The sequence below is a fragment of the Mytilus galloprovincialis genome, chromosome 4 (genome assembly GCF_965363235.1).
Source record: "Mytilus galloprovincialis chromosome 4, xbMytGall1.hap1.1, whole genome shotgun sequence".
NCBI lineage: Eukaryota > Metazoa > Mollusca > Bivalvia > Mytilida > Mytilidae > Mytilus > Mytilus galloprovincialis.
Genome location: NC_134841.1, coordinates 45105469 through 45166416, shown reverse-complemented (window position 1 = coordinate 45166416; position 60948 = coordinate 45105469). Strand labels below are relative to the sequence as shown.

Here is a 60948-nt window from a genome sequence, read left to right as displayed (position 1 = left end):
ACACAAAGTACCGATCGAATATTACCCATAATTTTTAAAATCTATTTACAAACAAATAAACGCATCTAGCTACTAGGGATAAAATAAATCTTGTTCATTAGATTAAAGCATCTTTTCAATTGTACCTTGATTCAAATATACAAAAATTTAATTAATAATATCAAGTTCCAAATGTTTTCTTTCTATGATATGTTGAATTTGCAAAATTATATTTACATATCTTTTATACAGCTAATAAAAGCATTTAACACATTGTTGGCCTGAAAGACTAAACATGTTTGGAACAACAAAATACACAAATACATAAGAAAAACACACTAGATTTGGCAAAATATTTTTAATAAATAATCACATTTACTGTGTACAATTGTTGTGATTGTCAGAAAATGCATGACTAGTGACAGAATAATCCTTTTTCACTAACCATTTTAAAAATAGACCTTGTTATATTTCACAAATCTTTTAAGATTGTACTGGCCAAACTTTTGATTTTAAACTCAAAATAATGCTATAAAAATGTATCAACTGAAAATAAGTCAATTCCAACCAGAAAATAGGAAATATAACAAAAATACCATTCCAGATGGTGAAAGTGTAATTCTTTGAATTAACAGTGTGTAGTTAAACAGTATGAAAAAAATAATCTATAAACATACTTATATTGCAACTTTAGGATTGAAACTCTAGAAATTGACTTTATATTGCATTCATAGGATAAAGAAGAACATAAAAGAAAGAAAGCAAAGCAAAAAGACAATAAAAAGAAAAAGCAAGCATAACAATTAATATTAAGTGACCTGTACAGCAATATGTGTATAAAATAAAAAATACTCATTAAAAATAATACATATTAGGTCCGAGACCACAATTGTCGTCCCTTGATTTTCGTTGTCCACAAATATAGTCCCTAGTGTTGACAGTGGGTTACTTGCCAATATTTTTTATACCCTTCCAAATTTATTTCTCCATGTTTTATGCCTCAAATGGCAAGCAGGGGGGTGAAATTACCCTGTTAAAAAACTTGGGTCCAGAATTTTAAAGGAAAGTAGTGATTTGGTCCAGCTGAAAAAGGTTAAAAATTAGCACTTCGGAAGCTGTCAAAAGATTTCAAGACGCCCTAAACATAAAATTTTCCATATTTTGAGTCAGAGCCGATGAAGTTTTCTTTAATTTTGATATAATTTGTCCCAAAAGTAGTACAACACACTGTAATAATTTTATTGAGAAAGCGCAGGTGGGATTTTTTTAAATTTTCATTTATGTTCTAAAAGAAATGCACTACGAATTAATTGTGGTCTCGGACCATATATTGGATGTTTCACATTGAGGTTTATGTTTGTTTGTTTATTTAATACTATCTTATTTATACCAAGATGCTGACAAGTTCACAATAAATGATACTTTCAAGAGAAGATAATTGCATGGTTATGAAAAAGCATCAAAGGGAGATAATAGGTTGACAAAATCAAAAGACAATTTCATACATTTGTACTAAACAATTCTGACTGAGACTTTAAACACACTATACTGCTGTAAATGAGTCAGTAGAGTCATCATGTTCAGGACTTATACAAGTGGTACATCATATGAGACAATATGGATTTCACAGTTTGTAAATTGCAATAAAGTTAATATACATAATTTTCTTATTTGTAAAACACAAGTTAAAAAATATATTGTATAACAAGAATGTGTCCATAGTACACGGATGCCCCACTCGCATTATCATTTTCTATGTTCAGTAGACCGTGAAATTGGGGTCAAAACTCTAATTTGGCAATTAAATTACAAAGATCATATCATAGGGAACATGTGTACTAAGTTTGAAGTTGATTGGACTTCAACTTCATCAAAAACTACCTTGACCAAAAACTTTAACCTGAACGAACGGACGGACAGACAGAAGGACGGACGGACGCACAGACCAGAAAACATAATGCCCCTCTACTATCGTAGGTGGGGCATAAAAACATATTTAAAGTAAATAATAATAATATTCTTAAAGGAATGTTAAGAAAAAATGGATTCACAACTCATTAGCTAATTTATTACACTACAAACCATAAATGCATTAACCAACTTTTATGATCAAATAGCTCAATATAAATTTGATTTTACACTGTTAGATGGGATACTTATTAGTTAGGTAAAACAGCTTTATCCAAGTGATTTAACCTTACATTTATCTTAATTTGACACTACCAACTTCAGTGTTAACACCTGACAATTTTTTTAAACAAAAGATTAAAAATTTGGTTAACACATGACACACATGCATGGTTTATAATGTAACAACCTGAGTACTTAATAATTTTCATGACTACATTTATGATATTAAATGTTCTAGGAAGGACATCAATATCAAGTTTACTAACATAAATCAGATTTCTATTTTCCATCTGTGTTATTTAAGATCTTTTAAAGCCACCTGTGCTGCTTGTCTACCAGGGACGCCCATTACACCACCACCTTCAAAATAATCATAAAATACAGTGGTAAGAATCACATATAGTTTTTTTTATATTTGACTGGCTACAAAAAGAAAAACATAGCATTTTCAGATCATTGTATGTAAAGCATGGACAGAGGATCTGTTTTTCTATCAGGTTGCACTAAAGTGCTTATCTAAGATATTTCCCTTTGGCCTTATTTGATAAAACATAAAAGGTATAAAATGCCAACACAAACAATATTCTATTATTTACCAAATAATATCAAAACAAAAAAAATAAATTAACAGTACAATTGTTTTTCGCTTGGTTGTTGTTAATCAGTTTACTTACAGAAATATATTGACAAAAAACAACTTTTAGGAATACTTAAACTAAGTTTCCCTTTAAAACTTAAATGCTTCTGTTCTGAAAATGTGAATTATAATATACTCGAAGCTTAAATCAACCAAAACAATCCGGAAAAAGTCATTATTCTAGTTGAACATTTCTGAAAAATTTCCACCATTTCTCATGTGATATTTGTTGTTTTGGTTAAAGAAATGGTTTTACCACAGATATAAATAATTTCCACACACAGGTGCATACTGTTATTTCAAATTTTCAGGTCTGTGCTGAATATAATTTCTTAATTCATTACAGCAGGCTACTGAATGCCTATCTCCTTTATCATGATGGACACATAAAGTGAAATTATTGTTCATTAAAGATCAAACATATAAATGCAGTTTTTTTTCAAAATCCTTATAAACCTGGTTGTGTATTGTAAGTTTTTTTCGTGCAATATTAAATCTAACATATTTATAAAAAAGGTATACCTGGATGGGCACCAGATCCACAGAGATACAAGCCTTTGATAGGACATTTATAATTACTCAGCTTTGTGATTGGACGAGAGGTGTACAGCTGATCAAGTGACATAGATCCATGAAATATGTTCTGAAAAAAATGTAAATAAGTACAAATGTATTTGTAAATATAGATAACATGTCAATTCACTTCTCTATAAATCAAATTATCATATTTAAAAACAGCTAGATATCAAAATTGCAACCCCTGCTTTTATCTTGCAAAATAAATGACCATACATTTTTCTTCTTGATTCCATTTTGTCAAGAAAAGAAGCTTTTTTGAATGAGTTATCTCCCATATTCCTTCTTGATTGACAACAACATGTTATGTTCAGTCAGTCTTTTTAGAGCTGTAGTATAAGTCATTCAATATTCAGATACCAAATTACAAACAATTTTGTGTTTAATCAATTATTAAGGAAAACTATTTCAAATGCAAACTAATTTAAGGAGAAAAGTAATTATCTTCTGATGATTGTGTTGTGTATTATCTATAGATAACATAAAACAATAGTTTTTTCCCAAAATTGCACTAAAATTGCACGAAGTGTGAGCTTGAATTTACTTTTTTATTTTGATTTCATTTGACAAGAGTACCAGAGTGTCCTACCATAGAGTAGGTAACTTGCTGAAAATGTTGATATTTAATATGAAAATAGTAATTCAAATACCATAAGTTGACATAAAAGTCATTATGCTTTCTTAAAATATTTGCAAAATATTACCCCTCCTGTTAAACCAAATATTTTTTCTATATCAGGTGGTGTCAGTATATCTCTTCCTACTACACTGTCCTTAAATCCAGGAGCATAAGATTCAATGATGTCAAACACTGTAAATAATGAAAGAGAAGGGATGCAGTGTATTAATTAGTTCATGACATAAATCTCTAAATGCACAACACTCCTTTCATTGCTGTTCTTTGTAGGTTTTTCTCATTGTTGAAGGCTGTACTGTGTCCTATAATTGCTTACTTTAATGTCATTTGGTGTCTGGAGGCGATTTGTCTTATTTGATTTGTAATTTTACCACAACTTCTTATTTTTATCTAAATATAAAATATTTTACAGTATCAATTTTCAAGAAGAGCATGTGCTAACATAAGACCTACTGTAAACCAACTTATGTTCACGGATACTTTATTTCGCGTTTTACCCTTTCTAGACCACTTCGCAGGTATTTAATTTCGCGATTTTCTGATTGACTTGATGAAGTTTAATAAGGAATAATGGAAGTTTTACATATTTGCGACGATTTAAATTCGCGTTTTTTTTCTACTCAAGAAAGTTGCAAAAATAAATCGCTCGCGAAAATAAGTTGGTTTACAGTATTTATTTGTCTAATACAAATTCAAAGAAATGAATTATGTAAATATGAATTACATGTATTGTTGTTTGGCAGTTATAATTTCAAGAAGAATTCAAACTAAGGTTACATCTACCAACATAATGTGTTTTTTGTTCAACAGGCATCATCTACAAAGGGAAACTTTTTTTTTATAAAATCCAAGAATATTCCCAACTGATGTAATGATAGAATTATTTGTTTTTTAACTGTGTCATCATGAATGTCTGATAACTGTAGCTTATTAATGATTGTAGTGTCTCACATTTATATATTTAATTAGAATATTAATTGTGATATGATGAACTTCTTTCACTTTTAAAAAAAAAAGCCATGTTCTAATTCCAATAGAACATCGGTTCATGTGATTTATGTCAAAATGAAAATTCCAACAGCAGTTGTATTATGAACAACTTTGGAGATCAAAATATATATTTGTTCTGGTGTTGCTTGCTAGGAAATAAAATAAAATCATTCTCAAACTAAGTTTACATGTATCAATGTTCAATTTTTCATTAGTGAAACAGTATGTTAGCTATAATGTTTTGACTTCCTTTAATCAAAATGGCTGCCTTGTAAAGTTTATAAATTCTGAAAGTTCCAAGTAGAATCTAAATAATTGTTTTCTACCATGCTCAATGCTTATTTTTTCATAGGAAGACATTATATTTGTCAATATTTTACACCTTCCTAATACACTTGAAATAAAGATATTGACAAATATAATGCCTACTCAAATTAAAACCAGAACAGAGCATGGAAGGAAATAATTATTTCATAAATAATACCTAATACCAAAGAATTATCATAATTACTGAAACTAAGCTCAACATCTCAAAGTCAATCTGTCTGTTAGTAAACACTTAGACCGTTGGTTTTCCCGCTTGAATGGTTTTACACTAGTAATTTTGGGGCCCTTCATAGCTTGTTGTTCGGTGTGAGCCAAGGCTCCGTGTTGAAGGCCGTTCATTGACCTATAATGGTTTACTTTTTTTAAGGTGTTATTTGGATGGAGAGTCTCATTGGCACTCACACCACATCTTCCTATATTTACTTACCTGTATCAACATACAGATTCCTGGTAGCATCATCCCACTGACCATCACGTAACTCGTATGGTGTGTATTGTGTAAACAGTAAACACACATGGCTACCTGGTGGTGCTATAGTAGGATCACTTAAACACTTACCTGTGTCAGCATACAGATTCCTGGTAGCATCATCCCACTGACCATCACGTAACTCGTATGGTGTGTATTGTGTAAACAGTAAACACACATGGCTACCTGGTGGTGCTATAGTAGGATCTAAACTACTTGGTATTACCATTTCTATCATTGGACTGTAAAGGGAGAGAAAACGGTCTAACTGTTCTGTTTTTGGTTGGGTTTTTTTCAAGGAAAAAATATACTTATAATTGTATTAAAAAGGCTAAATATGGTTTGAGCTAACTTGAGACAAATCAAAACAAGTTGTATACAATGTTATGCAAAGTCTACTGTGGATTGATGTATCTCTGAGAGTATTGATATTGTGGATTGATGTATCTCTGAGAGTATTGATATTGTGGATTGATGTATCTCTGAGAGTATTGATATTGTGGATTGATGTATCTCTGAGAGTATTGATATTGTGGATTGATGTATCTCTGAGAGTATTGATATTGTGGATTGATGTATCTCTGAGAGTATTGATATTGTGGATTAGTAAAAAATTGTAATTTCATGGATATTTGATTTGGAGGTTTTGTCAATGTCTGCAAACAAGTCTATAGAAAATTCGAACTTTATTGAACAATTAAATTTGTATAAAAATTGTCCTGATGAAGCCTGCCTTGCAGGCGAAACATGTAGACCATAGCAAATAAAATTGCAGACCATTTGAAGTGTTGTTGTCAATTTGGAGTATTATTGTATTAATTAAATTTGTGGTTTACCTAATTCCACAAAATCCAAGAAAACTGGTATCCCATGAATACTAATGAATCGGCAGTACTTCAACTTGAGTTGCTTAAAAAAATTGCATGCTAAGAAGGTATAATAATTGAGTAAAAAGTATAACATGGCACGTCTGAAAATCACTTCCCTAGTGTATATAGCAGCAAATGATGTATTAAACACTTCCACTACAATATGATGTACACATATGACTACAACTGTACTGTAATAGATTTCATATTACATAAAAATTACTTAACTTCATTCGTCCTGATAATGAATGAAATATTTGCCACTAGATGTTAAGCAACAAACAATCAATCAATCTTAATTCAATTATCAACCATGATTTTAAATATACTAAAACAAGACTTTACAATCCCTACAATTTTTTACAGAATACTTATAGACACCTCTTTGAAAATTTTCCTTGCTGAGCATCTAAATATCCATCATGGATTAGATCTGAATGTTCACAGTTAAGATGAATTGTAGCTCTGTGATGTGGCATTTTCTCCCCTTTCTGTTTATTGGGGTCTGCTAAGAAGTTTGGAAGTTCATTTACTGCAACTGTAAAAATTATAAAATAATTACTTATAATTTTCATATTTCTCATTATTAAATATTCTTAAGAGTAGAATTTCAACTGAAGAAAAGATAATTATCTTATGATAAATAACTTCTATGAAAAGAATTTGGCTAAGAACTAAGCATAAATGTAAACATTTAGTCATAATCTCAGTTCTTATAAAAACTTTTCTCTAAAGACAGAGGAAATTATCCATGTCTGCTTTATTTCAATAATGACATTTTGCATATGCAAAATACATTCTGGTATTTGAGATGTGTCAGATAGAAATTGAAATTATGCAAGTGGCCATAGTTATATATACATACATTACACTATGATTGATAGGGAAATACAATTTTGACATTTAAGGTTGTGGTGGTCTGAAGATTCTTACAAAAGATCTAAATATACATTCAAATTTCTCCATCAAATACAGCGTACTACATGTACATGTATTTGTATTTTTTTGCATAAGAGCAATTTCCTTATGGTTAAATAAAGTTTGCATATTATTAACTTTTATCTTAACATATGTTGAAACATTCTTGGGTATATTTTGAATCAATTATCTTTTAAAAGGCTAAAAAATAAAGACTATTACTTGTATCACTTAAGCTCCTTTTAAATTTTAACCATACAGAGCTAAAAAAAAACAACTCTACATAAGCATCCGAAACTCCTGTGAAAGCATCATCTGCAACAAAAATTAAAGCAAAGCACTTTCACTTTCACTAAGAGACAAACCAGCAGTTTTCATAACGATTTTTATTTAAAAAGAAACACATGATGTTTTTTAATCATACAAACCATTTATTTTTGTGACTGGTGATTCGTAAGAGATACTTCTCAAGTCTAATTCTACATCCTGTGGTAAGCTGCCCTATTGAAATATTGAAAATATATACATAGGTCCGAGAACACAATTATTTCGTAGTGCATTTCTTTTAGAACATAAATGAAAATAAAAAAAATCCCACCTGCGCTTTCTCAAAGAAACTTTTACAGTGTGTTGTACTACTTTTGGGACAAATTATATCAAAATTATAGAAAACTTCATCGGCTCTAACTCAAAATATGGACAATTTTATGTTTAGGGCGTCTTGAAATCTTTTGACAGCTTCCGAAGTGCTAATTTTCAACCTTTTTCAGCTGGACCAAATCACTACTTTCCTTTAAAATTCTGGACCCAAATTTTTTTACAGTGTAATTTCACCCCCCTACTTGCAATCTGAGGCATTAAACATGGAGAAATAAATTTGGAAGGGGTATAAAAATTAATGGCAAGTAACCCACTGTCAACACTAGGGACTATATTCGTGAACAACGAAAATCAAGGGACAACAATTGTGGTCTCGGACCTAATAGGATAGAAAGAGTTGACAAATCTTAAAAAAACTTGGTATGACCAAAGCTTAATAAATTATAACACTGCTTACAAAGTTTCATGACAATAGGATGTATATTATAGACAATAAGTTAAGTTCTATACTCATCTTTGCGCGTAAAATTTTGACGTTAAAATTGAAAAATTTCAACTATCAACATTTGGGGCTTTAAAAATTAAAATATTGCAAAAAAATACTTTTTAAATGCCTTAATATATAACTTATCTTGTACTTAAAGCAATAGAGTACTCATTTGGTTTATCAGACTTGGCATAATTATTCAAAAGTAAAATTTATATGAGCCTGCACCTAAAAATTGAGGTTTTTCAATGAAGGGGAGCCTTACATGAAGATGTAATATTTTCCAGCAATTTTAAATTTGTGAAGCTTTTTGGTTATAAATGATCCTTACATATGTATTGAAAGTACTTTAAATGGAAAGAAAAGTTACAAATAACATATCATATTAGTTTAAAAGGGTCTTAGGCCAAGTAAGACTGGAAAAAATTTAGGGTCAATTTAGGCGGTGCCATATATTTACATTAAAAATGCATACTGAGGCTATAAGAAATAAAAATTTGTGTCTTTTTTATCATTTCTATACTCATGTGACATCATACAACAAATCTGAGCACAAAAAGACTCTTGCAATTAACTTTTCTTACAAACAGTATGGTCTGATACAAAGATTTTTGCCTTTTTAGGGAAAAACTTGCATGCAATTTATTCTCAACAGGCTTATATTTAAATCACTTGCTATCCTACAGAAGAAAAGAAAGATATTATGTGAAATGGAACAGGTACAATAGACATTGTTAAGTGCTTTTGATACAAATTTAGTGAGGTCTTTATTATGGACTTCAAATTTTATGTACCAAGCTCCCCACTTTTTACTTCATCCAAACAGGGCGTTAGACAAGGGTCATTTATACAACACATTTTGCACATATTGTCTGAGATAATCTTCTTTTCTGTAGATTCAGAGTTCATAAATAAGTAAAAGAACTAGATAAAGGCATAGAAACACAAATACTGACACATGAAAACCTGTCAGATAGAAAGTCAGGATGCCATTTATGTATCAATATTGAAAAAGCTATAAATGCCTTTTTTGACCATAAAATGCCAAAATTGGTCATTTTTGCAGAAATTCTATAAAATTAAAGTTTAAATCCTTTAGTTTCATGCTATTTGACAAATTGACACCATCAAAACATTTAGGGAAGTTGCCAAAGTACAGATTCTATATTTACAGATTTCACCTCTTCGGTCCGAGAACACAATTATTTCGTAGTGCATTTCTTTTAGAACATAAATGAAAATAAAAAAAATCCCACCTGCGCTTTCTCAAAGAAACTTTTACAGTGTGTTGTACTACTTTTGGGACAAATTATATCAAAATTATAGAAAACTTCATCGGCTCTAACTCAAAATATGGACAATTTTATGTTTAGGGCGTCTTGAAATCTTTTGACAGCTTCCGAAGTGCTAATTTTCAACCTTTTTCAGCTGGACCAAATCACTACTTTCCTTTAAAATTCTGGACCCAAATTTTTTTACAGTGTAATTTCACCCCCCTACTTGCAATTTGAGGCATTAAACATGGAGAAATAAATTTGGAAGGGGTATAAAAATTAATGGCAAGTAACCCACTGTCAACACTAGGGACTATATTCGTGAACAACGAAAATCAAGGGATGACAATTGTGGTCTCGGACCACATACATTAAAAACATTCTTTTCTTTTATGAAATATTGAACACTTCAAGTAAACTTTTTTACAAAATGTTTGGCATCACACACAATATTGTAACTTTCAAGTTGATTTTTCTAATTTTTACATATATGTAATTGGAACTTTAAATGAACATTTTTCTTTTTTTAAGTCCAACTCATATGTGTATACCTATTCACTTACATACCATGTATTTTTATCTATTTATTTTAGTCACATGAGTATATTATTTCACTTTTAATTGTAAGTTGTGTACATTCTACTTTCAATATGCTAATACATTTTTATTTAAAAAAAAAAAATAACAGGCCAAAGCAGAACAATAGATCGCACTTAACATCACCAACCAGATTCTCTGAGATAATAAGCAAACAAAAAAGACAAACACCAAACAACTCATGCTTAAGACAGCCTTGGTACAAGCACAAATCTGGTAAACAATAACCTGGTTTTACATGCACAAAACCTTCCTAATAAATATCTAGACCGTACATGTAGTAAAAGTGAAACACACAATAAAATACCTACACAGTCCAGCTGCCAACAGAGGGACTAATTACTGTAACAAGGAAATAAAAGACATTATACAATTTGGATGTATAATAAAAAAAAAAGACCTACAGGAAGCTAAAATATCCCATTGATAAGTTAAATACTACCTCTCCATGAAAACAAACATTTTGTTTTTTAAAGTTTCATGGAATCTCTTGATATTAAAGTTTAACTGATATTAGCAGTATTTGTGCGAGGCCAGTCATTAAAGTATTTAAAATTGTCAGAATACTTTAACAGAATAAGTTGGTATATTATGGGTATATTCCTCGCTGTTAAAACATGAATGAGCTAATCCAAGTTTAAAATTTGTATTTGTAGATGACTATTAGTTCGATTTATGAAAATATAATAGAAGGTCAGTTAAGAAATATTCTCATATATATATTTTAATCTATTTCATGCCAAAAACAAGAATGTGTCCTCAGTACACGAATGCCCCACTTGCACTATCATTTTCTATGTTCAGTTGACCGTGAAATTGGGGTAAAATCTCTAATTTGGCATTAAAATTAGAAAGATCATATCATAGGGAACATGTGTACCAAGTTTGAAGTCGATTGGACTTCAACTTCATCAAAAACTACCTCGACCAAAAACTTTAACCTGAAGCGGGACAGACGGACGAACGGACGAACGAACGAACGAACGAACGGACGAACGGACGGACGCACAGACCAGAAAACATAATGCCCCTCTACTATCGTAGGTGGGGCATAAAAATATATACAAATTTATCTCCTAGTAGTAGTATGGAGATTAAACAGCCTTGACGGATTTGTCTTCATGGGATAATTTCGAATTTTATTTTATTGCGAACCCAAAACACAAAATCACATGCATTTTTAATGGTAAACATGTTATTTCGATCTATTTAGCAGATAAACTTTTTACTCTGGTAAATTAATCAATGAGTGATAGATTTCTTTTAGAAGAATTTTAAAGGTCCCAGTGAATAAACTACTCAAAGAACAATATCTGTTGTATTTCTTCCATGGGACAAATGAACTGCCAAAAGTTTAAATGGACAGATAACTATCAGGAGAATCTGTGGTAAACTTTCATTGGGTTCCTAATAAAGTGATCAGGGCTGGTATACCTATTACTTTTTGTATCCAACATAGTTACTGGAACATTGCATTCCCTTTTCATATGCGACGCAAGTTTATTGTTTATAATATTCACATGTCTTACAATTTTTCCAGCATATTCATAATGAGTTATGATAAGAAATTGAAATTAATGATTAGAAAAATAACTTTTAGACAAAAATCTGATGAAGTTATATCAGCTTTTAGAACACACATATTTTCAAAATTACCTGTGGTAATAAGTCTAAAAATGTGACTTTTGGTGTTGCATTTGACAAAACAGCTTTAGCTTTTATTTCTGTTCCATCCTCCAACACCACTCCTCTTGCTTCATTGTTCTCTATGATAATGCTTGACACAGGCTGAAATTATAATTGACATATTTTCCAATCAAATAGGAGTATAATGCCTTATACACCACTGAATCTACCACTGGGAAGAAACTTATACAAACTGTATGTAAACTTATGCCTAACAAAACAGATGCATGATTTATAAGATAACAGGATCTCAATCACTTTTAAATTGAATAAGAAGAATTCTAATCATTGAATTTGATTCTGATGAAGTTATAAAAAGACTTCCTTTATTAAACTAAAGTAATTAGATCATCAATCCACCATTCATATTCTTGTATGATAAATTGAAGGCTTTCTGACTAACAGTGCAACATATTTTAAATTGGCCAATAGATACCAGAATATGTTTACCATAATGTGCACATTGATGATATGCACATTAAATTTTTTCGAGGGAGGGGGGAGGGGTAGTTTGCAGCTTAAATCTAGTTGTACAGAATGGGTTTTTCTCATTGTTGAAGGCTGTACAGTTGCCTATAACTGCTTACATCCAATTCATTTGAACTTGGTCATTAGTTGTCTCATTGACAATCATACCACATCTCCTTGTTTTTATATTGTTCCATAAAATATAAAAAAATTACACCTTTACCCACAAAAATCAAAGAAATTGGTATCACATGAATAATAATGAATCCATTGTACTAACTGTATTGGTGAAGACTGATGCTCCATGATCTGTAGCACAGTTAGCAATGGCTTGTGATACTGATCCCATTCCTCCTTCTACATAGCCCCAAGCACCTTTTATTCCTTCTAATTCTCCCATTACATGATGTAACAATACATACCTATTTTATACAAAACTAAAATTATGTCAATGTTCTTTGGTGTTTTGTTTTTAGTCGAAGTAATGTTTGCTACATGTATCCAACTTTTGTAGGTATGGCAAAACAAATGCAAAAAATGCATTATGAAAATAAATACTTTAAAATCAAATAAAAACATTGAATAATAACATTGTATTATTGTCAAGACTAAATTTTGTACAGTTAACTCCAACTTTAGTACATATTTATCATCTATTCTCAAAGTCTCATAGCCTGCAAAGACAGAAACAGTGTAATTTGCAATGAAATGTGTTGTGACATTGGTACTTAATTTTTTTAAAACAATATGCTCTATCTTTACTTTAAATCATCTTACCCACTTCCAGGTGTTTTTGGACTAATCATTGCACCAATCACAGAGTCTGTAGCTAATGTTGCCTTAAGTGGCTCAGATTCAAACCACTTATCTAAAATCTGTCAATAAAAATTTGGAACTTTAATACATTTAATTGAATTGTTTTTGTCTAGATCATTTTATTAAAGGGATAGTAGCTACGATTTTGACAAAAATATGAACAAGTTTTAAAGCTGCTAAAATCAAAGATATGTACTAAATATAAGCAATAAGATCGCTAGAATGTTTTCATAAACTACAGAAGTGTTAATAATTGATAATTCATATCGTGTTGTGTGCCTATTCATCTCATTAATTATGCATCGGGTTTACTTCCCGAACTTTGTCGACACAGCGAGTGAGCTAACCAAGATGTATATAGATACGAACACGTGCTTTTTGTTTTCTTACACTATAATTACTCTATATTAAACGTACATATTTGACACCATTTATAAAATTATGTAATTAAAAAATATAACAAATACCGGCATATTATTCCAACCCAAGATTCTCCAACAATGGCGATATTATACACTTGTTATTACATTTGTATGGCTTAACCATGCCGATAATGTATACACGTGTTTGTGTGTTAAATCGGGGCCTCCATGAAGGATACACTTGAAGAATAATACTAAAGTTTAGGAAGTTGATTTCTAATTTCTTCTAAGGTGGGAGATTACTGCCCGTAAATTTATAAACATATTTTTGACAATTATGAACACGTTGAGATTTTTTTTCATGTGATCTGGAAAATTAAGAAATGTAAACATTACGCAAACCGTCGGCTACTTCTGTTTGACTTTGCCTGCGTCGCAGGTGTTTTGAGTGATTTTAATGACCGATCTCATCGACGTTTTTTATTTTTAATTTACAATAACTTGTCTGCACCTCTTTTTTGTTTCTTTTCTCGCTGAAACTGTAAATTCACGTACCATTTCCGCGATAACATTCCCCTGTTCAACCATTTTCCCTTCGAGGCACAATGTGTGATTGCGCATTGGGAACTGAGGAGTAAAGGTCATATGAATAAGGGTTGGGCTTAACATCGAATTATTATCTATAGACAATAAATAAATGTAGATGTTAAACGTTAAAAAGCTTCTAAATGCTTAATGGAACATAACCAGTAATTGATTTAATCATAATTATTTTACTTTTTGTACAAAATCCGGCATATAGATTAAAAAAGTAATTTTAATGAAAATCGTAGCTACTATCCGTTTAAGATCAATACAAAATATCAGAAAAGTTTAACCCTTAACTTTGAACTACGTTCAAATGTTCTAAATCTTGCACCAGGCAATATCATATTCTGTTATACAATGATTTGAATTAGAAAAATGTCAATTCATGTAAAATAATCAGAACGTTGCCCTTTTATATTGGGTATGTTAAAATATACACATCTTATCATTTTTCTTACTTTTTTTTATTTTCAACCATGTTCAATATATAATAACATTGAACAAAACACAATACTCATTGTTGTTGGTGCTGTCATATTATGCAAGGGCCTTTTATGGTTTACTATACAGTATGGATTTTGCTCAGTGTAGAAAGCTGTGTGATCACCATAGTTGTTTACATAATAACATAGAACAATATACACAAACTGTTGTTGTAGGTGCTGTTATCTTATCTGAGGGCCTATTTTACAATACAGTATAGCTTGTGCTGTTAGTGGAAAAAAAATTTGAATAAAACACAAACCTTTGTTGTTGGTGCTGTCATCAATTCTGTAAATGCTGACACATCGTTTTCTTCAGAAGGTACTGAAAAAATATTGAGTTTTTAGTGTCTGCAGATCAATTAGCAGTCACCAATGTTATCTAACCAAGTTACCAAATATAAAAGGGAGCCTCCTATATTATTTTTAATGAATTGAAATTGTCTTCAAATGGTTTTATAATTGTGAAAGCATTGTTTGTTTACAGAATGTTCTAGCTTACTGATATTTTGTGATAACAAATCAATTCATTTCTGATTGATTCACATGAAAGTAAATTGTAAAAAAAGTTTCACAGTATTAATATTTCAACTATAGCAAACAACAACAAATATTTTGAAAAACGCTGTGAAATAGGTTCTTTTACAATACTTCTTTACAAAATATTCTTTAGTAGATCTCCCTTTAAGAAGTTTGAAAAATACACATGCTTCAAATTAAGAGAAAATACTACTTAATAAATTTAAACATTTTTTTTCTTTATTATATTGATATAAGAAGTTGTGGTATGAGTCCCAATGAGATGACTCTTCATCAAAGTCACAATTAGTAAAAAGTAAACTATAATAGGTCAAAGTACAACCAAGCTTTTGCTCAGGCTGAACAGCAAGCTATTTATTTTACATTTATTTTACATTATTTCACATATACATTTATTTTGTATACCTGATTGGAGTAGTGACTTCAATGATGGCAACTGTGACAACTTTTCTTTGAATGTAGCAGACGCCAAGACATGGGGTAAATATACTGGATTAGAGTCTAATAAAGGCTCAATGGCAGCTACAATTCTCTCTAACATATGCTCATATTTCACAAACATCTAGAATATAATGTATATCATCATAAAAAGTGAAAAACAGTCTTTTTGGCGAAACTTTTACTTGATTTAATAAATACAAGCTGTTGGTAGAGTGGGGTGCCCATTTTCGCCATATCTTTCCATGTTTTCTACAGTTTATTTTCAGGTCTATATGTTTTTGAAGTATACTGATATTTCTATATGAAGATAACTTCAAATGCAAAACATTCCCAAGCTTGAAAACATGTCTGTTTGAAAATAATCATCTGTAAAGTTAGATTAAAGGGTGTTTGAAATTTCATGATATTTTGTCAATGGGGGACACATATTCGCAGTTTTTACACATCTATTTAAAACCAAATAACTGCAGATTTATATAATGTTTATCAAATAAACTTCATTATAGATGAATAGCAGAGATTTCAAAGGTGTAAAAAAACAGAAATTTAGGCCAATCAGTCAAAAAATTACTATGAAAAAATCTTTGAAAATCCTGTTTTTCATTCAGGAAATTGACCAAAAATCGTTGTCCGTTTTACGGTCCTTTGCAGTAAGTGCCGTAATTTTGTTTAAGTTTTAAAAATTATCATATTTGTTATAAAATTATAATTTATCGGTATATTTCTTTCATTTCATCCAGCCTTTGAAGTTTTTACAGCTCAAAATCATAAAACGGCGAAATTGTGTCCCCGGAAAATATGAGCCCCCCACTCTACAGAAAGAAAGAGCTATCAGGAGTACTTCAAAGCGACAGCAACCCAATTACAAAAATAACAAAACTAAATCTTGAAAAGTGTTCCAACTTACATGCCTTCTATAGCTTTCTATACAATATTAGTTTTGCTCATTGTTAAAGGTTGTAGTGACTTATAATTGTTCACTTCTTTGTCCATTTGTCTATGGATAGTAGATACATTGGTAATTATACAACATCTCCTTATTTTCATATTGTATCAAAGATTCAAGTGTTGTATGAAAAATACAACAGGAGACCCAGGTAAATATGTCTGTGAAAAATTTTTCCAATTGGAATTTGGTTATCAAAGTTAGTTGTTAGATTAACTATAGTAATAACATGGTGCTTGTAATATTGGCTTAAATAAGTTCTTACAATTATCTATACAGAAGTATATCATAACAATATTTTCAAGGATAAGTTATCATGTATGATATATTTATAAAAAGTTATACTTCTGCATCTTTTTTAGAGAACTGGGCTATCTGTCTAACATTCTCTTCTCCATCTCTTCCAAGAAGAAGGGATCTAGCTTTCCCATCTAATCCACCAGGTTTTATAAGAGGTGTATAGGAATTAGGATCTCTCAGGTAAACCTTAAGTCCATATTTCTATAATAAAACTATAAGTTCAAAACAAAAATCATAAAGAACATGATTATTTTGTGTGTCTTTAGCTATGACCTGCTAGATTTATCCCATTTGCATGTTCAGTGACTTTTAAAATAAATTTGAGTTAAATAACCTTATAGCATATAGCATGTAAAGTCAATTTCACAATAAATATGAGTACCAAGTTTTAACTTGATGTGATTTCATAGTAACATAGTACCTACAACCAAAACTTTAACCTACCTTGAACCTTAATTCTAACCTTATATAGAATTGAAGGATGGACAGAAACATGCACAGAATGGAAACTTAAGTATACTGCTTCTACTATTGATAAATGTACACTGGACATAAGATTTAATTGATCAATTGATTAAATAAAATGTATTTCAAACAAAACTTTTTCTTTATTCAACAAAAATATTGCATAGGCTTTTATCAATTATTCCACTGAGTGAGGGTCCACATTTCAATAGTACAAAGAAACTCTGAGAATCTTAAGGTAGATAAACTGCATGTTGTTAGTCGATTATAAAAATGTTATACCATCAATAAATAAATAATGTCATCATTTCAATGTGTTTTTTATTATATGGTGTTTTTCAAAAAGCAAGAGATTATTGGATTTTCTTAACTCATCTAAGACCCAAAAAAAACATTACCGTAACTTGTGAATATTTCCTATCAGAATGAGTTTTATAAATATTTAAAAACTGATGGTGTTGTTTGTTACTATGTAAACTATTCAGTGTGTACTGTGGATTCATTACAATCTGTGGGACATAAATCATCATTGTTGATTATGAGACAAGGAAATAAATTTATAAATTGAATTAATTTGTTTAAATTCAATTTTTAAGTTGTCTTGTGTAACTACAAAATTAAAAATGCAAGAAAAAGACAATTTTCTCTGACTACCAATATTGGTATATATCTATGAATAAAATAAATGAAACAACAGTAATATCTGAATTAAAAACTCTAAGTGTCTCAGTCAGCAAAACATTGATAACAGTAGGACAAATTGAGTTTCCTGAATGTGTAAGTGAAGTTGTCTCCCCTCTTTTAATCAATGGTTTAATTTTGTAAAATTGTAATTTGCTGCCACGCAAAATGTAATTGTACTATGATGAGAAGCAAGAAAAGTAATATTTTCATTCCAATTTGTATTGTTTATCATATTTGCCTTATTAGCTAACATCATCAAAATTTACAATTACATTATTTTTATATCTGGAAATGTTTATATCTGTAATATGTACCTTTAACTCTAAATCTGTTATTATTTGTGGTCTCAACAAACTCAGCACATAAGATGCTCTTGAAAATTTAAAACCTTTAATATAAATGCATGTACTATGAATTAGTTTTATGTAAATATATGGTTTACCAGTTACACCAATTCAAGTGATTCCTCATCATGAATTATGCCCTTTAATGCCCATGTTATAGTAAATCATACTGGGAAACTACATTTATACAGTGTACAGTTTTTTATCCACCTCTCATTTATAGAATTAAACGATAAATAGCCAACTTTGGCTCAAATCCTCTCCGGTCTCTAATCCCCTTATAGTGACTATATGTGTCAATTTTCTATTTTTTATGAGGCAGTTATACATTATGAACAAATAAGTTCCAATTCTGTTTTTCTATAAATTTAAAAACATCACAGGTCAAGCATAATCAAGTATAACATACAGAATGTTTAAATTTAAAATTACGAATGTAATACAGCAGTTGTCTTTGGTTCATGTCCGTCACATTTGTTTTTTTCGTAATCATACCGTTTAAAATAAAGCCATTAGTTTCTTGTTTGAATTGTTTCCCATTTTCTTTTATTGATTTACTTGCTGACCATACGGTATGGGTTTTTCATATGTTGAAGGCTGTATGGTGTCCTATAAATGGCTCATACCAATGTAATTGTTATGGTGATATTTATCAATTCAGGAAAATCTTTTTATTTTCATAAGAAATAATTCAATATATTCTGACATACCTGGAACAATTTCCTCTGTAACAGCAGCTCCACCAATCACATGTCTCCTTTCTAATACACACACATTCTTACCAGATTTCTGTAGGTATGCAGCCTACAACAGATACCATATCTTGTAACCTTATGTTTTATCTCATATATTATTTCCAAGATATTTTCTATAAGCATGCATTGTTTCAGATGGATGACAAACTTTTATGATGTGGGATATAGTGTAAAATAGTGATTTAGATGACACACCTTTGGGATGTGGGTTATAGTGTAAAATAGTGATTTAGATGACACACCTTTGGGATGTGGGATATAGTGTAAAATAGTGATTTAGATGACACACCTTTGGGATGTGGGATATAGTGTAAAATAGTGATTTAGATGACACACCTTATGGATGCGGGATATAGTGTAAAATAGTGATTTAGATGACACACCTTTGGGATGTGGGTTATAGTGTAAAATAGTGATTTAGATGACACACCTTTGGGATGTGGGATATAGTGTAAAATAGTGATTTAGATGACACACCTTTGGGATGTGGGATATAGTGTAAAATAGTGATTTAGATGACACACCTTTGGGATGTGGGTTAGTGTAAAATAGTGATTTAGATGACACACCTTTGGGGTGTGGGATATAGTGTAAAATAGTGATTTAGATGACACACCTTTGGGATGTGGGATATAGTGTAAAATAGTGATTTAGATGACACACCTTTTTAATGTGGGATATAGTGTAAAATAGTGATTTAGATGAAAAAATCATCAAAATAGCAGGATATGAGAAATAAGCACACACCTGCCAGTGACACCCGCATTTTTTTCATGCACTAATCAATATAACCAAAAACTATGTGGAATAGCCCAGTAAACCATTTTGCTAAAGTTTTCAATTGTTTTCAAAAATTTTGTATTTGTATTTGTATTTTGTAAATGTCAGCTGGTATCATTTCTGTATAGGAATTTACACCAATAAAATTATTTGATTTGATTTGATTTGCAAATAGAGAAATCATCTTCTTCTTCTTCTTCTTCATCTTCTTCGGAAGTCCACCCTATTTGAAGGGTCAACGCATTAAAAATATCCTAGTTTTAGATAATCATCATTTTAATGAGACAGAATACATATTATACATAATCAATTCATATCATGCATAAGTTATGTGTATTAGATCCTCAAATGAAAATGTTACATTTGCTAATAATACATAGGATCAAATTAAACTGGATGTAACATGATCCATTCCAATTGATGAAAATATTGTTATTTTCATCTCAGTTGATATAAATGGTATAAAAAACTTTGTTACTAAACATGCTAAATGAATAAATATTATTGTTCTTTCTATTGTAAGGAACAGAGATTAGACAAAAATAAATGTGCTTTTAAAATTCATGTATTACAGTTCTTATTTGATATTTTTATTTCACAGTGATTTAAAATCTAAGATTACAAGCACTATGAATAACATTGGTCAGGAAAGATGTGACTAAATGTGCATCAATACAAGCTCTTATGGTTCTATCATTCTATAGCTCTATTCTCACTACTCTAAAATGCCTTGATTCAGATGTCTTAAAGTTAAAATATGTTTGAGAGATTTAATAAAGACATGATTATGTAACTTACTGTAACAAGTCCATTGTGTCCTATAAAAAAGAAAAATAGTTTAATATTTTTTTAAAACAAATTGTTGAAATTCAGTAGCTTTGAAATGAAAGATGAAATACATATGTAAAAGTTGTTCTTTATTTTTGTGCTGTTCAGTAACTGTTGTATTAGTCTTTCATATAAACCCATTACCAATATTTTCTGTGATATAAGTTCTAGTGGAATATTTTCTATAAAATTTGTACCAGTGTAACAAATGTCATGCCAAAACACATTTTGTGTTACATGTACATTTCCTCTTTTGAAATGTTTGAGGTATACCTATACAAATTAAGTACAAGTCATGTATTTTACTCTACACTAAACACATAACAATAATACCAAATTAGCTTTGTAAATACCTATTTAAAGTAATCTTTCTTAAATAAATCAAAAGTATTATCAATCATCTTATCACAAAAAAATATTTTATTTAGAAACATGAGAAAAATTCATGGATTTTATTCCTGAAAATAACAATAGTGTAATATACACATCTGAAAACATCTTTTACATCAACCAGTATTTGAATAAAAAAAATAGGCTGCAAAGGGCCCAAGGTAAGAACATGACTTACATGAACATGTATGGGTTGCAAATGTGTTTTGGGTGCAAACGGACCCGAAACCACAAAGTTTGGTAGCGTAATCAGTTTGTAAGTTTGAGAAGAGATTTTTAGATATTCTTGTCATACAAAAAGTGCAGATGTTGACAATTGATGTAATGAACCTTTAGGTCTAAGTGAGATAAAAAGATAACAAATATTACCTGCACCAACAACAATAGCATCATATTCTGTCTTTAAATCATTTTTCACATTACTAAATGTTCTTGAACACTGAGATATCTTTCTAAATGAAGGAAATAACTTTCTAAAATTGACAATCATATTTAAAGATATTGTCATTCACATCTACATGGATAATTGGGTAATTTATATAAGTTTGTGTGTTTGATCTTTTGGTCACTGGAGTCTGCCATAGTTCGATCATGTGACTATTTTGATCTACACAATAACCCAAAATTAAAAATAAGATAATTGTATAATCTTTAAGGACTAAAAAGTTTTTGTATTATACTTATATCGAAATGATGTCAGATTAAATTAACATGTTTTTCAGTGTATCATTTTTTTTTATTAAACCAATCAGCGCGGACGTATTAGAAGACACCGTTACTAAAAGTGCCCTTTTTACGGAATATGCTCGTGTCGGTGCCCGAAATAATTTTTGATATTCTGATGCGTTCTGCGATTTTCTTATTAACTGGTACTTAATATATATTTTTTCCCTATGCTCTTATAGCTATCCAATATTTACCAGTCGCTAACAAAATCGATCACATGATTATTTCCTGTCAAGCAGCAGTCGAAAATCAGTTATGGTAGACAGAAAAACACTACCAGTTGTTATTGTGACGGGGTTTTGGGCATTTGTTGGAATAATATGTCCAATTCTCATTCAACTGTTTATGAGAAGATCAGCAAATAAGGGGTATTTGGTTATATATTGTCATACAGTACAGTAATCATTATAAAAACAACTGTCATGTACAGTACTCATGTTGAAAATTTTATTGTTAAGAGGGGAATATTGAGGGTTTTTTCTATAGAATTCTAAATAGAATGTATAACAATGACAGACTCTGTGTGAGGGTAGATAATGGAATAACTGATTTTTTTAATTCTAAAGTTGGAGTCCGTCAAGGGGATGTTTTAAGTCCTAACCTGTTTAAATTTTTCATAAACGATTTGCCCAAAGCTTTAGAGGACAACTGTGACTGTTTACAATAAAATAATAAATGTGTACCTTGCCTTCTCCATGCGGATGACCTGGTGTTATTTTCAGATAATAAAAAGGGGTTATAAACCCAACTTAATATTTTATACCAATATTGTAATAAGATAAATGATAAGATAAATAATAGTTTATTAAAGTGTCACATATTGATCTACATTAAAATACATAAAAACGTTAACATCATAAAAAAAGGATCAATACCCAGCCTATAAAGACTTACGAGACACTGTAATGACTGGTGTCTTGAAATAAACACAAAGAAAACACAAATTATAATCTTTAATAAAAACGGGAGACTACTGTCAGATGAATTTAATAGAATCCGGGTCCGTCCGCCCTGATTTCGGTTCGCCCTAGTTACTGTTCGCCCTAGTTCCGTTTCGCCCTGAGACCGTTCGCCCTGATACCTGTTCGCCCTGATTTTTATTTTTTATTATAGTATTGTGTTGTGTGTATTTACCTAATTTACAATCTCCTTGATATATGATATCACCATACTTTTTAATTGGAACCTTTTCAATTATGATTATATTATAGGAGTTACAACAAATATCTGCCATAATAATTTGACGTATTACACCATTTTTTCTTTCATTTTGTCAGCAAAATATTTTTGAAGTCAATATAGACACCTATAAATGCTTAGGTACACTAACAGTCAATAGAATGTATTAACCATGACAGTGAAGTAGGTGAGTAGTTACAAATCAGACTATACGTGTTTCTCTTTTCTCGTTTTGTTTATATAGATTAGACCGTTGGTTTTCCCGTTTGAATGGTTTTACACTAGTAATTTTGGGCCCTTTATAGCTTGTTGTTCGGTGTGAGCTAAGGCTCTGTGTTGAAGGCCGTACTTTAACCTATAATGGTTTACTTTTTAAATTGTTATTTGTATGGAGAGTTGTCTCATTGGCACTCACACCACATCTTCCTACATGTATATCTATGGTCAGAAAACCGTTCGCCCTGATACCTGTTCGCCCTGATTTTTATTTTGTATTATAGTGTTGTGTTGTGTGTATTTAATTGAATATGTTGAAGTCAGTCTACAATTTCGCCGAATATTTACGAACTATTGAGAACTAAGTTAATTAATATCTGTATGTAATTACGTTACTAGTAATTCACTATCACACATCCTTTTACTTTACATTTTCTCACATGATTTGATCAATAAAAATGATACATTAGGAGCACTAAAGTTATACAGTTGTCGGACCGCTTGTACAGTTTGGCAATATAACTTTGTAAAAATTTTATTTGAGAAAAATGTTATTTTCATTATTAATCCATCAAAGACAATTCATATAACAATCAGTGATATCAAAGATTTCAAATTATCAGCAATCAAAATTCAATCAACAGTAATTAAAAGTAATTATAAAATAAAGTGTAACAATGCAGCCAAGAATTTTATTTCATTAATATTCTGTATTTAACTTTTAATAGATATACATAAATTTTAATATATATAAATATATATTTCTTTCATTAATGTAACGTATACATTGTATATGAAAATAGGGCGAACGAACCCAGGGCGAACAAACTCAGTGCGAACGAACCTAGGGCGAACATGTAATCAGGGCGAACAGTCCCGATACCAATTTAATATAGATGCAAACAGAATAGAGTGTGTGAAATTCTATAAATACTTAGGATTAGTTCTTACTAATACAGCATGTACTGGAAAATTTAATGCAGCTAAAAAAAACCTATATGATAAAGGACTAAAGGCTTCATTTAAATTTTACAAAAACATTAAGTCATGTTCTCCATCTATTAAGACTTTACTTCATATTTTTGATCACACCATCAAACCAATAGCTTTATATGGCTGTGAAATATGGGGTATGTTAAATTTGACTCAAAAAAGAAGAGCCATGCATCTTTTTGAAATCTTCAAAGATTGGGAACCTGATAAATTAAATCTTAAATTTTGCAAGTACATTTATTTTCTTGGTGTCTCCAAAAATTGCACAAATATTGGAGTTATATCAGAGCTAGGTAGATTTCCTTTATATATAGAGATTAATACATGGCCTTTTCCATATCAGCCTGGGTATCATCCCGAGACCCTCATATAAGCCCGAGACGGAGTCGAGGTGCTGATATGGGTCGAGGGATGATACCCAGGCTGATATGGGAAAGGCCATGTATTAATCGCTTTATCATATACTTCCGACAATAGTTTTATGTAAGGCAAATAAACTAATGCAATAACTAAAACAGTTGAACCTTTTATAAAGAAAATTAAAATTATGAATCAAATATACTATAGTTGTCCAACAACAGCATCATTAACTCCTTATATATTTATGGTAACATTTCCTATAGAATTTTGAAACATTGAAAATTTGGAAGAGTTTTACGATCATTACTACTCCATGTTTGTTGTACTATAAAATGATTCATAATTGTCAATGGCATTTGTTAGCAAGTATTAAACTATCCCCACAAAAGTTCCCGTAAATTTTGACGTCGTCATAAAAAACATCTGACGTCACAATGGAAAAGTAAACAACCGATACCGGAAACACCGGAAGTAACTTGCACGAGAGGCACTGATATGGGTTTTTTGCACGAGAGGCACTTGATATGGGTTATCAGCCCGGGTGGGAAGATATGGCTTGTGCACTTCCGCCCATTACACATATGCAAAAGCTATCATATTAATGCTAAGTATATGATAAATTAACATAGTAATTCAAGTGTTTATGTATTGGCACCGCCTTGAAAACTCGCCCACTGTTCTCTTAAGTGATGCTTATATTGAAAGCTCCTCTGATAAAACGGTGGCTAATTAATCGTGGTATGCAAACATAAAGTTTTTTAATGAAAAACTTGGTTTAAATTTAGTACTTTGTAAAAAACTCAGTAAAAATAAATTCAAAATTTTACTTAGAAAATGTATCAAAACTGATTTTTTAACATATTGGAGCAATCAAAAAGACTTAATAAAAAAAGATGATCACAGTAAATTGAGCAACTACTTTGAATTTAAACATAATTTCACTTTTGAAGATTACTTTAATATTAAGAACAGAGATAAGAGAGTCATACTAACTAGATTTAGAATAAGTAATAAATCATTGTCTCCCCATAGAGAGAGGCCGTTACGAACGAAAAATTGATGAACATGAAAAAAATATTACACTGCCAAGATCAGAGAGAACATGCCAGTTTTGTTCAATGAACTCGGTTGAAGACTAAGAACATTTTTTATTTAAATGTACCCTTTATAATAAGGAAAGAAAAACCTTTCTGGATGAACTCTTTACAAAATACCCATATTTATCCCAAATATCCGATAGTAATCTGCTTATTTGCCTAATTTGGTTCATGTCAAACGATAGCCTTCATTTTAACTCTAAATTATGTGAATTGCTATCCTCATTTTACACATTGAGAAACTAAATATTTAGTTATCCTTCGTTCCACATATACAATGTAGGCAACTGACTCTCCTCATAAAAAATGTGTGTATGTATTTTTATCTGTATTTTATTTTTCACTTTACATGTTGTACTGTTAAATCAATCATCCTTAATCAGAACGATAGTTGTATGTTTGAGTGTATGGGAGTGGGAGAGAAAGGCTTTTTATTTTTACTTTATGGGATTACATGCTTGTTATGAGCCCTATGATTAGGAAATAAAATAGCTTTATCTTTATCTTAGTACTAGTCCAAATAATTATGACGTCGTCATAATTATTTGGACTAGTACAGTACGGTCATCACTGTTGACAAAGTGTTGTAAATCACTAGTCTGAAGACGACATTTGAAAGGTTAATGTTGTGATCATTATCTTGATCATCAGTAATTCACTTCCTATTTGTAAACAGGGTAAGACCTACAAAATGTATAATCCAACAGTCCCATAATCGGACAACCGGATAGTCCCACAGTTCCACAAAATCTGACAGCTCAATAGTCCGTGTACAAAATGTAGGATCGTCTTTTACTGTCAGCCTGTTGGACTAGTATAAAAACCGTCGGAATTTTGGGGTGTTGGATTATAGCTACATTCCCTTTGTTAACCACAATGGAAAACTATTTGTACTGTTTTTATACGACCGCAAAAATTTAAATTGTTTGGTCGTATATTGCTATCACGTTGTCGTCGTCCGAATACTTTTAGTTTTCGCACTCTTACTTTAGTAAAAGTGAATAGAAATCAATGAAATTTTAACACAAGGTTTATGACCACAAAAGGAAGGTTGGGATTGATTTTGGGAGTTTTTGTCCCAATATTTTAGGAATTAAGGGCCAAAAAGGGCCCAAATAAGCATTTTCTTGGTTTTCGCACTATAACTTTAGTTTAAGTGAATAGAAATCTATGAAATTTTGACACAAGGTTTATGACCACAAAAGGACGGTTGGGATTGATTTTGGGAGTTTTTGTCCCAATATTTTAGGAATTAAGGGCCAAAAAGGGCCCAAATAAGCATTTTCTTGGTTTTTGCACCATAACTTTAGTATAAGTAAATAGAAATCTATGAAATTTAAACACAAGGTTTATGACCATAAAAGAAAGGTTGGGTTTGATTTTGGGAGTTTTGGTCCCAACAGTTTAGGAATAAGGGGCCCAAAGGGTCCAAAATTGAACTTTGTGTGATTTCATCAAAAATTGAATAATTGGGGTTCTTTGATATGCCGAATCTAACTATGTACATGTATGTATATTCTTAATTTTTGGTCCCGTTTTCAAATTGGTCTACATTAAGGTCCAAAGGGTCCAAAATTAAACTTAGTTTGATTTTAACAAAAATTGAATCTTTGGGGTTCTTTGATATGCTGAATTTCAAAATGTACTTAGATTTTTAATTATTGGCCTAGTTTTCAAGTTGGTCCAAATGGGGGTCCAAAATTAAACTTTGTTTGATTTCATCAAAAATTGAATAAATGGGTTCTTTGATATACCAAATCTAACTGTGTATGTAGATTCTTAATTTTTGGTCCAGTTTTCAAATTGGTCTACATTAAGGTCCAAAGGGTCCAAAATTAAACTAAGTTTGATTTTAACAAAAATTAAATTCTTGGGCTTATTTGATATGCTTTATCTAAACATGTACTTTGATTTTTAATTATGGGCCCAGTTTTCAAGTTTGTCCAAATCAGGATTCCATATCAAGTATTGTGCAATAGCAAGAAATTTTCAATTGCACAGTATTGCACAATAGCAAGAAATATCTAATTGCACAATATTGTGCAATAGCAATTAATTTTCAATTGGAGTTATCTTTCTTTGTATAGAATAGTAGTTGATAATATATGTTGGAAATTTGCCAGACATGACTATGATGTCATTTTCTATTTTTATTTGCCAATAACTTTATGTAAATAACTTCATTGGAAATTTGCCAATATAAAATGTTGCTGATGTAGCTTTTTTTCCTTATCTTATCTAAAATGTTTTTAGATAATGTATGTTGGACATTTGCCAGACATGACTATGATGTCATTTTCTATTTTTATTTGCCAATAACTTTATGTAAATAACTTCATTGGAAATTTGCCAATATTAAATGTTGCTGATGAAGTTTTTTTTATTGTTTTATACAATAAACAATGTATATTCACTTTTACTACCAACCAATCTTTACCATTCAGTGATAACAAGCCCTTTATTTTACATTTTAATATTTTATGATGTATTTAAAAGAGTAGTTATTGTTGCAAACTCCATTAGAAATTTGAATTGATATCAGTTTTGGAAAAAGGGAAACGGGGATGTGAAAAAAAAATGGGGGGGGGTTAAATTTTTCTCATTTCAGATTTCATTAATAAAAAGAAAATTTCTTCAAACATTTTTTTTAGAGGATTAATATTCAACAGCATAGTGAATTGCTCAAAGGCAAAAAAAAAATTTTAAGTTCATTAGACCACATTCATTCTGTGTCAGAAACCTATGCTGTGTCAACTATTTAATTTTAGATTTAAATAAGTTTGAAGAAGAAATCTTTAATTGATTTGTAAAATATCTTGACATTTGTTTTGTGTAAAAAAAAACATGTAATGTCAAAAATTTGATCACATTCCAAATTCAGAGCTGTATCACGCTTGAATGTTTTGTCCATACTTGCCCCAACTGTTCAGGGTTGGACCTCTGCGGTCGTATAAAGCTGCGCCCTGCGGAGCACCTGGTTACATGTACCTACAGCAGGTTGGGAACAAACCCTCTATATGGTGTTTATACCTGTATAGAGGGAGAATACTTCTATATAGGATAAATTATCCTTCTATAGAAGGATGTTTTTGTTAAGACTGGATTTAAAGCAAAATACTTAATTTAATATGCACATGCCCAGTTTACTGCTAAACTGACGGATATACAATCTATTAATTTGTTCATCATAATTGAAAGCTGTGATGATCAGGTAAATTCCACTCAGTTATAAATACCTCTATGACCTGCAGTCTGTCACTTTTTATACGACCGCAAAATTTGAAAATTTTTTCGTCGTATATTGCTATCACGTTGGCGTCGTTGTCGTTGTCGTCGTCGTCGTCGTCCGAATACTTTTAGTTTTCGCACTCTAACTTTAGTAAAAGTGAATAGAAATCTATGAAATTTTAACACAAGGTTTATGACCACAAAAGGAAGGTTGGGATTGATTTTGGGAGTTTTAGTCCCAACATTTTAGGAATTAGGGGCCAAAAAGGGCCCAAATAAGCATTTTCTTGGTTTTCGCACTATAACTTTAGTTTAAGTAAATAGAAATCTATGAAATTTTGACATAAGGTTTATGACCACAAAAGAAAGGTTGGGATTGATTTTGGAAGTTTTGGTTAAACAGTTTAGGAATTAGGGGCCAAAAAAGGGCCCAAATAAGCATTATTCTTGGTTTTCGCACAATAACTTTAGTTTAAGTAAATAGAAATCTATGAAATTTAAACACAAGGTTTATGACCATAAAAGGAAGGTTGGTATTGATTTTGGGAGTTTTGGTCCCAACAGTTTAGGAATAAAGGGCCCAAAGGGTCCAGATTTAAACTTTGTATGATTTTATCAAAAATTGAATAATTGGGGTTCTTTGATATGCCGAATCTAACTGTGTATGTAGATTCTTAATTTTTGGTCCCGTTTTCAAATTGGTCTACATTAAGGTCCAAAGGGTCCAAAATTAAACTTAGTTTGATTTTAACAAAAATTGAATCCTTGGGGTTCTTTGATATGCTGAATCTAAAAATGTACTTAGATTTTTTATTATTGGCCCAGTTTTCAAGTTGGTCCAAATCAGGGTCCAAAATTAAACTTTGTTTGATTTCATCAAACATTGAATAATTGGGGTTCTTTGATATGCCAAATCTAACTGTGTATGTAGATTCTTAATTTTTGGTCCCGTTTTAAAATTGGTTTACATTAACGTCCAAAGGGTCCAAAATTAAACTAAGTTTGATTTTAATAAAAATTGAATTATTGGGCCTCTGTGATATGCTGAATCTAAACATGTACTTAGATTTTTGATTATGGGCCCAGTTTTCAAGTTGGTCCAAATCAGGATCCAAAATTATTATATTAAGTATTGTGCAATAGCAAGAAATTTTCAATTGCACAGTATTCAGCAATAGCAAGAAATCTTCAATTGCACAGTATTGTGCAATAGCAAGAAATCTTCAATTGCACAGTATTGTGCAAAAGCAAATATTTTCAATTGCACAGTATTCCACAATAGCAAGAAATATCTAATTGCACAATATTGTGCAATAGCAAAAAATTCCAATTGGATTTCAATTGGAGTTATCTTTCTTTGTCCAGAATAGTAGTTGAATCAACTTAAATCATTGTTTTATACAATATACAATGTATATTCACTTTTACTACCAACTGATAGATTAAAACAATCTTTACCATTCAGTGATAACAAGCACTTTTTTTACATTTTAATATTTTATGATGTATTTAAATGAGTAGTTATTGTTGCAAACTTCATTAGAAATTTGAATTGAGATCAGTTTTGAAATAAGGGAAAGGGGGATGTGAAAAAAAAATTGGAGGGTCAATTTTTTTCATTTCAGATTTCATAAATAAAAAGAAAATTTCTTCAAACATTTTTTTGAAAGGATTAATATTCAACAGCATAGTGAATTGCTCAAAGGCAAACATTTTTTTTTAAGTTCATTAGACCACATTCATTCTGTGTCAGAAACCTATGCTGTGTCAACTATTTAATCACAATCCAAATTTAGAGCTGAATCCAGCTTGAATGTTGTGTCCATACTTGCCCCAACCTTTCAGGGTTCAACCTCTGCGGTCTTATAAAGCTGCGCCCTGCGGAGCATCTGGTTGTAAATTGCAAATACATTTACTGATTTTGTGTCTGACATGGTTAGATACCCAGTATCCTTTGTTTTTCTATTATTATGTATTCAATGGTTGAGAAGCTTTAGTCTCTTCAATTTGGTTGGTTTTTTTATTATTATATATATTCAATGGTTGGTAAGCTTTACTCCCTATAGATTCTATTGGTTCTAAATGTGATTGTTGTTTTTTTGCATTTATTTAAATTTTCTAGAAATGCTGGATTGTTTTGGCTATGCACATGATGTACATGTATTGGGCAAAATGCATAAACTCTTCAAAAGAGGCCTGTTGAATGTTTTAATTTATTGTTACAATTTTGATAAGAATACCCTAATAAGGTGGAATTTAATTACAACAATGTGTTCATATTATATGTTGTGTATTATTTGTTTCAATAATCATGTTACCGTAAATATATATATTTATTTCAATTACAGAGTTGTTCAGTTAATGTTAGCTATGAGTGCAGCCTGCTGTTGGTTATTGTAAGTATAGTATACACCTAACCATTTAACATATGCCCGTACACAGAGATTTGTTGACCCACCCCTCAGTCATGGTCTATGATTATGATACTTTTGAGTAGTTTACATTTTAAAATTTGTGATTAGGTCAATTTAAGATGAACCAATAATAGAAAGTGCCTTAATCAGTGATATTTGGAATGCTACTATTATAAGCATTTGCAGGTCATACTTTCTATGCAGACTGTATGGCCCTACTCCTCAGTCATGGTTCATTGACAAAAAGTGTACATAGTTTACATGTTAAAATTTGTGTTTAGGTTAGTGTAGAGGGACCAATGTACATACATGTATGTTGCTATATGTTTTTGTCAGTTATAATTTGTGCATAACACAGAATTGTGGGTAGATGGGCCTTTACTTAAATGCCAGTTTTCTATTTTTAATATGATCATAAAATATAATCTACAATAAATACTTCACCTCACTCACTGCACAATGTCAGAAATGATCAGAATTTATACACCTTTTCTATGTCCGATACATACGTACAATAACACATATTAACAATAAAACTTTTGAGGTTTCACTGATATTTATTATATAATTATAATTTGAACTGTTTTTCAGCTGGTTATTGGCCTTTTTGTTCCAACTTAATCCCCTGATGGGTCCAGCTTTAAGCACCGACTTGATTAGAGTCCTGCAAATGGAATGGACTGGAGATCCAAACCATGCAAGAGTATGAGGCTAAATAAATTAGGGAATCATGTTAAAGGTAGGTTTGATACATGTATGAACTCAAGGAAAAACATGTAACAGATGTACAAAAAACCACAATGTAAATAAACTTAAGTGTGGGTTTGAAGACAATGGGCATGAGGGTTTGTAGCCAGAGATATCCTGCAAGTAACTCATGTAATAACGTTTTGATGACAGCTTTTTAAAGTCATTGTTTTATAGTTAAAGTTGGCATCATAAAGCAAAACTTGTAAATATAATTCAGTATTAATTGAGTTTTTCATTTAAAAGTGTTATAAAAAATACTGAACTAGTTAATTCAAAAACGGAAAGTCCAAAATAACTGACAAAATCAAATGCTATTAATCAACAGAACAAGTGAAAAACAACTAGCATATTCCTGACTTGGTATAGGCATTTCTTTAGAAAATGCTTGGTTAATCCGGTGTTATAGCTACCTAAACCCCCATCTTGTATGACAGTTGTTTATACTTCCAGAAGAATAAGTAAAATGGCCACAAAAGTCACTGTTGATAAAAAGAAAGAAAAAACCAAGGTGTTGTTCACAATACAGTTTATATACATTTGTTTAAATGAAAAGAAAGGATATGGGGTATCCATCCTTGAAACAAAATCAGTACGTGCACAGCAAAAAAACACAGAAAGCAGAGGAAGTGTATATACATGTATCAAAAATATGTTAAATAAAAACATGCTAGTTGACCTATAAATCTGACAGGGCTTGTAAATACAACAAAAGCCCTGTTAGATTTATATGTCAACTAGCATATCCGTAGGGCAAGTACAAGAAAACACATCTTGCCCCTTAAAATAGCAATGACAAATGACAAACATGATTCTGATTTTCAGGTCCTTAAATCTAGTTAAAATTGTATGAAATTTTTTTTGGACCCCTGCACAAGACTCAAAGGATATTAAAATTTCTATATTTAACATATATACTTGTATTTAATGATTCTTACTGAGGTAAGAGAATCTGAAGACATTGAGATGAAGTGAAATGAATTTGACTCTTTAATCTATATGGTATATTTTTAGTTTCAGATATTTTCATCATTAGCTAGTCCTCATCTTTATGTGTAGATCCAGAATGTTTCCTATTGAAGACTCCAGACACAAAAAAAAGATAAACAGATTTAGTGACATTTTTATTTAATTTATTTTGGGAAATAAATATTTGAAAGATTGTGCGACTACAAACACATACATATTGTTAATTTTTGATACAATAAAGCACAATTTTTCGTTATCTCAAATCTAAGCATAAGAATAAATAACATTAAGTTATTGGTAATTGATAGACAAATATTTTATTGGCTGCAAAACAAGTATTGATTGAACCTCAGTCAATCTATTACATACATGTTGAATTTCTTGGTGAAATGCACTTTGTAGCTATGTTTCATACTCTGTGATTTTTATTCAAATATGAATTTTCGGTGGGATATTAAAATGCATTTTATTTACATTTATTCATATACAATTCACCTAATTTTAGATTTCACTGATATAATAAACAGGAAAAGAATGTTTACATGTATGAGACATGCAAGCAAAGTTGTTGTTTTAGTGTACATGTATATTATAATGTAAATAAATATAAAAAAAATATTCATAATGTTACCTTTTGTTTTTCTATTTGATAACTCTGCTTTTAGAGGAGGAGAAACGAATGGCATTCACTATTTGTACAAAGTTGTTTTTAAAAGGACCAAGATCTAGAGTCTAGACTATCCATATTTTATTTGAAAATGGCTGCCTTAAGGTCTAAGGTTTTGATCTGGTATATGTCACTTACGAAAACCATGGAACTGTTTTGTTGTAGGTAAATCTAAACCAACTCTAAATAATCATTGCAAAATGTACATTCCAATCAGTCAGGGGTCAAAATAACCTTGACCTCCATTCTTTGTCAATGATCAATGGTAAGATTTCTTAATTAAAGATGGGGTGGTCTTATGGAAGTGTCCACCTCAAGTGCGAGAAGTTGTTGGTTTTTACCTCTGCAGGCAGTGGAGGGTCAAATCAAAGACTAAGATTGGTATTTGCTGCTACTCTGCTATTACATGCAGCATTAAGCATGATGATTAAGGAGTAAGAGCAAAGACTTACATGTTGGATGAATAGTCCTTCTGCCAGATATTATGAGGTGTATTAGTTGATAAAAAGTCAAGCTCAGTCTGTTGAAGTAGTACAAAGGACTTAACAGCCATCCATAATTCATCATTTTAGTCATAGCAATTTCTTAGAAAATAAAAGATGTGGATACATTTAGGTCAATCAACTAGGTTGTTGTACTGAAATAAATATTTGGAAGGTCAACCCGTGACATTTTTGTCTGACAAGTTTGACCTTTGAATCAACATGGTATGTATATCCATTTTATTTTTTCTCAGTAATTATATATAAGTATTGTTTTATTTAGTCTACATATTCATTGTAAGGTGTTTATGCTCATTTGAGTGGTGACCTTGACCTAATTTATTTGGTTCATTGCATATATATATGTCACTGTCTTAGATTTTATTGTCTTGCCTGTAATGAAAGTTGCAGAATGCATAATAGGGATAATAATCCAGCAGCAGTTGTGGTGTAACCTGATTGTATATAGCTTTCTTTTTGAAAGGGTAGAATACCTGGAGGCCTCATATAACCTTGTATGCAGATGCATAATTATGATATGAAGTTTTTGTCTGTCATTTGTCTATTTGGCTTTGACCTCATTTCATAGTGCATTGACTCCTTAAAACTATTTAGTTTCTTTTTTGCAAGATGTGAGTTCTCAACTATTGGGAGTTATAGTATAATCATCTTTGGTTACTTGCAATGTCTGCATGTTCATCAGACATAATTCTTTTGTCGACCTCATGGCATGGATCAGCGATTGTGATAAATTTTATTAATCAGTTTTTCAGATAGAATAAGCATTAGGTCTCGATTTTACGATAAAGATTAAAAAAACAGCGTGTCCAGTCAGTGTGTCTGCATGTAATCCCTGTTTCTTTAATTTCTGTTAAGAAATAACGTAGTGTCTGCCTTTATTCCCCGGTTTCTTGAATATATAAAGAAATAGACATGTTTCTAATTTTGCCCTGTTGTCTTTCCCTATTGCTATTTCATACAGAAATACCAATAGTACTGTGATAAATTGTATTCACCTGTAGTTCTTGTTTCTTTAATTTCTATATAGAAATAATGAAATGCACACTTGTGTCCGCTTATCCCCCGATTTCTTTGATTTTTACAAAGAAATAGACCTATTTCCAGTAATGTAAGAGATCCTTCAATTTTTCATTTTTTATTTCTAAATATTTACACAATAAAAAGAATAAAAGTATGACAGAATACTGAAATACAAGGCAAATTAAAAAGGAGGAAGTCTGTCGAAATTCATAAAATCAAACGCCGATGTCAAAATAGCGAATAGAAATATTTTTCTCCATAAAGTCAAGAATCAAATTAAAAGTTAGGATCCAGTTTGGTTCATTTCCCGGCTGTTCCTGTTAACACTCTTTGAGATTTCATATTTACAAAAATCGGGTGCATATTTTGCTGTACGAACTTTAGAAGTGTATCAAGAGTACACGTTGCAATTGCTGGCGCTTTGTTCAAAGTAAGTTATGTATCTTTGACCTTTGTTTTTTCTTAATATTCAGATTCAGATTTAAGAAATTATCAGTTGTTAAAGAATGATTTTAAGTCAAAACAGGGGAAATAATGGTTTTGGGGGGATTTTATTTTCTGCATAAAGTTGAAACGTAGTCACCCCTCCCCTCATAGTACCAATACAGTGGCGGATCCAGGGGGGGGGGGGGTTCCGGGGTTTGGAACCCCCCTTTTTTTGGACGATCAATGCATTTGAATGGGGACACGTAGTTGGAAACCCACCCCCCCTTTTTTGTCCTGAGTTAGGAACCCCCCTTTTTAAAATGGCTGGATCCGCGCCTGCAATAGGTAACGGAATTAGGATATAAAAGTTGTATTTAAAATTGAAACCTGATAATGGGAAGTAAGGTCATGTACTTTTACCAATTACTAATGTTAATTCATTATTGTATAATTGCACGAAAGAACAAAAATGTACCAAAAAGTTTAGACGAGATAATATATAATTATGGAAAATTGTTTAGTTGATTATATAAGCGCACCTCGGGCCACATCTTTGAAATAAGTTGGTCAGGAAGATTATTATTCTTATGTTATGACCTGAGATTTGTTTTGCCTATCATTGTACAAATTTTCATTGAATGTATGATTTTGTAAACCATTAGACAGCACTTCCGTATTGACATTACTTAATGTTTACCTTCCCGAAGTACCCTCTATATTACCTTCATTGTTGAATAGATTTCGTACTGTTTAGTCTGTAGTGTTCTATTTATTGTTTTGTGGATTTGATTGTTTATCGTTTGTCCATTTTCGATTTTTGTCATTATCTTATCGGTTTTATCATTTTTATCTTCCTGTTCGTTTTTATTTGAGACGTTTTGACAGTACATATTTCCAGTTCATAAAATTATGCAATTGCTATAAAACTGGTGTGCTTTTCTCTTTAACATGTAGATAAATGCTCTCAAGAATGTAGACACGTAACTCAATAACATAAACGGTACCGATTTTTCTGCACCAGATGCTCATTTCGACAATCAATGTCTCTTCAGTGATGCTCGAGACCAAAAAAAATAGAAAAATCCAAAGTTGAGATGATAAATTGGTTAATTTAAAACGAAAATACTTTAGTATCAATGTAAAATATGTATTTTACGTTTGGATAATGTTTAAATATTCAATTATTTTGGCCTCGGACATCACTGAAGAAACACTAATTGTAAAAATGTACATCCAGTGTAGTAAAGTTGGTACAGGCTATGTTTATTTGGATGGCTTAATGAATATAAACATTACTGTACTACAAAATTACATGCTTAAATTAAAGGATCCTTTTTTGTACTTAACATCAAATTTTGCTACGGATAAGACGGATAACTGTTTATTCCTTGTTACCCTGACCTTTCCGCAGAAATAATGTCATTCGCTGCCAAAAATTAAAAAAAAAATGGTATCATTGCAAGCTTAAATGGGTGTAATATATATATTATATATGACAGTTGTTGTCCCTTCGTTTGATGTGTTTTGTCATTTGAATTTGCCATGTGATTAGGGACTTTCCGATTGAACTATCCTCGGAGTTCAGTATTTTTGTGATTTACTTTTTCCATGAATAATTGGCACTTAATTTTCTTAATATTTAAAAAAAAATAACTTTGATGATACACTCTTTTTGTATATGTTTTATTTAGAAAACTTAACTTGCAATATTCCGAATTGTCATACATTTACAAAGCATATCTATTTCGTTATTAGTCATGCAAACAGAATACACGGAATATATTTTACTTGCCAAAAATGTAACACCTTGTAAAAATCAATTTACAGTCTATGTATATAAACGATATTTCTTACAAGGTTATCAATCTTTTCGAATACACATTTAGACATGAAGATGATTCTCTATACGGCCATATGTCTGATTTTCTTTACGGGAGACAATTTTGCAGAAAGAACGACAGGAAAGGACTGCGCATCTGGTATACTATTCTTAAATATTATTAAAATATATTTTTCCTTTTAGATTAGTTTAAAAGAGTTCATCAGACAATTTAAGCGGGTTTTTTCCTCTCAAAATTGTTTTCCTAGTTTCATTCCATCTGTTGTTGTTAAAACTGGGTCGCAAGATACTGAAGGTACGTTCAAATTCGTAAATCGAAAATAAACTGACAACGCCATGCAAAAAATGAAGATGATCAAAAGACAAACAACAGTATAAAAAATACAAAACAAAACAAAGAAAAATGAAGACTGAGCAAAACAAATACCACCAAAAGCATAGGGTTATCCAAGGTGATCAGAAGGGTAAGCAGATCCTGCTCCACATATAGCATCGATAAGTTGCTCTTGTACAAGTAAGTATACACCCGGTGATATGTTATCCAAGGTGATCAGAAGGGTAAGCAGATCCTGCTCCACATATAGCATCGATAAGTTGCTCTTGTACAAGTAAGTATACACCCGTTGATAAGTCTGGTTCGACAATTGTGACATTCGAACAAGAGGACGAGATTGTAGTTTCGACAATTGGAACTTATCTGTCGTTTCCTGTGAAACAGATATTTGATAACGGTCAACCAACTCGTGATGGCGCACGTTAAATTTTCGAAGGGATGATTTTGAGTTCTTGGTTTAAAAGATTCATTGTAAAAAGCAACGTCTATCAGAGAAATTATGATTTGACATGCAAGCCATGTGGTATAATTAATTATATAATATAATGGCTAAATCAAGTTAATTGTATGTTATCATTGTTATTTGAACTGATGAAGTTGCTAGACATATATTTGGACAAAGTATGAATTTAAGTCAATGTTAATACTTAATGGATCATAATTTGACAAACTATCATAATGTATAATGAACTATTTCGGGAAATCAAATTATTTTGTAGCAGTTACCTTTTCTGGCGAAACAGCGACTAAAGTCGTTGAGTTGCTTTCTGACAATTGTGCATGCAAAAAAGTAAAAGAGGATGATGAACCCCAATCCTCATGCACAGGTAGGAGCCATTTATATAATTCATTGCAATATAACTCATATATCTGGTAAAACAATATTCGTTTTATTTCGTTTTTTCGTCGTTTAAGTCGAGGTTATACTATTTGTTTTAGATACATACAAACATAAACTTTAATACCAATATTTTAGATACATATATACATAAACATTTATACCAGCATTTTAGATACATACATATATATATACATTAGTACCAATAATTTAGATATAATGGTCAATGTGTTGTTGTGATGTGGTCATGTTTTACACTGTCTTTGATTTTTGCTAATGTGCTTTGTATTCTTGTCTTTGTCTATATACCATTTTTGGTTTTCTAATTGACATATTTGTATGTTTTATAACACAATTTTGAATGATGAACCCGTGTTTTGTCATTTTTACCTATTATGTCTGTTTGTTTTGTTCACACATTGTTGTCAATATAATGGAATTTTATGCGACTGTCATACAAGTGAGAGGTTTAGATAGATATAAAATCAGGTTTAATCAAACATTTAAACATAAGGAATTACTTGTAAGAAATCAGTAATATGATTATGGCAGTTGTTTTCCATTCGTTTGAAATGTCACGTGTTTAATACATATCTGTATTTTCAGTAAAAAGACCAACTGACTGTGGTGAACTTGACAAATCAACTTGTAAAAGTGGAATTTACAAGATCTTTCCTGATAAAACGTCTGGTTTCAAAGTTTTCTGTGAAATGAAGAAACATGGTGGTGGCTGGACTGTGAGTTTGAAGGAAATATTAGAAGAAGAAGAAGAAAAAAAGACATGTTAACGAATTTGCAAATTAGTTAAGCTTTTAAAATACAATTAGAAACGTTACCTTTGAAGAATGTTAATAGAGAAACTATGAATCAATTTATCAACCAGGCGGAATCTTGCATCGAGCGAGAACAATGTTTTACTTTGTTTATCTCTGAAAAAAATCCGTATTATCATTAATAGAAGTAAAAGTAGTATTGGTTATCAAATGTATTTTTCTTCACCAACATTAAAGACTGTTTGTATTTTAGTTATTGAATGATATTAGATTGTTCATTGCATTGCTGAATTTCAAATGAATCATATATTTCAGGTTTTCCAACGTAAAATGAACGGAAAGATACAATTCTACAGGGACTGGGACTCTTATAAGCAAGGATTTGGTAACCAGAATCAAGAATTTTGGTTGGGTAGTTAATACTTTTACATACATGTAATATGTATATTATTTTATATATTGGTTCCAAGTATTCATTTACTCTACCGGCATGTTATTCATAAGGCTTACACAAATGAATTGAAATGACTTTTTTTTGGAAGCTTGAATGACCAATTTTTAAAGGTTGTACATGATTATAGTGTTGCTTAGTTATCTCGTAATTTATTTTTTTATCAAAAGTTTGCTTATTTAAACTTTGAAAAAAACGTTTATGATTTTGCATTTAAAGATGATAGTCCGTCGGATGGGGACGATAAATGGCTGACCCGTGTTAAGAGAGAGAGCAATATCTCTTGCACGTAAAAGGCATCCTTGTAGATATAGAAAAATACCAGGCCAATGCCGCTACAAGGCAGCACTCGCACCAGCAAAGTGGAAAGGGATTAATATAAGTTATAATAACTAATTATAACTTATTTCCCATCCACTATAAATAAATATGTTTAAGCTAAAACTAAACTACAAAAACAGCATTAATCCACCATTTTCTACATTAGACACATACGAACATATGCCTGTACCAAGCCAGGAATATGAAAGTTGTTATCAATTCGTTAGATTTTTTTCGTCTTGTCTTTGCAATTTGATTAGGGACGTTCCGTTTTGAATTGAAATCTTAAATCAATTTCAACTAGTATATATATATAGACAATAGTCAACATTTTCTTTGACGACACACAGGTGTCCTAATAATGCTTCAATCGTTTATAGTCTATACATTTTTTTATTTTTTTTAACAAATGTTACAGAAACAGTCCTGTCATTAACACCTTATTCCATAAACAACCTTTAATATTCAAAAGATATGTTATTTATAGTAAAAAGTCAACTTTCAACTTTATTAAAAATTATACTAGGTAACGACCATCTGCATCAAATTACCTCTCAAGGTAAATACAAAATGAGGATTGATATGGAAGACTTCGAAAACAACCGAAAGTATGCCCTGTATGAGAAGTTCAGTGTTGGTAGCGAAAGTTCTGGTTATATTTTGGATGTTAGTGGTTATTCTGGAGATGCAGGTAAGCTTTGTGTTTGTCTAGACCTTTAGAATTAGGGATTATTTTAACAATCCATATATAAAAATAGAAGATGTAGTATGCTTGCCAATGAGACAACTCTCCACAAGAGACCAAATTACACAGAAATCAGCAACTATAGGTCCATATCTTTATTTATTTTTCTTCTTCGACTCAATTTGATGAAAGTTTAAAAAAAATGTCTGATTATATAATAGTTTTAATTTTTTTGGAAGATATCAAGTCCACTATTATTTTCAAATTCAAATCTATATTTTCAAAGAAAGACATTTTACACTTTGAAATCGTATTTTTTCCTTAATTTGAATGTTAGCTATGTTTTTGTTGCAAAGAATGTCCAAAAATTAGCTAGCAAAAAGGGAAGAAGATATAAAGAGTTTGTGTAGTTAGGGACGAGGGTTGAACACACACACGTCAGTGATTGTCCCACGACAGGACACCTTTAATGTTCCACATTTTGTCGTCGAAGACCTATTATAACTATAACTAACTAAATAGCAGTGGGATTGGCTCATTTTCTATAGCCTTAGGGTGATCTGTAGTTGCTTTGATCTATAATGGATACTTATTTCATTTCCAATCATCCCCATCACTTTATCAAATTCAAGAAGACAAAAAAATATTTGATATTTAAACAAAACCATAAAGTCTTTTAGTATTTTAAAAAGTGTTGTATCAAAATGTTCTTTCACATCCGAATATTAAGTAACATAGCTAACAATGCAATTGTTGGTATGACATTCAAAGTATATCTTCAGGAGATGGCATGGCAATTCAGAATGGGCAGAAATTCTCAACAAAGGATAGAGATAACGATAAATGGGACAAGGCATGTGCAGTGGAATTCAAGGGAGGTTGGTGGTATAATAAATGTCACTACAGCAACCCGAATGGCCTATACCTGAAGGGGAAACATAAATCAGGTGCTGATGGAGTCAATTGGAGACTATGGAAGGGCTATCACTACTCACTGAAAAAAACAATCATGATGATTCGCAAAGCTTAACTGACGAATCTCATAATTCGACAATAAATAATGCAAACTTTCATTTTGATTATTCTTTTTATCAAAAACCATCATGCGTATCTATATTGCAGATTGTCTCATATTTTCGTTGGATTTCGGTTTTGGTTTTCTTGCTAAATATTATCAGTGTCATAGTCGGTACCTCATTACCGAGGTAATTATATGACCACAGATTTAATCAAAGTACCGATGTACTGTTAGCTAGAGTTGTCCCCTTGACCTGATTGCAGGGGAATAACTCAAATATTCCCACCTCGATATATACAGTCCGCTAAAAGTTAAGCACCACCTATTTTTATTGCATCGAAATTTTTTTAAATTTAAAAAATCAATCATTCCTCGAAAAAAAGAAAACATTCATGTAGCAATTTTGCTAACATATACCATGAACAAACCACAAATATAATTTTGGTCACTTATGAAGGTTCTATGCATTTAGGTTTTGCGTTCATAGAAATAGTGCAAATTACACAAATCAGAAACGAAATTTAAGTTTCACTGTGATTTTATTTTTCTACAACAATTAATCTCCCAATATTATTAAAATTTTCTACACATAATCTTTGGTATGTTCGGCAAATTTAATGTCAATATTTGAGTCAATAGCATGTGTAACACCCTCTCTTCCGCTACAGTTCCGTAACACGACGTCTCATACTCGGTACAAGCCTTCAAAACTTTAGTTGAGGAAATCTATTCCATTTATAAACAAATGCCACTTTTAAATCGACAGAATTTTGTGAAGGTGGATCTCTGCGATTGAGATTTCTGCCAATGCCATCCCAGACATGTATGGAGACATGGAAGGCCAAAAGACAGTGTAAATGGCTTTTTGCTCTTTGAACTCGGTTAAAATCCTTGCCCTGTGTGGTCTAGCGTTATCGTCCATACACAAAGGTCTTGACCATGTTGACGCAAGTGGGGGATTATCAAAATGAGGGACTACAATGTTTTTAGGCACCAAATCTCTGTATGTCTGTCCATTTATGTTATCCTGCAGAATTTGCATACCCAGCTTACAACGGTATAAGAAACAGCCCCGTACTGTAACACCACCAGCACCAAATGCAGTCATTGGGCAAATTTTATTTTGGTCATAGGTCGTTTTATTTCCCCACGAAATTCGTAATATGGCGTTTACTGATAGTTAAAAGAACCGACTCTCATCTGACCAATGAGTGTTTTGCCAGATTCTCATGTTCAAGCATAGATATTCATTATCCCATTGAAACCTGACTGTACAGTACCTGCCTGTTAGGGCCTGTCTCTTGACAAAACCACTTGCTCTTCTGTTGCCTTTATGAAGTCGATGGACCAATGTTCGAACATTAACACGATTACATGGAGAAACAGTGTATTTGTAAACGCGCAGATGCCCTTTAATAAAAAGTTGCTTGACTGTTTTATCAGAGTTCAATCTTATTGGTCGAAATATTCTTTGTGAGTGTATGTTAAAGGCAATTCATAACACCAAACATTGATAATTGTTTTGCAATTGTTAAAAAATATTGCCAGTTATATTTCGGTGGTGCTTAACTTTTGGCTGACTGTATATATTGCAATAAAAAATGTGCAGTTGCTTTCTTACATCGACTGTTGAATATTTAAACAGCATTTGTGACGATAACATATTTAAGTTAATCAAATAGGTAGGTTCTGTCATTCATGTCCAAACTAATCAAGATGTCGAAAGCGACGTTATCGATAATTTCAACACGGCATCAAATAGATACCAAGATATCGAATTCGTTGTCAACAACCATGACGAAACCTTATGTTGATATCGATGATGATTTGAGACAATGATATATTAAGCTGATTAAGTTAAGACCGACTATAAATATTGATTAAGGTTGAGATGATGTTCTCAAATTATTTTATCCATGACATTTATTCAAGGCAATAAAGCTATTATTTCTTCAATTTATTGTACCTTTTAAAAAACGAACTTCTTATTGTTATTTAGCGTTAACATGGTACTTCAGGTGATAACTATTCAGACAGGTCATACATGGTTACTCACCAAGACAGTGAAAATACAGAGACAACCGTACAAATATCAATAAACATGGATGTAAAATTATCCATATTTGGAAAAAAAGTCCAGGGTTTATTTATTTGTTAGAAGTTAGTTTTTTTTACTATTTTTTTTCTTTCCGATCTGATGAGTCAAACCCTTTTAAATGAATTGTTACATTATTTTTTGTATATCTATGTTTTGAAATTACATTACTGTCTCATATACTGTTGATTCACTAATATTCGTTGGATACTAATTTTCGTGGATTTCGTGTGTAAAGGATTCGAATTTAAACGATCAACGAGTTACAAATTTTCTAAAGGGATGTATGTAGACTTTAATAAAACCACGAAATTAAGTACCTACGAATATGCAAGTTTTCCTTAAACCACGAAAATTGGTACCCACGAAAATAAATGAATCCACAGTATAGGGAAATGGTTAGCGCTCAAAAACATGTTTAACCACACTACAGTCTTAAAGTAACTGTCACTCTGGTGCTTTTGAAATTGGTGATTGTCTTTGATTGACATCTACCATAATTGTCTACATTTGTACAAAAATATCTGGATGTTTGTTTTCCCATTTAATGACATTTTGTTATGTTGGTAGAAGACTTGTTCAATGCTAAATACTGTACAAGCCTAAAGTTGTTTACAACATTCCTTTTGTGTGTCTGATGGTGTGTTGGCTCTCAATGGAAGTCGCACACCACCTTGTTTTACCATTTCTAAATATCGCAATTTGATAAATGTTCAAAATCCAAACTAAATGGAGTGAATAGAGAAACAAAGCAATACGAAAATTTTAAATGTTGATATCGACTCAATATCATCAATATCGACAACAGATGAACAATGAGAAACTGGATTGTCTATATAGACAACTTAATTCCGTTAAAATTTATGCGTACGTTAGGTTCTTTCTTTTAGCTAAAGCGTTTTAACACTATTTTTATTTTCGTTCGTGGGATCGATAATGGTTTATATTTATTTAAAACAACATAAATAAGACGACATGCAAGTAAAACAATCATTTCACCATAAAAATAAACACTTTTTACAACTTTGCCTGTAACCATTTTAATATCCGTCGAAATATTTAATTATGATTAAAAATCCGTCAATATATTTCATTGGGATCAAAGAATCTGCTAACTTATTTAATTTGGATTTTAGAATCCGCCAAAATATTTAATTGGAAGTAAAGAATCTGCCAAAATATTTAATTGGAAGTAAAGAATCTGCCAAAATAAAAAATGCTAAATTCTTCCCGCTATACAGTATGCCCTGATATAATATTCTATATAGAAATTGTATTGTGTTTACTTGTATCTATTTGTGTTCGTCAAGATCCCCCTGTTTTTATAATTTAAAATAGGAAAAGCAGTGTGTCCATTTGTGTCCGCCTGTAGCCCCTTTTCCTATTTAAAAAAAAGGAATAAATAGTGTTCACTTGTGTCCTATTTCAAATGGAAAAAAAGCACTGTGTCTGATGTATCCATTGTGTTTTTGCAAATTCTCTTCATATAGAAATAACGGTCTGTCCACTTGTGTCCGCCTGGAGCCCCTGTTTCTTTACTTTAAATTTTGTAGCACTGTTGTGTCCATTTGCGTTCATCCGCTCTATCCACCGTTTCTCGAATTCTATAAAAAAAAATAGCATTAAATGAAAGGATTTTTTTTTACATTGAAATTACATGTGCCTTAGTCACTTTGTGTATTAATTATGTATTAGCGAACCACAAAATAACTAATGCTATAAATCAAGAACCAAACTGAAACCAAACTATTCCTACTCCTTTTACTACTTGAAATAAAGCTGACGTTAAAACTTGCTCAAGTCAAATCGATTTTGTCTAAAAACAATACTTCATTTCAATTCAAACTTTTCGAAGTGTTCAATTGCGTTGAAAGACATTAAAAAAAATATTGCCTTTTAAGGTCATATGGCCAAATAATATTATGGTAACTTACACTATATATCGACCTTTAATCGATCTTTTTGTGCATTTTTTTTTAATTAAAATTCCGGGTTTTCATTTTGCACTACATAACTATACATAGGTAAAGAAGGAAAAAAGTATGACAAAATTACTGAACTGCAATGCAAATTCAAAAAGTTATAGTTTATACACGCCAAGTTTTTGGTGCGGTTCGTGTTTTTTATTCTTGAGTTTTCTATGTTGTGTCATGTGTACTATTGTTTGTCTGTTTGTCCTTTTCATTTTTAGCCATGGCGTTGTCAGTTTATTTTCGATTTATGAGTTTGACTGTCCCTCTAGTATCTTTTGCCCCTCTTTTATACAAATTGACAAAATGAAACGATATCAAAATATGGAAAAATAATGATTTTTGGGAACTTTTGTTAATCAATTATGAAAATTTATTTGATAATCATTTCAGAAAAAGTTACTCGTATATTATCGGAATATAATTTTAAAGTCCTATCAAATTAGAATAAATTATGTAAAAATCTATATGCATCACTTTAAAGATATAGTATTACTCATGCAATTGACAAATACCAATCACCAAGTACGGATTTTACATATTTTAACCCATGTATGTCATTGCTTTTTTTAATTTCCCGAGGGTATCACCAGCCCTGTAGTCAGCACTTCTGTGCTGACGTGAATTATCATTGATATGGTCATACAATGTATTTATAAATTTGCTGTTTACAATTTGCAATTGTCAAAACTTTTAGGAATTTTGGTCCTCAATGCTTTTCAACTTCGTACTTTATTTGGCCTTTTTAACCTTTTTTGGATTCGAACGTATCTGATGGGTCTTTTGTAGACGAAATGCACGTCTGGCGTAAATAAAAAATAAATAATCCTAGTATCTTTGATGAGTTTATTTACAACCACTGTGTCGATGCCACTGCTACTGGAGTTTTAATTCCCCGGGGTTTTCACCAGCCCAATAGTCAGCACTTCTGTGCTGACATGATTCATCATCGATATGGTCATATTTATAAATTTACTGTTTACAAAACTTTTGAATTTTTGAAATACTAAGGCTTTTCTACCTCAGGAATAGATTACCTTAGCTGTATTTGGCAAAACTTTTAGGAATTTTGACCCTCAATGCTCTTCAACTGCGTACTTTATTTGACCTTTTTAACTTTTTTGGATTCGAGCGTCACTGATGGGTCTTTGTAGATGAAACGCGTGTCTGGCGTATATACTAAATTTAATCCTGGTATCTATGATGAGTTTATTATTATACAATAAATACAATAAAATTATAGAAAGATTATATTGTGTTCCAGATAATACCTTTTTTCCTGTTTTTTTTTTTATTGCACTGGGGTTAATATCAATTTCAAAAAAAAGTTATATTCGCCCTATTCTGCTGATATCATAAAATCAGGTGTAGACTTTGCACAAGTTTATAGAATTTACAATCTACAATTTCAATGACAGAATCATAACCATAAAAACCCATACTTTATACCCATGAATTGATATGGATTTATTAAACGTCACCAGTTTCTGAGCACTCAGTTTATAAACCAGTGTTATGTCGTCGAACGTGTCATCCTTTTTCTAAAAAAAAGTTTATTTGGAAGATATCGTTGTTAAAAATATTCTGTATCAACTTCACAGATAATACATACTGATCTTGAACTACAGATTCTTGGTACTGACGTTCTTTATCATCTGAATAGCGTGTTATAGTGTTCTTTTATTTGTCTTTGTAAACTATTAACTGTTTAGTCAATTATTCGTAATATCCTATTGGTGTGGCTCGGTACTGCGCCCTGTCAAAATGTTGTTGCGCTGTGGTAATATTTTGCACTGTTGTCTTTCATGTTTTTCTTCTCATTAATTGGTGCTAATGTGTTTTGTCCTTGTGCCATTATGTTTTCTTTGTTTACATATTTTCTTGTTTTATATTGATTAAGATTATAATACAATTTTGATTCTTTGCCTATATTTATGACAATTTTACCTATTATGTCTTTTTGTTTTGTTCACACATTGTTGTCATCTGAATTTCTTGCTACTGTTATTTTTTCCCATCATTTCCTAAACCTCTTGCTTGTACCTATCAGGAATATGACAGTTGTTTTCCATTCGTTTGATGTTTGTTTAGCTTTTGATTACACCAATTGATAAGATCTTTCTAATTCAAATTGTCCCTTCAATTTGGTAATTTTGTCATATGAAAAGTATTTCTTGAAATTTAAATGTTATAGAAATCATTGAACCAATGTATGCATATATATTACACTAAGGCTTTTATTCTCCTTTTTTTTAAATAATATCTATTATTGATAAACAATAAAAACAGATCACGTAAAAATCGTGACTAATAAGTGAACTCAAAGAGCAATGACATACGTTAGTTTTATATATTTACCATGTAATTCATTTTGTTAATTAAAAAAATCCAATCTCCCGTTTACAATAAGTTAAACGTCATAATACCACATATAAATTCATTTTCATTTCCCTTTTTAACTTTGAAAATTTTCCTGTTCTTCTGATTTACTCACCAGAATATGTACCCCATTAACAACTACGTATCCAATATTATTATTATATCTAAACTAAATGAAACAAGGTTATCTACTAATTTTACTTCTTCGTGCATCGACTTTCAATTTTAATTATTTATGGTATTCAACCAAAATAGTTACTTTTTTTGCAAGTTTTTGAAGAAACTGACAGCAAACACTAAGAAAATACTGCGTAAACTGTTAGCAAAATATAAAGATAAAGATAATAATTTTGAAAGTTATGTTTTAAGTAAATCTGGTCAAATTTTCAGTTTAGGAATGTATTTGTCTTATATAAGTCTTCTTACTCACTTATATATATAGTGACAAAAAGTATTTGCGAAACAGTGTTTTCTTCCACTACAAACTCCTCAGAGTCTGAATTGACCAGTTTTTGTGCTCGACCAGTAAAATCGAGCACACATTTTACTCGACTAGTCTCGACATTGTCTCGACTGTACTTAACTGTACTTAAGTTTACTCGACTAGGTCTCGACTAGGTCTCGACTTTACTTAATTAGTCTGATTCAGTACTTGATGATCTTTGTGTAGTCTGAAATGGTCTTGACCAAGGCTCGACCTGTCTCGACCTGTCTTGACTAGTCTCGACCTGTCTCGACTAGTCTTGACTCAGTCTCAACCAGTCTCGACCTGTTTCGACTAGTCTTGACCTTCAAATTTAGTTTTGACTGGTGTAAATCAGCCCATCTAACTAAATTAAATATTGATCTTAAAAAATTCAAGCTTATTAGGTAGTTTGATTTATTGCTGTGAAATGAAAGAATTTAATTTTACTATATGTAAAAAAAAAAATTATTATATAAAAATTCAGATAGTACAGTTTAATTTTTTTAATAACTTTTTCAAATCAACTTGGATTTTCATCAAACTATGCAGCTATCTTACATATATATCAAGCTTACTGAATCCCATTTCATTTAGTTTTTTGTTGTATTGCTGTAAAATTTAAGAATTAAAGTAATCTTGGTATAAAAAGCTAGGATTTGCAATTCGGACAAAATAGAGATAGTACACTTTAATTTTTTTAATAACTTTTTCAAATCAACTTGGATTTGCATCAAACTATGCAGCTATCTTACATACATATCAAGTTTACTGAATCCCATTTCATTTAGTTTTTTGTTGTATTGCTGTAAAATTTAAGAATTAAAGTAATCTTGGTATAAAAAGCTAGGATTTGCAATTCGGACAAAATAGAGATAGTACACTTTAATTTTTTTAATAACTTTTTCAAATCAACTTGGATTTGCATCAAACTATGCAGCTATCTTACATATATATCAAGCTTACTGAATCCCATTTCATTTAGTTTTTTGTTGTATTGCTGTAAAATTTAAGAATTAAATTAATCTAGGTCAAAAAAGCTAGGATTTGCAGTTCGGACAAAATAGAGATAGTACACTTTAATTTTTTTAATAACTTTTTCAAATCAACTTGGATTTTCATCAAACTATGCAGCTATCTTACATATATATCAAGCTTACTGAATCCAATTTCATTTAGTTTTTTGTTGTATTGCTGTAAAATTTAAGAATTAAAGTAATCTTGGTATAAAAAGCTAGGATTTGCAATTCGGACAAAATAGAGATAGTACACTTTAATTTTTTTAATAACTTTTTCAAATCAACTTGGATTTGCATCAAACTATGCAGCTATCTTACATATATATCAAGCTTACTGAATCCCATTTCATTTAGTTTTTTGTTGTATTGCTGTAAAATTTAAGAATTAAATTAATCTAGGTCAAAAAAGCTAGAATTTGCAGTTCGAACAAAATAGAGATAGTACACTTTAAGCTTTTTAAAAACTTTTTCAAATCAACTTGGATTTTATTAAAACTATATAGCTACCTTGGTGATCTTACTAAATACCAGGTTGTTATGAAGTTTCAAAATATATTTTTGTCAAATTTAATGACATGACACTATACATGATTTAATTACATCAGTACACATGAGTTTTACAGGTAAAAAGAAAGCCTTACTTTTCTTAAACTCGTGTATTACTTATCTAGTGAATTAAAAGCCCTGCGATTTAGATTTAACAGGATGTTGCAACTTTGAATAAATGTTATTTAGAATTTAAAACTCTCTGGTAGATGTGATCTTTTTAATAAGTTTGCCCCAAGCAGAAGGTATTGCTTTATAAATCACCACAAATCAGAAGAACTATTTTAATAATTTCTAATGTTTCATCCCTTTTTGATATATTTATATAGTGTATATCAAAAGGAATAAAACATTAAAGGAATTATATTAATATTTTATGTATACTTTTTCCCAAATTATGAGAAAAGATATATTTCTAATATCGTAGCTTTTTGACCTAGGTTAATTAAATTCTTAAATTTGACAGAAATACACCAAACAAAATAACAACCTATGATTCAGTAAGATCAATATATTGCAAAGATATTTGTAGAGTTTGATGAAAATCTAAGTTGATTTGAAAAAGTTATGAAAAAAATTAAAGTGTACCATCTCTATTTTGTCAAAACTGCAAATCCTAGCTTTTTTTACCTAGATTAAATTAATTCTTAAATTTGACAGCAATACAACAAACTTTATAACAACCTGGGATTCAGTAAGAAGAATACATCACCAAGGTAGCTATATAGTTTCAATAAAATCCAAGTTGAATTTAAAAAGTTATAAAAAAAATTAAAGTGTACTATCTCTATTTTGTTCGAACTGCAAATTCTAGCTTTTTTGACCTAGATTAATTTAATTCTTAAATTTGACAGCAATACAACAAAAAACAAAATGACCTGGGATTTAGTAAGCTTAGTATACATTTAAGATAGCTGCATAGTTTGATGAAAATCCAAGTTGATTTGAAAAAGTTATTAAAAAAATTAAAGTGTACTATCTCTATTTTGTCGGAATTGCAAATCCTAGCTTTTTTTACCAAGATTACTTTAATTCTTAAATTTTACAGCAATACAACAAAAAACTAAATGAAATGGGATTCAGTAAGCTTGATATATATGTAAGATAGCTGCATAGTTTGATGCAAATCCAAGTTGATTTGAAAAAGTTATTAAAAAAATTAAAGTGTACTATCTCTATTTTGTCCGAATTGCAAATCCTAGCTTTTTAAACCAAGATTACTTTAATTCTTAAATTTTACAGCAATACAACAAAAAACTAAATGAAATGGGATTCAGTAAGCTTGATATATATGTAAGATAGCTGCATAGTTTGATGAATATCCAAGTTGATTTGAAAAAGTTATTTAAAAAATTAAAGTGTACTATCTCTATTTTGTCCGAATTGCAAATCCTAGCTTTTTTTTACCAAAATTACTTTAATTCTTAAATTTTACAGCAATACAACAAAAAACTAAATGAAATGGGATTCAGTAAGCTTGATATATATCTAAGATATCTGCATAGTTTGATGAAAATCCAAGTTGATTTGAAAAAGTTATAAAAAAAATTAAAGATGCCTATCTGAATTTTTATATAATAATTTTTTTTTTACATATTGTAAAATTAAATTCTTTCATTTCACAGCAATAAATCAAACTACCTAATAAGCTTGAATTTTTTAAGATCAATATTTAATTTAGTTAGATGGGCTGATTTACACCAGTCAAAACTAAATTTGAAGGTCAAGACTAGTCGAGACAGGTCGAGACTGGTTGCGACTTAGTCGAGACTAGTCGAGACAGGTCGAGACTAGTCAAGACAGGTCGAGACAGGTCGAGCCTTGGTCAAGACCATTTCAGACTACACAAAGATCATCAAGTACTGAATCAGACTAATTAAGTAAAGTCGAGACCTAGTCGAGACCTAGTCGAGTACACTTAAGTACAGTTAAGTACAGTCGAGACAATGTCGAGACTAGTCGAGTAAAATGTGTGCTCGATTTTACTGGTCGAGCACAAAAACTGGTCAATTCAGACTCTGAGGAGTTTGTAGTGTTCATTAATCAATTGTTACATGTTTCAGTTGATTTTAGTCGCTGATGCATTTTTTTTTAATAATTAAGGTTTTTGGCTTTAAACTAGCTTTCAGTTACTACGAGTACTATCAAATTGTACTTATATGTTTCCAATCTACACTTTCAATAACTGAATTAATATTATAACCATAAAAAAACATACTTTACAACCCAATGTGTTATTCATTGTTTACTTAGTTAGTGTTATATCTCGTTTCTCTATTTTGTAATATATACCAGCTTTGATAAGTGTTTGGTATGACTATAACTTTTTTCACTTCTGTTCTCGTACTATGAACAACAAAATTATTTAATATGTAAAAAATATTTCCGTTCTCCATTGCTGTTTACCCTACAACAAAATTATTTTCATTTACCTGTGTACGTTATTTTATTTAGCGGCATTTTATTCAAGGGTATCGTTGTTTTTTTTAAATTGTTTAACTTCTCCCCTTATTCTTTAGATTTTGTATTTACATTATGTTATAGATCAAATTTATTCGTTCAGTGTATGTTCATTGATCTTCATTTGTTTATATTAATATGTTTTTGGATTGAGTCAAGGTTGATGGAGGAATAAAAATCCATAGAACTTTTTAAAAATTTGTCAAAAAGTAGTTTATATCCTTCCTTTTCTAAAAATATAATAAACATTTTTGGTCACTGGAACTTTATTCGTACTACGTACGGGTTGTGCAAAATTCTGAAATTTTGTATAGATTTTGCATGGAAAATTCAATTTTGTGTGCTAAAGATTAACTGCACTATAGAACTTGAACATGAAATATGAGAAGATAGCTCCAATAATATGCCTTCAAATAAGAGAAAGAAAAAATGGGGTCACCGGACTCGCTTTTTTTGCTACACAAAACAATAGGTAAATTCAAAACACAATCTATTATAAAAAATACTTTATCTGACTTATCTCCCCTTATCTGAGTAACCTTACCTGAAAGTAACAAAATATATTGTTTTTCTTCTTCATAAAATACAGATTTGTGTTTTTCGATAATTAAAGCTCTTTGCGTATAAATTCACGAAAGTCTACATATGGATACATTGTGCAATAGTGCCGAATCAGAAATTTATTTAATAATATGAAATGTGAGGCAATATATTTCAATTAGTCAGCAAAAAAATCATAAAGAAAACATGTACCTAAAGTAAACACTATTTGAATATTTGTTTCAGATAAGAACAGGCAAGTAATGGTAATTTTGATTTTTGTGTACCTAATTCAACATAGCTGATTTGGTTTTGTATATATTTTTTTTAAATTTCTTTTGCTTTCAGAATGTTCCAAGATGGAAGCGTTAAAATACCTAACTAATCCAGAAGAAGACAGGATGTCCTTTAATTCATCTGAATTTCGAACAATTACAACCTCCATTCAATGTAAAACAATAAAATGATTATTTATGACCACATACATCCTTTCGAAAGTTTGCTCTTCTACGGCTTCATGACTATTTTTATATATAGATGTCACTGTTAACGTTGAGCCTTTTGTAGACGAGAAGCACGTCTGACGTATGACATTTTAATCCTGGTATCTCTGTTGAGATTATTTTATTGTTACATCACGAGTATGTGATAGGCTGGTTTAAAACATTATGAAAGCCATCATCTCAAAAAGACTGAATTTGTGAATTAAGGATTCGAAATCAGAAACAGAGTTGTTCTTTATGTATTTACATCGAAGATGGTCACGGTACTTTTTGATCCGCAATATGTAGATAACGGGATCTAGCAAAGGATTAAGTAAAAGAAACACATTGTTACAAATTATAAATACGGTATCATCTATTTCATATTCATTGACCGTATAGAAATAGAGCACAGCAGCACTTCGTAGGAGAAATGCCAATAAAACTAGTGCTATAATAACACCAAGTGTTATTACCCTTTTACGCATTATTAGTGTATCTCTTGTTTTCTTCGCAAACTGGATGGCTGACAATTCACTTGTTTGAACATTTCTTTGTGCAGGGGTTATTCGGTAAACCACAACCCCGTAAACAGAAATACTTGAAACAGTAATAAATACAAAAGGAATGTCGAATGAAAAAACAATCAATGGCGTAGCGGTGTTTTTAGGGTGAGGCGGCACTGGTCCACCAATTGTTTCTACACCAAACATCAACACAGCAATGAAGTGACTAAGAATGAAACATAGAACAACACATTTGTTACTGGTTAAATGCACCAATAACCTCTTCTTCATGGTAAATGTAGCATTCAGTCGCTCCAAGCATATCAATAAAGTCTGCATAAGAGACCAGAGGTAAGAACCACAGGTTAAATATCGAATCGCCATGTACTGATATTGGAATGTGACACTTTTTAAATTTATAAACGCAGAACATTGTGATACAGGAATTCTAGACCAAATGTAATATCACTTAGACTTAGATACAAAGATAATACCAAGAAACGACTCTTCTTCAATTCCTTTGAAAAAGTCAATATGTAGATAGATAATCCATGAAGCAACAGCAGTGCTGTAACAATTCCACAATTTAGTATCTTTATAACAAGCAACATTGTACATGTTGTAGTCCATACAATAATTTGAAATGTATTTATACGACTACATAACAAAAGATAACTATATAGTCAAATTGCAATAAATGAAAATCATATCTTATTTTACCTCGTTATATGCATAAGTCTGAACATGCTATAGAAATTTTAACTTTTTTGTTGTGGAAAGTATCTGTATTGAAATCTTAATATATCTTAATACCACCTCTGGAGAAAATAATGCTTTCAGATTGTCATATAACTTTGTACATTGTTAAAGACAAACATAAAAGAAAGAAATATAGAATCCTTTGTATGAGCTTTAATGAGTTACGGCCATTATTTTTTTTTTCATATAAATTCAACTTCCAGGAGTGTGAGATAAACAATGACAATGCAAGATACTGAGATAAATGTCAGATCTTGCAGTTTGCCGTTCGTTTTTTTGTAATTATTCTTGTTAACAGTGTCCATAGTCTGTCATAACTGTAAAAGGTATTCATATAAAAGCAAACAAGACATATGTTCGTTTTTTGATTAATCAAAGGTGTGATACAGTCATGAACACGATCATGATATACAAAGTTTTGTCCTATTCTCTTGTATACTTATTTTATATTTTAAATTGATTTTGAAATATTGGATTTGGAATAAAAAAGAAAGAAGTAATACAGTATCCTCTTAATGAGCTCCAGTGAAAAGTTTAAAAAAGTGGCAAAAGATACCAGAGGGACATTCAAACTCATAAATCGAAAATAAATTGACAACGCCATGGCTGAAAAAAAAAAGACAAACAGACAACCAATACTTCACAAAACACAACATAGGTAAATAAGGATTAATCAAAACAAACATAAAAAAAAACGGGAGGGCTTTTTATGGGGGGAGGGGTGATCTCAGTGCTAAATGCATTTTAATCGTATTTACAATGTAACTTGTTAATCACTCATTCCTTTAATTGAGAGCGTTTGATTTTGTCAGTTTTAAGGAACATCCCCCTTTATTTTGATTTTGCCTGGGAGTTCAATATTTGAAATATATTTCTTTAAGCATTTTTCTTAAGTTCACACGAATATGTTTTATATTCTTTAATAAAACGGATATATCATATGTTAACTCACACCGTCAGAAGAAATACATATATCAGTATTAGTCGTACAACTAAAGTTGTCACTTATATTTCTAAGGGTACATGTACCATAGACACGCGTACCCCGAGCAGGACCTAAAATTTTAGAGATCCCCTATGCCAAGTTGGCAATTTATTCGAAATCTTAATGAGGGACACGTGGCTAAGTCTTTAGTTTTTCTATATTGTGTCTTCTGTACTATTTTTGTCTATAAACTGTCTGTTTGTCTTTTTCGTTTTTAGCCATGGCGTTGTCAGTTTATTTTCAATCTATGAGTTTGACTGTCCCTCTCGTATCTTTCGTCCATCTTTTATGAACAACATCAACAAACGACAACTAGTAAACATCAGGTTCCTGACAAGTGCAAACAGTTGCAGCGGTTTTCAACATCAACCTTCACCCTTACCCGAAACAATAATGTAACATCACAACAGAGTAGACGCACAATGTATCTCCCTCGTGCAAAGCTCTGATTCCTTTCACGGATTTGGCTATACTTTTTGGAACTTTTGGATTATAGCTCTTCATCTTTCATATAAGCTTTTGATTTTACATATTTGGGCCACGAGCATCACTGAAGAGACATGTATTGTCGAAATGCACATCTGGAGCAGAAAAACACACTACACAAAGAAAAAACACACAACGAAAACCAACAATTTTACAACTCTAGACTAAAAAAACACTTCGAAAATAGATACTGCTCGTTAAGTAAACATTAAGCAACACACTTATTAATCATGTATAATTATTTGTATAATCATATTTTTAAATTTTCTAATTGAAAGAATATAAGTAGGTACATTTTTCATATAGTCAGTGTCTGATATGAAATGTCAAAAGTTATAACACGATGACTATTATTTTAGTTATCCTGGTAAAAAATACGTGTATAAACTACTGACCCTACTTTGCGACCATTGTCCAGGTTGTTTAAAATCGTCTTTAAATTTGCTGGGAAAATTTATACCCACTTTATAATCGGTGTCTGAAATGAAATGTCAAAAGTTATAACACGAGCACTATAATTTTTGTTATCCTTTGTAAAAAAAAAAAAAAATGCCTGTATAAACTATTGACACCACTTTGCTGCCATTGCCCGGAATGTTTTTAAATCTTTTAACTTGCTGTGAAAATTTATAACAACTTCATAAAAAAAAAGAAAAAGTAAAATCCCCAAAATACTAGACTTCAAGGAAAATTAAAAACAGACAGTCGTATCAAATTTCATTATATTGACAACAAAACAAACAGACATACTAGGTAAAAATATCAAAAATAGGGGTACAGCAGTCAACATTTTGTTACAATCTCAATCAATATAGAAACAAAGAAATATATAACGAAGAAGCACACAAAGGCATATAGGCAATGAACATAAACAAAAATAAAAGAACAGAATACAACAATTTACAATAGCACAATTAATAACATGATGACGAGATGTATAAGTTTAGAGCCACGTTAAATGTATCAGAGTAATCGGATAAACTGGAATATCTAAGATTATCAAATGATTTGTCATCTGGTATTTTTTGTCAACAAGTTTAACTATAGCAAATTCACAAAATAGAGTTTATTGAAAGACGAAATTAATACTGATGAAAAAATGTAACGTTAAATTTTCATTGTATCAAGTCTAAAACCTTTTTTAAACTTTTGAAACACTACTATTATCTGAAATGGGGTTTTGAAAACTCAAAAGGACGCCACATTTTATTACAATGACCTATATCATGTATTATATTATGGCTAAATTTTTTGATTTCATTGGTTGGAACCCGGAGTAAAAATGGCGCAAACGTATCTTGAATAATCCATAATTTTACTGCTATTGTTAAGCTGATTGAATATTCAGACATTTATGTGTTAAAGTTTGAAATGCGACGTGCATATATTTTTTAATTATGCTGACAGTTGTTGATCGTGTTATTATAGACAAGAATACACTGACTAAACGATATAAAAGTTGTACAATACCCGATCATTTTTAACTGACCGATGACCTTGTTTACGAAATTGTTTACGCTAACAGATACAATAAATTATTTGTTCATAGTTTAATTGACAGTATACAGGGATGATATCGTCTGCAAATTAGAGATAATGAACCTGCAAGTGACATTCATTTCCGTTTAATAAAAGAACATTTGTGTAATTTATTTACTAGACTATCACGGAAAGTAACTTTAATTGCAGTAAAAACTCTATGAGATCTGGAAAAACACCTGCAGAATATGAAAATAAACTTACTTATGATGACAAAAAAATCACAAAAGGAAAATTATTTATTATTAATCCATTGTATGATATTTTCTACCTCCGTTATTTTTTGGGGGGGCTAGTTCTTTCATGCTTTTGAATTCTCAAATGGATATATTCAACGTTCAACTTGTCAAATTGTAAAAGTCCGCCACGTCGAATAAATGCGAAGAATTTGGTTCAACTCCCTGTCTGGATACCCAAGGACAAGTTTTCATTGTGTAGTATTGTCGTTTGAGTGAATTTTTTAAATATTGCCATAAAGCAGGAGATCTGGCTATCGATTAAACCGGGTACAACCCACCATTTTTGAATTTCCTGTTATCTTTCTGGAAAGTGGCTGTTGTTTCTTTGTATGATGGTTACATTTTTTTTTGGCAATTCACTGTTCCTGATCCCGAAATCCCGGTCTTAAAAACATGAAATCCCAGGGTCCCAACCTTAAGTAAATTGAAATCCTGACACCCCGAAATTTGAAAAAAGAATTCCCGGATCCTTAAAAACACCCGATCCCGGAGTCCCGATAAAGGTCCTATCCCACTCATACATTTTACATGTACTTGTGGAAAATTTTAGTGCCAAGGTGCCCGTGTAAAATTGAAATGTCTAAATATAGAAGAGGAGTAATAACCGTTTATTTTTAATTTATTTAAAGTAAGTTCATCTGGGTAAATTTTGGCAGTATATTTAGAAATATCTTGATTATTTAATGAAAGTAAGTGTTGAATTTATCAATTAAATGCAATTCAGACAGATTTTTACGGAGTTTTGTAATAAACTGTGGTTCATAACAGTACAAGAACACTAATGTTATTTAATAGACACAATTGTTGCCCATAGGGATACCTACAACCTTGTAGATAAACTGAATTGCCAAAATATACATAATATATCAAGAAGAAAATTGACAGCTTCAATCATCTTATTACACCTCAAGTAAGTATATCTTTAAAAATGAAGATGTGGTATCATTGCCAATGACAAATCTTCACAAAAGACCAAATGACACAAAAATTAACAACTATAGGTAACCGTACGGCCTTCAACATTGAGCATAGTCAGCTATAAAGGGCCATGGAATGACAGTGTAAAACAATTCAAACGAGAAAAACTAACGCCTAATTTATGTACAAAAAATGAACGAAAAACAATTATGAAACACATAAACAAACAACAACCACTGATTTACAGGCTCCTGACTTGGGATAGGTACATCCATAGAGAATGTTAGCGGAATCCACACCTCCCCTTACCTGGGACTGTGCCGTAACAGTACAACATAAGAACGAACTATAAAAAATCAGTTATGAAGGCTTATTTCATCAAATGGATACAAATACAAAAACTACACAGAGTGGACGTTGCTGGGAACTTGTATATCCAAAAACAAAAATAATTGTAAAATTTAAGTGATTTCTGTAATTAGGCTATTTTTTTATTTCGATATTACCTTTATTTCCCCTGTTAGTTCAATAGAAAAGAAGGACATTAACAAATAGTTATCAAAAGTACCAGGATTATAATTTAGTACGCCAGACGCGCGTTTCGTCTACATAAGACTCATCAGTGACGCTCATATCAAAATAGTTATAAAGCCAAACAATACAAAGTTGAAGAGCATAGAGGATCCAAAATTCCTAAAAGTTGTGGCAAATACGGCTAAGGTAATCTATTCCTGGGACAAGAAAATCCTTAGTTTTTCGAAAAATTCAAAGTTTTGTATCAGGAAATTTATAAAAATGATCACATAATTGATATTCATTTCAGCACCGAAGTGCTGACTACTGGGCTGGTGATACCCTCGGGGACGAAACGTCCACCAGCAGTGGCATCGACCCAGTGGTGTAAATAGTTATCAAAAGTACCAGGATTATAATTTAGTACGCCAGACGCGCGTTTCGTCTACATAAGATTCATCAGTGACGCTCATATCAAAATAGTTATAAAGCCAAACAATACAAAGTTGAAGAGCATAGAGGATCCAAAATTCCTAAAAGTTGTGGCAAATACGGCTAAGGTAATCTATTCCTGGGACAAGAAAATCCTTAGTTTTTCGAAAAATTCAAAGTTTTGTATCAGGAAATTTATAAAAATGATCACATAATTGATATTCATTTCAGCACCGAAGTGCTGACTACTGGGCTGGTGATACCCTCGGGGACGAAACGTCCACCAGCAGTGGCATCGACCCAGTGGTGTAAATAGTTATCAAAAGTACCAGGATTATAATTTAGTACGCCAGACGCGCGTTTCGTCTACATAAGACTCATCAGTGACGCTCATATCAAAATAGTTATAAATCCAAACAATACAAAGTTGAAGAGCATAGAGGATCC

At 31.0% G+C, this 60948-nt stretch overlaps 3 protein-coding genes across 3 annotated transcripts; 2 read left to right on the top strand and 1 right to left on the bottom strand.

Annotated features, from left to right (window-relative positions):
* Nucleotides 1-322: 322 nt before the first annotated feature.
* LOC143072239 (pyridine nucleotide-disulfide oxidoreductase domain-containing protein 2-like) lies at nt 323-21949 on the bottom strand. Its single transcript, XM_076247083.1, has 16 exons — nt 21735-21949; nt 20946-20965; nt 19323-19416; nt 18583-18656; nt 17165-17320; nt 15838-15994; nt 15156-15217; nt 13422-13519; nt 12925-13066; nt 12147-12278; nt 7961-8033; nt 6996-7152; nt 5836-5987; nt 4027-4133; nt 3269-3389; nt 323-2469 (listed from the first exon to the last, which is right to left on the bottom strand). Exons 1-16 carry the CDS (start codon nt 21871-21873, stop codon nt 2405-2407), a joined length of 1749 nt encoding a protein of 582 aa, XP_076103198.1. The 5' UTR covers nt 21874-21949; the 3' UTR covers nt 323-2404.
* Nucleotides 21950-22298: 349 nt separating this feature from the next.
* LOC143072238 (V-type proton ATPase subunit e-like) lies at nt 22299-33912 on the top strand. The gene is made up of 4 exons (XM_076247082.1): nt 22299-22459; nt 31513-31560; nt 32170-32317; nt 33340-33912. The coding sequence occupies exons 1-3, from the start codon at nt 22347-22349 to the stop codon at nt 32285-32287; spliced, it is 279 nt and encodes a 92-aa protein (XP_076103197.1). The 5' UTR covers nt 22299-22346; the 3' UTR covers nt 32288-32317; nt 33340-33912.
* Nucleotides 33913-37762: 3850 nt separating this feature from the next.
* On the top strand, nt 37763-42225 carry LOC143070630 (microfibril-associated glycoprotein 4-like). The gene is made up of 6 exons (XM_076244859.1): nt 37763-37889; nt 38804-38911; nt 39529-39659; nt 40011-40107; nt 40994-41158; nt 41935-42225. Exons 1-6 carry the CDS (start codon nt 37799-37801, stop codon nt 42180-42182), a joined length of 840 nt encoding a protein of 279 aa, XP_076100974.1. The 5' UTR covers nt 37763-37798; the 3' UTR covers nt 42183-42225.
* The last annotated feature ends 18723 nt before the right edge of the window (nt 42226-60948 follow it).

Bases quoted from the DNA above. Each gene is read 5' to 3' on its own strand.
- LOC143072239 (XM_076247083.1), bottom strand. From the start codon at position 21,873: ATGACAATATCTTTAAATATGATTGTCAATTTTAGAAAGTTATTTCCT. The intron at 19,417-20,945 runs GTAAGTTACATA...TATCTGTTGTAG, and splicing joins GACACAATGGACTTGTTACA to GCTGCATACCTACAGAAATC. The intron at 2,470-3,268 runs GTATACCTTTTT...ATTATTTTGAAG, and splicing joins TGGATCTGGTGCCCATCCAG to GTGGTGGTGTAATGGGCGTC.
- LOC143072238 (XM_076247082.1), top strand. From the start codon at position 22,347: ATGGTAGACAGAAAAACACTACCAGTTGTTATTGTGACGGGGTTTTGG. The intron at 22,460-31,512 runs GTATTTGGTTAT...TTTCAATTACAG, and splicing joins AGAAGATCAGCAAATAAGGG to AGTTGTTCAGTTAATGTTAG. The intron at 31,561-32,169 runs GTAAGTATAGTA...ACTGTTTTTCAG, and splicing joins GCAGCCTGCTGTTGGTTATT to CTGGTTATTGGCCTTTTTGT.
- LOC143070630 (XM_076244859.1), top strand. From the start codon at position 37,799: ATGAAGATGATTCTCTATACGGCCATATGTCTGATTTTCTTTACGGGA. The intron at 37,890-38,803 runs GTATACTATTCT...ATTATTTTGTAG, and splicing joins AGGAAAGGACTGCGCATCTG to CAGTTACCTTTTCTGGCGAA. The intron at 39,660-40,010 runs GTGAGTTTGAAG...CATATATTTCAG, and splicing joins AACATGGTGGTGGCTGGACT to GTTTTCCAACGTAAAATGAA.